At 44.3% G+C, this 66,565-nt stretch overlaps 1 protein-coding gene across 1 annotated transcript; it reads right to left on the reverse strand.

Moving 5' to 3' along the window:
- Positions 1-25,805: 25,805 nt before the first annotated feature.
- Positions 25,806-60,471, reverse strand: LOC148048101 (maestro heat-like repeat family member 5). The gene is made up of 24 exons (XM_087708239.1): positions 60,418-60,471; positions 58,252-58,359; positions 54,844-54,960; positions 54,217-54,339; positions 53,513-53,662; positions 52,536-52,655; positions 50,587-50,666; positions 45,390-45,525; positions 43,923-44,018; positions 43,666-43,770; positions 42,932-43,067; positions 41,981-42,093; positions 41,506-41,655; positions 40,830-40,984; positions 38,765-38,912; positions 38,236-38,408; positions 37,856-37,993; positions 37,270-37,384; positions 30,736-30,879; positions 29,994-30,170; positions 28,913-29,059; positions 26,612-26,714; positions 26,092-26,157; positions 25,806-25,972 (listed from the first exon to the last, which is right to left on the reverse strand). Exons 1-24 carry the CDS (start codon positions 60,469-60,471, stop codon positions 25,806-25,808), a joined length of 3,021 nt encoding a protein of 1,006 aa, XP_087564365.1.
- Between the last annotated feature and the right edge of the window lie 6,094 nt (positions 60,472-66,565).

Below are 66,565 nucleotides of genomic sequence, written 5' to 3' on the forward strand. Positions count from 1 at the left end.
CTATTCTACTCTACTCTATTCTTTATATTCTCTATACTCTATTCTCTATTCTACTCTATTCTCTATTCTACTCTACTCTATTATCTATACTCTATTCTTTATTCTACTCTGCTCTATTCTCTATACTCTATTGTATTCTATTCTCTATTCTACTCTACTCTCTACTCTACTCTACTCTACTCTACTCTGCTCTGCTCTGCTCCGCTCCGCTCCGCTCCGCTCCTCCACTCCACTCCACTCCACTCCACTCTAATAATATTGTGGCTGTTCCATCACTGTAGATTTTTCAGGAAGACCGGACAGCCATTTGTCTGGGATAGTACGGTATAAGGATTCATCTTCAAGCAGGGGTTGGACTAGATGACCATTTTACGACCTTTCTTCCTGCCATTAAGTGAATCACTGCAGTCGATAAGTGAGTCACCCGGCTGTTAAGCGAATTCTTCCCCATCCAACTCTGCTTGGGAGAAGGTTGCAAAAAGGGGGAAAATGTATGCAGCGACCATCATAAATATGAACCATTGGCCAAGCATCAGAATTTGGAAGGTGCCAAGGTCGCAGCTGTGAGAAACGGTTCTTCAGACCCATTTTTTAGTTCGGTGGTAACATTGAAATGGTCACTAAATGGACTGTTGTAAGTCAAGGACTACCTGTCGGGGTTCCCCCCCTGACCTCCCTTTTGTGTTCTTTTGTTTGCTCCCCACAAACTGACTTTCTTCTTCCCTCTTTAGGAGCTCTGCAGGATTACACAGGGGGCAACCTAACCGTCATGGGGCCAACGGCCACTGTGGGCATCTTTGCCACCTTCCCTGCATCTTTCGTGTCTCTGTGGAATGGCTTCCTCCAGGAGGTGGGTGTCTTGCAATCCACAGATAGAAGCGAGGGCTGGTTGCAGAGGTGCTCTCTGTTTGGCCCGGATCGGCTGAACCTGTAGTAGCTGTGGTGGGAGCCTCTGCCCACCCGCCTGGACTCCGTGAGCGAACCACCACTGGCCAGTTGGGTCTCGTCCAGGGGTGTCAAACTCAAGGCCCATACACCGAATCCAGCATGTGGGGGGGTTAGATCTAGCCCGAGGGGCCATGGTGGAAACAGCGAAGAACCGCCCCACGGTGCCTCTGCAAAGAGCTGCAGGGGGCTGTCACAGCCGAAAACAGAGTTCGGGAGCCAGTTTTCACAGCAGAGCGCTTGGCCTGTCACAGGCATCCGTGACGTGAGTGATGTCGAGCTGGCTACACTGATGCGGCCCTCAGTGATATCATGTTTGAAACCCCTGGTCTGGTGGTTAAGGCACTAGATAAGAAGCCAGGAGGTGGTGAGTTCAACTCCAGTTTTAGGTGTGAAAGCCAGCTAGATGATTTTGGGCCAATCACCAGGAGTCGGTGAGTTGTAGCTCTGCCTTAGGCATAGAAACTGGTTAGGTGACTTTGGGGCAATCACCAGGAGATAGGGAGTTCTAGTCGAAGATGACCACATTTTCAAATTGGTAAAGAGGGACAACTTTGACCGGGGGGGGGGGGGTGATTAAAAATTTTATAAGGAGCAACAAAAATACTATTTTTGCATACAAAGCAAAAATAGCATTGTAATATTTTTTTATTTCAACATAACTACAATTTACAAATATAAATTGTAACTGTTACCAAACATCAAAATTTTGATCACGTGACGATGAGGATGCTGCAATGGTTGCTAAGTTTGAAAATGGTCACTAAGTGTGAAAAATGGTTATCAGTCAATTTTTTCAATGTCATTGTAACTTTGGTCACTATACCACCTTTCTTGCCACAGTTCTTAAGTGAATAACTGCAGCTGGTATTTTGTATTTTGGATAGAATCTTTTTTTAATTAGTCTAAGACAATTTTAAAAAAGAATCCACACAGAATAAAACTATTTTAAAAAATCCTATGCACAAAAAATAAAATATTATTTTAACATACATTAAAAAAGAAAAGAAAAAAACCCAGCTCACTTACCAGCAGGCTTGCACTCCAAGTCAATCCAGAATGATGTAGATGTTAATACAAAGAACTGAGCAAATGAAAATGGTGAAATTAGTCAGGGAAATATTTTTCAAAGAAACTTTGCCACCATTTTTTCAACATGAGCCGACGTCCAACCTCCGTGCCCCTTCCCTCCAGAAAATCCAGGAAGGAACACTCGCAACTTCTCTAGCCAAGTATTTCCTGGAGGTCTATGGTACTGGGTCATTTTTTCTTATAAAATGAGGTAAAAGCGGCACGGGGGTCCGTTTTCTTGCTTTAACGTTTATGATTTCTTAAGCAAATCCACTGGGCTTTCAACATGAAGCCAGAAAATCGGGACTTTTTTAAAACACCCTGGGACACGGGACAAATTGTTATAAATTGTGACTGTCGCACCGAAATCGGGACGTCTGGTCACCTTAGTGTTATACCACCCTATTTTTTTCTTTTCACCCTCTCTCTTATCAATACTTTCTTTCTTCCTCCCCTCCTTAACCTTTCCTTCTTCCCTTGCCTCTCCCCTCCTCTTCTCTTCCTCCTCCTGCCCTCTCTTCTTCTCTTTCTATCCCTTCCCTCCTTCCTCTCCCTTCCTCTTTCTTCCTTCTCCCCCCTTTCTTCTCCTCTCCTCCTCTCTTCCTTTCCTTTTCTATTATTGTGGTTATCTCTTTTCATCTCTGAACTGGAGTATTTTTGGGATGGTTTTCCCACAAACCTTGTTATAATTTTATGCTTATCATTCCCTGTTACCTTTTCTTCATTATCATATCCTCTCTCTCTCTCTCTCTCTCTCTCTATATATATATATATATATATATATATATATATATATATATATATATGTGTGTGTGTGTGTGTGTGTGTGTGTGTGTGTGTGTGTGTGTGTATCTTGAACATATACTTATATATTAATACTTTCTTTTTTATTTCCGCCTGTTCCTCCCCCCTTTCCATTTTATAGTGTCTCATCTGAATTTTGTATCTCTTTCTTGTTTTTCTTTTCTCTAACGTATGGCCAAATATGGCTTTTTCATGCTCGTCCCTCAGTGTGCATATTTTCCAATGAGACTAACCGAGACAGAAAGATCATTTTATTACAATTTATCAGAATATTCAGACAAAAACAGATCATGCCAGACTAATCTTACTGCATTTTTTGATAATGTGACAAAATTAGTGGACCAGAGGAATGCCATCGATATAGTTTACTTGTACTTCATTAAAGCATTTGATAAGGTAGACCATAACCTACTACTAGATAAAGTAGAAGAATGTGGATTAGACAGCATCACTACCAGATGGATTCGTAACTGGCTGACCAACCACACTCAACATGTAGTCCTCAATGGAACTGCATCTACATGGAGGGAGGTATGCAGTGGAGTACCCCAAGGTTCTGATTTGGGCCCAGTACTCTTCAACATCTTCATCAATTATTTGGATGAGGGGATAAATGGGGAACTCATCAAATTTGCAGATGACACCAAGCTGGCAGGAATAGCCAACACTCCAGAAGACAGGCTTAAGATACAGAAGGATCTTGACAAACGTGGACACTATCTAATAAAATGAAATTGAATGGTGAAAAGAGTAAGGTTCTACATTTAGGCAACAAAAACCAAATACACAGGTACAGTATAGGTGGTATCTTGCTCAATAGTAGTAACTGTGAAAGGGAACTTGGAGTCCTAGTGGACAACCATTTAAATAGGAGCCAGCCATGTGTAGCAGCTGCCAAAAAAGCCTAACAGTTCTAGGCTGCATCAACAGAGGGATAGAATCAAGATCACATGAAGTGTTAATACCACTTTATAATGCCTTGGTAAGGCTACACTTGGAATACTGCATTCAGTTTTAGTTACCACGATGTATAAAAGATGTGGAGACTCTGGAAAGAGTGCAAAGAAGAGCAACAAAGATGATTAGGGGACTGTAGACTAAAACATATTAAGAATGGTTGCAGGAACTGGGTATGCCTAGTTTAATAGAAAGAAGGACTAGGGGAGACATGATAGCAGTGTTCGAATATCTCAGGGGTTGCCACAAAGAAGAGGGAGTCAAACTATTCTCCAAGACACTAGAACAAGAAGCAATGGGTGGAAACTAATCAAGGAGAGAAGCAACTTAGAACTGAGGAGACATTTCCTGACAGTTAGAACAATTAATCAGTGGAACAGCTTGCCTCCAGAAGTTATGAATGCCCCAACCCCAGAAGTCTTTAAGAAGATGTTGGATAGCCATTTGTCTGAAACAGTATAGGGTTTCCTGCCTAGGCAGGGGTTTGGACTAGAACTCTACTATTGTATTGTATTAAAAGGGATTCATCATTCAAAGAGGGAAGCCCAATCTTTAGCTTGCATCCCCTTTTATAATTAACATAACAAAGAAATCTGAAAGAGGAAAGTTGATTGGACAGGATAATAACATACATATTTATTAAAATGAGGTATGCAATAAATTGTAAGGAGAAAGCTTGCTTAGGGTTCACAAGAGATAAACCAGTCCCCAATTTGTACTAACAAACTTTTCTTATCAGGAACTAGTCCCCAGTTTGTTTATCAGTTTAGGAATGTCAAAAGCTAATAAATCTTGAACATCACTTTAAAAGAAAGAATATAAATCAGATTAAAATATAAACTATGTTAGTTAACAAATAACAAAAGCCATGTTATTTGCCCCTCAAACCAATCATAAAATCTCCATGTCTTGAAGTACACTGATTCCTCTTTATTCTCAAAGTTAACCTGTTCATCTCTGCACAATCTAAGGCAGCTGTTAAGCAAATTATGCCCCATTTTATGACCTGGTGAAGTGAATCACTCCTGTTGATAAGTTAGCCACACGGTTGTTAAGTGAATCCGGCTTCCCCATGGAGTTTGCTTGTAAGAAGGTTGCAAAAGGGGACCACGTGAAATTGCAACAGTCATAAATGCGATTTAGTTGCTAAGAGTCTGAATCTTGATCACATGATTATGGGGATGCTGCAATGTTCAAAAGTGTAGAAAACTGTTGTAAGTCACTTTTTTCAGTGCTGTTGTAACTTTGAACAGTCACTAAATGAACTGTTGTAAGTCGGGAACTACCTATACACATGGACTCCTAACCAAGGAGAGAAGTAACCTAGAAATAAGGAGAACTTTTACAACAGTGAGAACAATTAATCAATAGAATGCCTTCCCTCCAGAAGTTGTGAGAGCTTCATCATGGGAGGCTTTCAAGAAGAGACTGGACAAACATTTGTCTGAAATGGTGTAGGGTCTCCTGCTTGAGCAGGAGGGGTTGGACTAGAAGACATCCAAGGTCCCTCCTAACTCTATTATTCCATTACTCTGCTAATTAACCAGTGGAACGGCTTGCCTCCAGAAATTATGGGTGTTACTGGAAATTTTTAAGAACAGATTGGACATCCATTTGTCTCAAAATATAGGGTCTCCTAGCTGAGCAAGAGGCTGGACTAGAAGATCTCCAAGGTCCCTTCCAACAATCAATTGTTCTGACTCAGAACAATTAATCAGTGGGATAGCTTGCCTCCAGAAGTTATAGGCAATGTTCCCTCTAAGCTGCGTGGCTGCGCAGCCACGCACAGGACAACAAAACACCGCACGGCAGTTTCCAACTGCCGCCCATGGTTTTTGTGAGACACCTTCCACGATGAGAGAAGGAGAGCCAGCCTGAAGACAGCAATCAGTTCTAGGTCCACAAGGCAGAAAGTAGCTGAGAGAAGGGGTGTGGGGGTTGGGAAGAGGCATAGGATGGGCTCTCAGCAGCGGCTGCTCGGTTTTGTGGTTAATTGTCTTCATTGTTAGGAAACTGCTCCTTTGTTCTCCTTGATTAGTCACAGAATAACATAATAAGAGAGTTGGAAGGGACCTCGGAGATGTTCTACTAAGATCTTCCACTAAGAAGTTTCTACTTAGTTCTAGGTTGGTTCTCTCTTTGATAAGTTTCCATCTGTCGCTTCTCATCCTGACCTGGTCCCTTGGAGAATAGGTTGACCCCCTCTTCTTTGTGGCCACCCCTGAGATATTGGAACGCTGCTATTAGTGCAACTCTTGTTCCCTGCTGATTTGACTATGGTGAGTAAGCCATGCTTAGTTGGAAATGGTCCTGTGCTTGACCACACTTGCTCTTTTTCTGATCATCCTTTGTCCTGTGCTTCCTTTTCCTGGATGATGGGTGGAGCTCCTTCAGATTCACAAACTCTTTTTCCAACCTTCAGATAAACCTGTAAAAATATTATGGATTAAAATTGAAGAATACCAAGCAGAAGGACCTTGCAAAAGCTTCTGTCAAGAAGCTTCTGGCAATCTCATTTGAAGATGAGACAGACGGAGGTGTGAGTGGGAGTGGGCTGCCTGTGGGGGCTGAGACCTCCAACTTTGTGGGGTCCTTGGTGTTCTCTGAGCTTGGTTACAAGAAATGTAGACCTTTCGCAACCCAACTAGGTCATTTCATCAGTTCTGGAAGGGAACAAGTTTTGAAGATGGGAGGTGAAGGGAGGAGAAGGGAATAGGAGAGGAGGAGAGGAAGGAGTGGGAGGAGGAGAAGGGAGGAGAGGAGGAGAAGAAGAATAGCAATAGCAGTAGACTTATATACCGCTTCATAGGCCTTTCAGGCCTCTCTAAGCGGTTTACAGAGAGTCAGCATATTGCCCCCAACAATCCGGGTCCTCATTTTACCCACCTCGGAAGGATGGAAGGCTGAGTCAACCCTGAGCCGGTGAGATTTGAACCGCTGACCTGCTGATCTAGCAGTAGCCTGCAGTGCTGCTTTTTAACCACTGCGCCACCTTGGCTCTTACCAAGAAGAGGAAAGAGGGAAGGAGAAGGGGAATTGTGGGGTTTTTGGAGGATGAGGAAGAAGACTGTGGCGTCCTTGGTGCTCTCTGGTTGCTTTCTTGCAGACATTTTATTACCCAGTTAGGTAATTTCATCAGTGGTAAAAGGGCCTGGGGTTTGCAAAGAGGAGGAGGAGGAGAAAGAGGAAGATTAAAAAGAATAAAATGCAAATGTTCTAATTCACAAGCATCGCTTTGCCTAGGGAATCTCGGAGAGCATCCACCTCGCTGCATTCCATCATCTTCCAGAAATTCTCTTGGTCCTCAGGGAGGTCGGCAACATCGCACAGCCCAAGAGACCATCCCTCTTGGAAGGATCCCATGAGGTAAGACCAGGGATGGGGTTACAAGGTCCAAAACTCAGTAGAGAAGAAGGCTGGGGGATTCTGGGAAGGAATATCCTAGATGTTTAGAAGGATGGATGCTCCAGGCCATCTGCTCTCTTCAGAGTCATCATAGATCTCAAAGACCTGAGACCAGTGCTGAGATTGTAGGTGGGGCTGGAATTCTCCACCTCCATCACCTGGAGGATCATTTTATAAGTCTAGAGAAGATCATGAGTTGCCCAACAAACATCTCATGTAGACACAAGGGTGTTTTTTCAAAGGGTTTGGATTTTGTTTGTCCTTGAAGATATTTCGCTTCTCATGCAGGAAGCTTCTTCTGTTTTGACCGAAGTCAGACCTCAACAAGCCTCTTGGATGATAAGCGAAACCCCTTCAAGGAAAAAAACAAGTCCAGTTCCTTTGGAAAAAGCCCCTTTGGGACAACCATGACCTGGATGACTAAGAATCTCCATCTGTTTCCATCCATGGCTTCTTGTCTTGTCTTTTGGTGCTTGGGAAAAGAGTTTGACCCCCCCTCATCTTTGTCTTGGCAGAACCCACAATATCTGTCTCACAGAAGGATTAGGACAACATTAATCCTCTGCTATGGACAAGCAGCCCAGGGAGCCTCCCCTGAAGACCTGGGTGTTTTCATCCAACCCATCGTGTCCGAAATTCTCGTCCAGTACTCCACCATGAACAAGGTAGGCTGGTTTCCACCCTCGTGTCAGTGCTGGCAGAACTGTTGCTTTCTTTTTGCTAGTTCCTTGATCTGTTGTTTACTGCTGCCTTGTTTGTCTGGGGTTAATCCCTGCTTATCTGGATTTCAATTGCTGGTGAAAAAATATAAGAAACATCTGTAAAAACCCACCAAGCTCAGGGAGCACCAAGGGCTCCACAGTTCAACCCTGAGCTACAAATATCCCCTTTTGGTGAACAAGGACAACCTGACTGCAGTTCTTAGAGGTTGCTGGGGAGAATCTGGGTTCAACAGGCGACCTCCAGCCCCCACTTATGCCTCCCATTCAGATCTGCTTCCTGTTCCAATTGCCCTGGAGATGATGAAATGCTAGTGGTTTCTTTATTTATGGTCATGCTGTATGTATTACACTCAAGGCAGCGCATTATCCTCTTTCTTCCTTTTTGCACAACCACAACAACCTTGTGACATGTGTTGGATTGAGAGAGAAGAACTGGGACAGATGTGGACTCACCCAGCTGGCTCTCATGCTGAAGGCGGGACTAGAACTCACAGTCTCCTGGTGATTGTTCAGACAGTTGGCTTTCATGGCTATAGAACTCTCCATCTCTTGGTGATTGGCCCACAGTCTCTCAGCTGCCTGTCATGCCTAAGGCAGGACTAGAACTCTCCATCTCTTGATGATTGGTCCAAAGTCTCTCAGCTGGCTCTCATGCCTAAGGCGGGACTAGAACTCTCCATCTCTTGGTGATTGGCCCAAAGTCTCTCAGCTGCCTCTCATGCCTAAGGCGGGACTAGAACTCTCCATCTCTTGGTGATTGGCCCAAAGTCTCTCAGCTGCCTCTCATGCCTAAGGCGGGACTAGAACCCAGAATGTCCAGGAGGCATTTTGATTGGGAGCTCCCCAGAGTCGGATGGCTGTTGAGTGAATTCTGCCCCATTGTATGACTTCTCTTTCCACCGTTGTTAGCTGAATCACTGCCGTTAAATTAGTCGCACAGTTGTTTCATGAAACTGGCTTCCCCATTGTTTTTATTATTTGTATTTATTTTTATATCCAGAGACAGACAGACAGACAGACAGACAGACAGACAGACAGACAAATAGATGATGATGATGATGATGATGATGATGATGATGATGATGATGATGAAGAGAGAGAGAGAGAGAGAGAGAGAGAGAGAGAGAGAGAGAGAGAGAGAGAGAGAGAGAGAGAGAGAGAGAGAGAGAGAGAGAGAGAGATTTAATATATAAAGTAGAATGACAAATAGAAATGGGAAATTAGGGGAAGAAAGAAAAAAAAGCATTGAGACTTTCTAGAAGAAACTACACAGCCAATGTCTTGAAATGCAGAGGGCGGAATTGTATAACTTTAAGAGTGGTGGATTCAACTCCTAGAATTCGCCGGCCTTCAGGGATTTGAGGAGTTAAAGTTCACAGGTCGTAATGAGGCCCTAGTTACCCATCCCTGACTTAAACCATGGTCAGGAGACACTGCAAACTGTCATAAATGCAGGCTGGTTGCCAAGTGATCAAAATATTATCCTCTGATCCCTGAGGAAGAAGAGCCTCTCAGAACTTCAAATCTGGGTCATAAGTAGTCCTTGGGTGTTAGAATTAGAAGAACAAAGTTGGAAGGGACCTTGGAGGTCCTCTAGTCCAGCCAGGAAATCAAATACCACTTCAGACAAATCACTATTTGGAAATGGAAATTTCCCCTTAGTTCTAAGAGGGATCCTGAAGAGATCCGTCATAACTTTAAATGGTGGCTAAGCGAGCAGTTGTAAATTGAGGACTTCCTGTGTCAACCAGGAAAGGCATAGGGATGGGAATAGTGCCAGCTGGATGGTGGCCACATCTCAGGAGCTTCCTTACATGTCTTTCCTTCTTTCAGGAAGTCATTGAAGATGAGCCCGCGAGACCCCTGTCCGTCATAATTCTCCATCAAGCCATTATCACCATCACCTGCATGAGGTATGTACCTGCACCACGCTCATTTTCCCACCAGCTGGGGAGGAACTTGGAGTTGGACCAAGTGATGGGATTTCCATGCCAAGTCCTTGTGCTTTTAGAACGTGTGTGTGTGTGTGTGTGTGTGTGTGTATGTATGTGTGTGTCAAATTCCATTTCACTGAGGGACACGTCAGGGCTGTGGTGGGTGGGTAGATAGATGGATGGAGAGCTAGAGTGGGAGGGAAGGAGGGAGGGAGGGAGGGAGGGATAGATAGATAGATAGATAGATAGATAGATAGATAGATAGATAGATAGATAGATAGATAGATAGATAGATAGATAGATAGATAGATAGATAGATAGATAGATGATAGATAGATCCAGGAGAGCAGGAGTTCAAACTCCATTTCATTGAGGGATACATCAGGGCTGTGGTGGGATGGATGGCTAAATGGATGGAGAGGTGGATGGAGTGAGAGAGAGAAAGAAAGAGTGAGAGTGAGAGAGTGAGAGTGAGAGTGAGAGTGTGTGAGAGAGAGACAGAGAGAGAGAGAGAGAGAGAGAGAGAGAGAGAGACAGAGAGAGACAGAGAGAGACAGAGAGAGAGACAGAGAGAGAGAGAGAGAGAGAGAGAGAGAGAGAGAGAGAGAGAGAGAGAGAGAGAGAGAGAGAGAGAGAGAGAGAGAGAGAGAGAGAGAGAGAGAGAGAGAGAGAGAGAGAGAGATCCGGAAGACATTTCTTTACACTGAGAACAATCAATAAGTGGAAGGGTTTGCCTCCAAAGGTTGTGGGCTCTCCATTACTCAAGGTTTTCATGAAAAGAGAGGACAACCATATGACTGGGATGGTTTAAGGACCATCAAGCAAGAGTTGGAGTAGAAGACCTCCAAGGTGTCTTTTAGCCCTCTGAGCCTAGGCTCTCCTCACACCTCCCTCCTCTTTTCTTTTTCTTTTTTTAATTATTTTTTTTAATTTTTAATTTAAAACAAGTACAACATCTTTCTTTACATGCTATAGAAAGTGTGTCAGTCGGTCACAAATAAACTTTCGTGCATCTCCTCCACAGTCAACAAACATAACTCATGTTAACTCGAGCATTTTAACTCAAATATTCATACATATCACCATCATCATATATCCATTTTCATTTGACTGTAATTATTATTTAAAAATATTAATAAAAATAATAATCTTAAACAATACATGCCCACACCAGTGAGAAAATAAAAAATAAAAAAAGACAAAAAGAACAAAAGACAAGGCAGGGAAGAAAAACCAAAACAAAAACCAAAAACAAAAACAAAAAAAGAACACAGGTATATATTATATATAAAAAAAAGTATATCAGCTGGTTACAACATGTTTTGGTGCATCTCTTCCATTAATTCATATTAATTCAAATATCTTAACTCAAATGTTTAGCATATTAACATCATTATACCTCCACTTTTAGTTGACTACAGTTATTTAAACATCCTTCATCCTTAACTATGCCAAAGAATTAATCCATAACACCTGCTGACATTTCATTTACTTGTTTGTAAAATCCTCTATTAACATCAAATCCTCATATCCTATTTTAGCTGAACATCCATAATATTTAATACCAAAAAGTCCATCTTCCATGCAGTATAGTTTATTATCATTCTCCCTTCTTTATGTAGTTATATCATATATCATAACATTTTCCCCATATTAATTAACATTTAACTGTATATATTTTATTTTATTTTTAATAGTGATAATTATTGTGATTAATAACCTTTGTATATAATCCAAAAATATTTCCAACCTTCCTTTCTCATATCCAATTATTATTTATCATATCAACTCCACATTATATACATTACTATCAATATCAATTATTATTCAGCTATATCTATTACAAATAAGAGTAATTAGATTTAGCTAATTTTCAATTGTATTCTTCAATCTATCAGCCTATGTCTCTCCAATAGCAAAACTTGCTTGGTCCTGTTACCATTCTTAAAACAAGTTCCCCAAACATTTTTATAAGCAAGTCCAAACAGAAATATCTTCGCACCTTTTTGCTTAGGGTGCCTCTGGTGTAATAACATTGTCCTTGGCTTGTTCCACTCAATTTGTTTTTGATTTTCAAGGTGGTATCGAAAATTCTGCAAATAAAGTTTCATAAAGTATAGATTCTTTAATGCTTCTCATTCCTCCTGCAATCTGTCTTTTGAGATAAATTTTCTGTATAGCTTCCCTTCTTTCAAGCGTTGTACCTCTTTCTCTTTCTGCCTCCGAAGTAGACCAGACGCCCGACATGTCAGCAAGTTGAGAGACTTCCTTTCTGACATTCTTCATTTGAGTTTCAGGAGCACTCAAACATTCAACGCTCTCACTCTTTCTTTCATATTTTAATGTTAAAAACATCAGATAGTCCAGTTTTTTTTCAGATTTTTCATATGTATCAAACAACTTTTGAAAAGCGGAAAAAATCATTTGAAAGGAATCACTTGAAGCAAGTACAGACACCATGATGTGACACAGAAGATATTTGCAAGTAAGGACATGCTGGGAGCTATGCAATCTTATCTGATCTTAGACCAACACAGCCAAGCAGTAATAGTGTCAAGTTATAAGAAGCCAAATTATAGTAAATTGGCTTACAGCCCACTTAAAGAGAGCCTGAGGGAGTGTTGAAGTAAAGTAAACTTTCCTTTATCCACGTAAACAGCATTCAAAACATTTAAGAAATAGGGTAACCACCAGCCATAAATCCTTCAAAAAAAAACCCAACTCACCGCTAGATTCTTCTATTCTTTGGTTTCAATTAGCTTAGATTTTAATGCGGACCATCTCTCTTTGAGTAATAAAATCAGCTTACCAGTTGAAAACACTTCTACCATTCTTAGGGGCTACCTGCAGTTTCGGTTAGCATACAGCTAATCCAGAAAGGGATGGCAAAAGGGGTTGAAATCTGAGCCCCCCTGAGACCTGCGAACGTCTCTGAGGTCACTGGATCTCCCCAAACCTTCACTGTCTCTCTGGGACAGCTAGGATTGTAAACAACCCGTCCAATTCTTCTGGAATAGGGGAATTTCAGGAATGGCCTGAAACTCCATCTTCTCACTGCTAAGCCCCGCCTTCTTCCCCCTCCCTCCTCTTTTCTTGTCTTTCATCAGCCATATGAAACCCTCCTTGAACTCCAAGGTGAGGTCTAAAGTGGTCAACCAAAGCATCCAGAAGGTGTTTTCATTGCCAGCTATCAAGGTGTCCACAATGAAAACAGATAGCCAACCCCCATCATCTCACTCTCAGGTGAGCAGTCCAGATGGAGCAAAACAATAGGGTATCCACCTGGAAACAAGGATGCAGTGAACAGGATTCCTGATCTCCTCAACAGCCCTGGATCCATCCCTCGAGCCAAAGGTCCCCTTGGCTTGTCCCTTCCTCTTTGGTCTTGAAAGTCTGCTTCCCCTTCTTGTTCTACATTTCTGGATCCCAGGAGTCCCTATTTTGAATTGAATTGAATTGAATTGATTTTATTTGTAGGCCGCCCTTTTCCCTGAGGGGACTCAGGGCGGCTCACAGAAAACCAGGGAGGGGGGAATACAACACTAAGACAATAACACATAATAAAATAATACGCAACATGCATACAACATTCGGGCGGGGTAGTGGTCCTTATCCCCAGGCCTGACGGGCGAGCCAGTTCTTCAAGGCTGTGCGGAAGGCCTGGACGGTGGAGAGGGTACGAATCTCTACGGGGAGCTCGTTCCAAAGGGTCGGGGCCGCTGCTGAGAAGGCCCTCCTCCTTGTAGTTGCCAGCCGACACTGGCTGGCCGATGGAATGCGGAGGAGGCCTAACCTATGAGATCTTATAGGTCGTAGGGAGGTAATTGGCAGAAGGCGGTCTCTCAAGTATCCAGATCCACTGCCATGTAGGGCTTTATGGGTGATCAATAGCACCTTGAAGCGCATCCGGAGATCGACAGGTAGCCAGCGCAGCTCGCGGAGGATAGGTGTAATGCGGGTGAATCGGGGTGCACCCGCAATCACTCGCGCGGCTGCGTTCTGCACTAGCTGAAGTCGCCGGATGCTCTTCAAGGGCAGCCCCATGTAGAGCACATTGCAGTATTCCAGCCTAGAAATCACGAGGGCCCGAGTGACTGTTGTGAGGGCCTCCCGGTTCAGGTAGGGTCGCAACTGGCGCACCAGGCGTACCTGGGCGAATGCCCCCCTGGTCACAGCCGCTATATGATGGTCGAATGACAGCTGTGGATCCAGGAGGACTCCCAAGTTGCGTACCCTCTCTGAGGGGTGTAGAATTTGACCCCCCAGCCTGAGTGTTGGATTAATGGCCGAATTTTTGGGAGGAAAACACAACAGCCACTCGGTCTTTTCTGGGTTGAGCACAAGCTTGTTAATCCTCATCCAGTCCATGACGGCTTCAAGCCCCCGGTCCATTACGTCAACCGCTTCATTGATTTGGCACGGGGCGGACAGATACAATTGAGTATCGTCCGCGTATTGATGGTATCTAATCCCGTGCCTACGGATGATCTCTCCCAGCGGTTTCATGTAAATGTTAAATAGTAGGGGGGATAAGACCGAACCCTGCGGCACCCCATATTTCAGGGGCCTTGGGGACGATCTCTGCCCTCCCACTAACACCGACTGCGACCTGTCCGAGAGGTAGGAGGAGAACCACCGTAGCACGGTGCCTCCCACTCCCACCTCCCGCAGTCTTCGCAGAAGGATACCATGGTCGATGGTATCGAAAGCCGCTGAGAGGTCAAGGAGGACCAGGATGGAGGGATGTCCTTCATCTCTGGCTCTCCAAAGATCATCCATCAATGCGACCAAGGCGGTTTCAGTGCTGTAACCGGGTCTGAAGCCTGACTGGAAGGGGTCTAGGTAGTCTGCTTCCTCCAAGGACCGTTGGAGCTGGAAGGCCACCACCTTCTCAACAACCTTCCCCAGAAAGGGGAGGTTGGAGACCGGGCGGTAGTTGTTAAGGACAGCTGGATCTAGGGATGGCTTCTTCAGGAGGGGTCTCACCACCGCCGCCTTCAGTGCGGCGGGGAAGTTCCCCTCCCGAAGAGAGGCGGTTACAACCGCCTGGATCCAGCCTCGTGTCACCTCACTGCAGTTAGAAACCAGCCATGAGGGACACGGATCCAGAGCACAGGTGGAGGAACTCACAGCTCTCATGGCCTTGTCCACATCCCCGGGGGTAACCTCCTGAAACTCAACCCAGAGTTGTTGAACTTGGTCCCCCTGAGTCTCGGCTGGAACTGCAGGTGTGGAGTCCAAGTCCGTCCGAAACCGAGCAATTTTGTCCGCTAAGAATTGGGCATATTCTTCAGCTCTGCCCTGCAAGGGTTCCCCCGCCTCCCTTTTGTTCAATAGGGAGCGGGTTATCCTAAACAGGGCGGCTGGGCGGGACTCAGCGGATGCGACCAGGGAGGCTATATGTGATCTTTTAGCTGCCCTAAGTGCCCTAGTATATTCCCTGGTGCAGGTGGTTACCATTGCTCGGTTCGAAGCGGACTTATCGGACCTCCAACGGTGCTCTAGGCATCTCCTCCGGCGCTTCATCTCCCGGAGCTCCTCGGTGAACCAAGGTGGTCTCCGGGATCCGCCGCCTCGGAGGGGCCGCAGTGGCGCAATCCGGTCGAGAGCCTCTGACGCTTCCGAGTGCCACGCAGCAGCCAGAGTCTCTGCCGGACTGTGGGTGAAAGTATCAGGAATAACCCCAAGCTCTGTCTGGAACCTTACTGGCTCCATAAGACGCCTGGGGCGGAACCACCTGGTCGGTTCCTCCTCCCTACAGTGGGGGTTTGGCCTCCGGAAGTCGAGCCTCAGTAGGCAATGGTCTGACCACGACAGGGGTATGATGTCACTCCCCCTCAGACCAAGATCACACATCCACTGCTCCGAGAGAAATACAAGGTCAAGCATGTGTCCCGCTGAATGGGTTGGGCCTCGGATTACTTGAGTCAAGCCCATGGCTGTCATGGAAGCCATGAACTCCTGCGCCCCATCAGAGTTTTCACCGAGCGACGGCAAATTAAAGTCCCCCAGGACCATCAACCTAGGGAACTCAATTGCCAGCTCGGCTACTGACTCGAGGAGCGAGGGGAGGGCTGCTGCAACGCTGTTGGGAGGCAGGTACGTTAGCAGCAAACCCACTTGACCCTTGAGGTCCAACTTTAACAGTAAAGACTCACACCCGACAATCTCCGGAGCAGGGACCCTACGAGGAACTAACGACTCCCGGATAACAACGGCCACACCTCCACCCCTTCCCTGGGTTATCGGCTGATGCAGCACCTGAAATCCTTCTGGGCACAGTTCTACAAGGGGGACTCCTCCCTCTGGGCCCAGCCAGGTCTCAGTAATACATGCCAGGTCTGCCCTCTCGTCTAAAATTAAGTCCCGGACGAGAGGTGCTTTATGTACAACAGACCTGGCATTTAGCGACAACAGCCTGAGACCAGGGTCCTGATTACTTACGCCATCTGGTCTTGGAGTGGGGCTCCTAGGGCCGGAAGGAGGGATCTCTGTGATGTAGCGAACCCTCCTTCCCCGGTAATGGCCTGCCCTAGAGTCCCCGCCGTATCTGCCCCTCCCTGTCACGACCGCAATACCCCGACCCTCTCCCGTGTCTTTAGTCCCCTCAGCCACCCCCATAGCCCCCGCAATTCCCGGCAGGTCCTCCGAATCAAGCACACTCATTTATACACTCAAGCAGTCCCCACGTAATGATTAAAACACATAAAAATACAAGAGTCATAGGGTAATAAAAGTGGGATCATCCAATTCACACATACAATCACATGCATTCACCATACCATTTAAAAGTTTGCGCAGCGTGCGTAGATCTTGTAAAAGAGTATATATAGAAGGGGAAGTAGCCTTCTTCCCTTCTTATGTAATTGGGAAGGTCCCAAAAAGTCCAGGCGATTAGAAGAAATCGTCAAAGATGTTAAAGTCCGATTTATCAATAATGTCAGTAAAGGCAGAATCTGGGTAGTTGAGATGGTTTCCCTGGGACGATGAAAGGTAGTATTAACCAGATGGATACAGTTAGTTCGTACGTGAAGAGGCCCAACAGATGTAATTATAGATGTAATTATAGGAGGAGTGGGTAGGTGGTAATTAAGAAGGCGGTAGAGGTGGTAAAAATGATGAAACCAGCCAAAAGATGGAGGAAGTGTCGGTAATGGCCACTGGGGGGAGTCAGAAGTCCACATATGCTGCCTTTCCGGAGCAATGGTGTCCAATGCAAGATGATCCGGTGGACAATTTTGCCTAACGTGGCCCTCCTGAGGCAGCAACAGCAGCAGGTGGTACCCAATACAATAAAGAGTTTGTCGTTGAAATCCTGGGATCACAGTCCAGGTGGATAGATGATAAATAAAACGTTGCAGAGCCCAGTGAAAGCAGTGGCAGAACACAAAGGAGATGACGTGCCAAGGGGAAAGAAAGCAATCAGCAGGGCCGCAATACAAAGCAGTAAAGTTGCGGTGGGGATAAAGAGCTAGTCCTCCAGTCCAAACAGGCACTTCCATACAGCTCTCTACCCTCTGTTCAGGGCACAAATCAAGCCTCCCAGGGTAGCGGGGCAGCCTCTTGAGACAGCGGGGCCAAAGCCACCGCCGCTCGTGCAACGCCGCCACCGCCGCCGCCCAGCTGTTCGAGAGGGAGCAGTCAGTAGGGCCGTAGTACCAAGCACCAGGGTTACGATGAGGGTAGAGAGTCAGTCCTCCAAACCAAGCAGGCACTTCAAAGCACGAATCAAGCCTCCCAGGGTAGCGGGGCAGCCTCCTGAAGCAGCGGGGCCGAAGCCGCCGCCGCTCGCGCAACGCCGCCACCGCCGCCGCCCAGCTGTTCGAGAGAAAAATCACCGAGGGAGGTAACGCCGTCCCGGGACCACCCGAAGGCAGCCCCCTCCTCAAAAAATTACCTCCCCGGGAAGCCTGGATGTTGATCGTTTGCGAGGACCCCTCCGTTGTCATGTTCGGGGTCCTCGTCGCCTGGAATTTTTCGCTGTTATTTTTCAATAGCCGGAGCGTTGGAGCTCGGCGGCCATTCCCATTCTCACGCATGCGCCTCTCCTATTTTGAATCCCTAAACATCTCCAGGGGTTTTTCCTCCCCATCTTTTCCCTCTTCCTCCACTTCTCTTTTATCTTTTGGTTGAAGGATTTTCTCAAGACCAATTTCCATCTCCTCCCTTTGCCCCCCAACAAAAGAAGGGTCATGGTGGGGCATGGCAACCATGTTCTGCAGGCACTAGCTATGATTCCTAGGCAGTCTCAGATAATTCTCAGAATTCAGATGCTTAGCAACCTGTTCAGATTTATTTTTTTAACAATTTTTATTTATTTTTGAACAGACAAACAAAAAGCCATCTTCAACTACAAATTGTAGAAAGTGTGTCAGTTGGTAACAGTATTTCCATGCATCTCTTCCATAGTTATCACCTGCTTTTCATATCAAATCGCATATTTTAAATTCACATATATTCATGTATATCACAATTATTATATCTCAACCTTAATTTGACTATATATATGACTAGAGGAGAGCAGTGGAAATCTATGGGATGGAAGAGGCACCGTTGCTAGCAAAGCCCCACCCTAGCTCTGGGGGATGGGGGGGGCGCGGAGATGAATAGGTGTGGCAGACATGTATGCATTTAAGTCAAAATAAAGCAAATTCAAGCAGCAACATCGAGGTCATCTCCAGAGGGACCTACAGTGTCCGGAGGGAGTGACTTCTACAAACTGCAAAATTGCTTAGTTGGGGAATGTGAGGGAGGGGAAAACAGGATCAGAGCTAAGGCGCAAAAAGTGAGGTCAGATTTTGTTCCACTTGGATGGGGCAGATATGAAGCTCCTAATAAACAACTGGATTTCTTTCGAAGGTTTGGTTGAGGCCCAGGATTTATTTAGGGCAGTGGTTCTCAACCTGTGGGTCGGGACCCTTTGACCCTTTCACAGGGGTCGCTTAAGACCATCGGAAAACCCATATTTTCAATGGTCTTAGGAACTGAGACACCAATTTTATGGTTGGGGGTCACCACAACATGAGGAACTGTGTTAAAGGGTCATGGCATTGGGAAGGTAGAGAACCACTGAATTCGGACATCAATCGGAACCCTGACATAGGGAACATTGTCAGTAATACAAGGGAGTACAAGGTTTTCAGAGTGGAGGAGAAGAAGGGGAGGAAGGGGAGGAGGAAAGAGTGAGGGGGAGGAAAGAAGAGGGAGGGGGATGATGATGAGGACTATGGGGTCCTTGATGCTCTCTGAGCTTGGTTGTTTTCTTGCAGACATTTCATGGCCCAACTATAGAACATCATCAGTGCTAGAATGGAGTGAAGTTTGCTCTCTGTTTATACACAATAGCTTGCCCTGAAAAAGCAGGGAGCAAACATCACACTCACCAGCACTGATGATGTAGTTGGGTCATGAAATGTGTGCAACTAAAGAACCAAGTCCAGGGAGAACCAAGGGCCCCATCTTTTTCTTCCTAGCATATTCCCACAGGTGCAGGGTCCAGTTTTTGGATCATTGAGGGCCACTTTGCTCCGTCACCTGCATCGCCTGGGAGAAGGCCTGCAACTTCCATATCTTTGTTGATGACCTCTTGCCATCCCTGTTTTGGATGCCCACAAGGTCACCAGTCATTGACTTCCAGTTGGTGGGCAGCCTTGGCCATGGTGGAAGGTGCTGCTCTCAGGATATGTCCTTATCAGCGGAGTCATACTTCTCTCATCTTCTCTGTAATTGGTGCCACACCAAAATGTGGTTAAATAGTGTCATGTGTGATGTGGTCAGGAAGGGAAGTGCCCTATATACAATGGAGCCTTCAATACTTCCATGGTATGGAGAGAGCTTTTGCTCCCTCCTGTTGCTGCCCAGCATTCAGGGGCATACAATGCAACAGGAGGATGGTTCTCTTGTAGGTCTTAGATTCAAGACGGGTTGGCATCCATCTGTCACATAACATATCAGTGAGGTCTCGCCAATGCATCCAGGCTGCACTCATCCTTGCTCGCGCCTTGTCATTTATGTCCCCTTTTGTTGTGGGGCACCAGTGGAACTGGCAGCAGAGTTGGACAGTGAGGAGGTTGTGGAAAAACATGGGCCAGTCCTGGGGACTGAGGGAAGTTCACTGAAGCATTGGAGGTAGAGAAGGAGCTAGACAGCAGTGAGGCAGAGGAACAGCTGGAACCTTTTCCCAGTGTGTGCATGCACAGAGATGCCAGAAGACAAGAACTACTAAAAAAACAGGGTGAACTTGGGAGTAAAGCCACATCTTGGAGGTGATTGGCAAATATTTTCATGTGTAATTTTCTATAAAATTCATCTTGGTTGTCATTAGGAGCATAAATTGCTACTAAAAGTATTTTCTTATTATTGCCCATAATTTCCACCATCAAAATTCTTCCATCATCATCTGTGTAGATTTGTTCTGCTGGGATTGTATCTTTGATATACAAAACCACTCCTCTTTTCTTACATCTTGGCAACACAGTAAATATTTTCCCTAATTTTGGCTGCACCAGTATTTGTTCATGTTGCTTTTTAATACGTACTTCTTGTAGGCAGATTTTGTCCAATTTTAATTTCTGTAATTTATGAAATGTTTTCCTTCTTTTAATAGCCAAATTAAGTCCATTTATATTAATTGTAATCATTTTTTTCTTTTCCATATTTATACTTTATAAGAAGGATTTACTGCTCTAGTAGATGTTGGTTCTTGTTGTTCTCTAAGCTCAATGCTGCCTACCGCACCTTCTTCTTTCTGTACTCCTCTTGGAGTACAATTAGTGGTTTTTCTTTTCCTGTCTCCTCATCTTTCCCTCTCAAATGTTCTGCATAGAATAGTTCTGCTCTCACAGTTGAATCTATTCTGTATCTTTGTCCTTGCCATACAAACATGAGACCTTCTGATATCAGCCATCTATAATTAACAACTTTTTAAAGTAAAATTTTAGTCACAAATTGGTATTCTCTTCTCTTTTCTTTCACTCTTCTTGGTACTTGTTTCAAAACCACAATCTCCTTATTTTTAATTCCAGTCTTTTGTCTCTTGCCTTCTCTAATATTTGTGTCTTAATTGCTTTTTTAGTAAATCTTATATGAACTTCTCTTGGGAGATGTTTCTCGCTGCATATCTTATATAGACTCAAAACATCTTGTCTATACCATCCATCATCTTCTCTTTGGTTATCTCCAAGATGTCTGACAGAATTTCTATCATTATTTCTGCCAGATTTTCTCCCTTTTCTTCTAAATCTGAAATAAAATCTGAAATCCGAGATAAAATTCTGATCCATTGATCTCCCATCCCAGTATTCCACTGTTATCTTATTCAACCACACTGAATCTGGTATCAATATCTCTAATTTTCTTATCTCTTTGCTCATCTTTTTCTTCAGTTTTTTGAAGTCTGTCCTCATATTTCATCATCATTTGGTGAATATTCTCAATTTTTCCACCTCCTTTCCCTGCTTTTTGTTTGATGTTTTCTGTTCTTTGTTCTATATTTTCTATTCTCTTTTCAATGTTATATGTTCTCTTTTCTATATTCTCTGGTCTTACTTGTATTTTTTGTATTCCTTGCATAATCATCTGCAGTATCACTTCCTCGTCTTTTTCCTGTTGCAACATTGTGTATATTGATCTTTGTCCTCCAGATGATGAAGAGGAGGAAGTTGGTATTGCAGAGCCAGCGGCCATTATCTTTTTACTCATTTCAAAACAGTTGATATACTATATGGTAGTTGAGAAATACAAAGTCTTCAGGTTCTTCTATACCTTAATCCACTTATATAGAGGACAGTTATAATCCCAAGTGGTCCTAATAAGAAGAGAGAGAAAAAAGGAAATGGAAAAAAGAAAAAAACGGGGGGGGGGAGGAAAAAAGGAAAAAATCTTCAGGCTCTTGTTTGTCCTAATCCAATTGGTTCCAGTTGTTTAAAAGAAAAAAAGAAAAAAACATATCATTCACAAAATAAATAAATAAAAGGAACAATAATAAAAGTCTTCATGTTCTTCTTTATCTTAATTAAGTTCAGTGAAATAAAATAACAAAATCCAGCAGGAAAAGGGGAAAATATGTCTATATATGCATCCCCCAAAATAGACAAGAAAAACAGAAAAAAAGCACACACCTTCTTTAAGAAAAAAAGGGGGAAGCCAAACTTCTTCTGCAGAAGGCCTCAGACCAGCTGGCAGTGGTTAAATGAGAAGGAGAGTAGGGGAGTAAAAAGACAGAGAAAAAAAGGGAGAGAGAAATATTGCCACTGTAAAATCCAAGGCTCTTATATTAAGTTCCAAACAAAATTAGCAATTGTCTTTTCAAGTTCACTACACTCTTCTTTCTTTGAATTCCAAATTTTCTTTCATGCCCAAACTCCATACACTGATAGTATCCTAGAAGAGTACCTGTATAAACAATCTCCCATGCTCATCCCACTATCATTTCATAAACAGGCTTAAGGTTCTTGAAATATAACATCAGGTCTTAACTTTTTTTTTTCACTTTTCTCTAAACACTCATACAAGAAAAACAAAACAATGTTTCCAGGCCTCTGGATGGCAGTGTTATTTATTCTCTTCCACTTCCCTTATTTTCCTTATACTCAAAAAAGAAAAATAGATTCAAAAAGTAAATACATTTAGAGCCTTGGAAAGAGAAAAAAAGTAGGGAGGAAAAAGTCTTAGACAGCAAAAATTATTATGCAAATATTTAAGAAAGAAAAAAAGAAAACCCAGTTTAAAAAGTAAAAGACCTTTGTAAAAATCCAGCCAAATTCCAACAATAAAAAGGAAGAAAAAAACCACTCAACTTGACTCTGACTTAATCTTGCCGCTTAGCCTCTTCAGTCTTCAATTTTAAATTAACTTTTAGTCTTTTAGAGTGTTCTCTTGAATAATAATGATGAAAAGTCCTCTCACCAGATCAACACACTTTCTCTTTTTTCTGTACTGGAGCTGTCCCCGAGTTCAGCACCTTTGATGGCTGCCTCACAGCTGCTGGAAAAAAGACTTCTCCTGGATCAACCAGGGACTTTGAAATGTCCCTGGGATCAGTAGGATATGCCTTTCCCTGTCACCGTCTCTACGGGATGGTTTAGGTCAGAGATATCTCTGGAGCTGCAAAATCACCCATCGTACCGTCGCGACATTATCCCCCTCTCCCATTCTATTTCCATTTCCATTTTTATTCTTATTCTATTCTATTATTTCTATTTCTATCTCTATTATTTCTATTTCTATCTCTATTATTTCTATTTCTATCTCTATTATTTCTATTTCTATCTCTATTATTCCTATTTCTATTTTTATTCTATTTCTGTTTCTGTTCTGTTCTATTCTATATTATTCTGTTCTATTGTATTCTATTTTCTTCTATTCTATTCTATTTTTCTATTCTATTTCTATGCTATGCTATGCTAATTCTATTCTATTCTATTCCTTTTCTGTTTCTATTCTTATTCTATTTCTATTTCCGTTCATTCTGTTCCATTCCATTCTATTCTTTGTTTCTTGTCCTGCCTTCAGATGCTTTGAAGAATAGCTTGACTTCCTCTTCTTTGTGGCAACCCCTGAGATATTGGACCACTATTATCATGTCTCCCCTTCTTTTCATTAGACTAGAAATACCCAGTTCTTGCAACCGTTCTTCATATGTTTTAGCCTCCAGTCCCCTAATTCTCTTGGTTGCTCTTCCCTGCACTCTTTCTAGCGTCTCCACATCTTTTCTACATTGTGGCAACCAAAACTAGAACTGTGGTGGGTTTTTTGGCTGCTGCATCACATGCTACCTCATATTTAAGTGGCTGTCCAATAATGTCCCTAGATACTTTGAATGTCCTAATTGAACATAATTAACAGAATAACAGAATATCTGCTGTTACCACCATCTACATCTTAATTTGAAATTGAGCATCTCAAAAGCCACATTCCGTGTTAAGGTTGTGGTTAAATATAAAAACCAACATTTCCCAAACTCATTGGTAGCCTCACATTGCAATGAAGAACATGCATTCAATTTTGCAGCTACTAAGATTGTTGGCCGAGTATGTACAAAAACAGCCAGGGAAATGTTTGAAGCCCAGAAAACAGGCTCCTCGTCAGTCAATAGCCAATCAGGTACCTATGAGTTACTAATCTCTCTTCCAGGTCCTGTTTCCATGATGTTCCTTTGTGGTCTTTCACAACATAGGAATTATCTTCACGCTTACTCCCTTTTCCCAAAGACCAGATTAAAGGGAGATGCCCAGAGGGTCTTTGGTTGCCCCCTCCCCTCTTTGGAAGAGCTTTATAGCTCCTGCTGCCTTAAGAAAGTTCCAAACATCCTTAAAAATCCATCTCCTCCTGGGCATCCATTTTTTGGAACTATTACCATCTGGCAGACGATACAGGGCAATAAAAATAAGGACAAGTAGACTGAAAAAGAGCTTCCATCCCAGAGCAGTAACTATCTTGAATTCCACTGTAGAGGGCAACACAAATGCAATATGAGGAGTTTCCAATTTCATTGTATAGAATGTACAGTTGAATACAATTGTATAGGTTTTTTTTTTCATATATACAGGGCGGGGCATAACCTTTTCCTAGGGGGTCACAGCAAGATCGACAGCAGTTTACAACTTCCGCGACACCTCATTTTAAAGCCCATAAAAAACTGAATTGAATGAGCTATTAAATGTTAAATTTGCTTTAAGAATGGCTGGAAAATTCGATTCGGAAGAACAAAGGATCATTGACAGAATAAAATGCATTGCCTTTCGAGAGGCTCACGATGCTGGAGCGACGTTTATCAATCGAAAATGGATTGCAAACAAATTGAAACGTCATCCGGATTGGGTTACTGATAATTGGAACAAAACAGCCCAAGAATGTTTCACAAAATTTGGAGAAGGGCGTCCTCTGCAACTGTCCCAAGAAAGCAAAGCCATCATTGCAACTGGCAGTCGCAAACAATGAAAAGGAAACCGAAAAGTGGCCCAAGAAATCCTTCAAATTCGTGGAAAACGAGTTGATCAAAGGACAATCGGCCGATATCAAGAACGAGAAGGTTTGAAGCCATTCCACGTCATTTGCAAACCATTGAAAACTCAAACACATGTTCAAGATCGGCTTTGGTTGTGCGATTGGTTGTCTGAATGGACCGAGGAAGATTTTCTTCATTTGGCGCCATCTGACGAATTCTTCGTTTATGCCATTCAAAAACCGAATTTCCAGAACGATCGAATTTGGGCTAAAGACGTCGACGACATCGCCAAACATGAACGATATCGACAAATCGTTCGCAATCCGACTTGCATCGGGATTTTCGTCATTTTCACAGCCAAGAAACTGCATTGGGTTTTGAAGGATAAAGGGGAATCCTGGGATGGCAGTTATTTCCGTGAGAAAATTTTATTGTAGAATATCATTCCATTTCTCAGTGATCCAGACAATGTCTTGGTGGTTGGTGAGGCTGTCTTTCTTCATGACAAAGCTCCTTGCATGCGTGCAAATGCGACTCAGCAATTGTTAAAGGAAAACAATGTCAAATTTTGGGGCAATGACGTTTGGCCGGGAAATTCGCCAGATCTCAATCCGGCAGAGAACATTGGGGCCATAATTAAGGATGAAGTGGAAGCTCTGATGATTCAGGAGCAAGGTCAAAATCGATATTCGGTTGAAACTTTGAGAATGAATTTGGAAACTGTGTTGAAAAATCTGGAAAATCAAACGGAACTGTTTGAAGATTTGTTGTGTTCTTATCCACCTCGTTTGAATGCTGTTCGAAGGGCTAATGGTGGTCATACTGACTATTAAATCGTGTCAATAAACTCAGTTTTTGATGGGCTTTCGAATGGTGTATGAATTATTTGTGTTGTTATTACAAGTGTTGCTGTGACCCCCTAGGAAAAGGTTATGCCCCGCCCTGTAATATACACTGAAGAAGGCACAACTTTGTGGTATGGGGTGCCAAGACAATAAAGTAAAGGATTAAACTATTTAACTATGATAGTTTGGACGCGTGGAGGTTCTGGATGGCTTTGGAGAGAAAATGGCTAAGAATGAGATCAGGCTTGATCCGATGGCCGCACTGCCGGCAGAGTACTTTCATGGACTCAGCTGCAACCTGAGCTACGGAGGCTTCACAATCCTCTTGCAGATCCCGGAGACCTGGAAGGAATCCAGAAAAGAAATGATTTCCAGGATCCACCTTGAGAACCAACTCTGATCAGCGACAGAGCTTCTGGAGAGAAAGTCTCTGCTTCAAGCGAGGGAACTTTGAAACTCACCCAGGAAAACTTCTTCGATTTGTTTGGAAGTCACCACATTCCGTTTCATGTATTCTGCACAGCAGCCTAGATACATGCAAAGAAAGGGTTGGTGGAGTTGGCATATATGGCTAAATCAACTGATTCAAGAAAGAAAATGCAGAATTCTTTTGTTTATATTTGGAAGAGTCACTTTGGGATTTTATGGGATGGTCCCAGGAATTGGGTCTGTCTAGAGATCGGATGAAAGAATTTCATATGACTCATATTTATGATGGTTCCAGAGTCTTGGGGGGGGTCACCTGATCACTTTTTGCAACCTTCGGGTGAGCAAACTCCGGAAGGAAGCCCGATTCACTTAACAACCACGTGACTCACTTAACCACAGTGATACCCTTAAGAAACGGGGCCGTGTGTGTGTGTGTGTGTGTGTGTGTGTGTGTGTGTGTGTGTGTGTGTGAGAGAGAGAGAGAGAGAGAGATAATGGTCAGCATGCCCTAGTTTTTCCTCCCCTCCTTCCAGAGTTTGCATTTGGGGTTACCAATTAAGAGGGCAGCTGCCCTTCGGGATGAAGAATTCTGGCTCTTCAGGAATTTCAGCATCTGCTTCAACATTTCCGGCAGTTTTTCCTTGCATCGATTGATCTGAGGAACACATGGCCACAAACAAGGCAATGAACTCTGTAGCTTCCTCTTTATTTCTTTCTAAGGTTTCTAGTCCTCATGTCCTCAACAACAATGTCTTCCACAACATATTAAATTTTATTATACTGCATTGTATCGTATTGTATTTTAAACTATAAGATGGTTATACTATACTATATTTTATTATACTAAACAATATTATTATACTATATTGGATTTTGTTAGGCATATAATCTAACAGTTGGGTTGTTAATATATAAATCATGTAACAATGCTGAACCTGTTTCTTTAAATAATAGTGTAAATGTGATTGGTTGCTGTTTCCTCAAGCGGCCATAAGATGGAGCCAGAATCACTGTTAGATGCTGATCTGATCTGAGGGTTTGGAAGCTGGCTGTTAGAAGTGTCGTATAGTGATCAGCGTGAGCTATTGTAAGTTTTGCAACTGCGGAGCTTACCTAACAGACTTGACTGGACTGGACTAGACTGGACTACTATACAATGCAATACAATATAATATTACATTATATAGTATAGTATATTGTAAGTATTAGTATAATACAGTTTTATATTGTATTGTATTATACACACACACACACACACACACACACACACACAAACACATTTATGTTATTAAAGACAATTTTATCCAAGTTAAAACCATAAAGGAAAATAAAGAAAAATAGTATAGTGAAAAAAGAATAAAAAAAGAAAAGGGAAATAAAGATGATAAGGAAATGGCTTCTGATCTCATAAATGCATTTATGTTTTGCCCTCTTTACATTGTAATTTCCCTTTTCCACAAACTACCATTTTTGATCCTCAAACTCACAAATCAGTAAGGTTTATAGTCCTCATGGTGGCATGGAACCTCTGGTATTCCCAAGGGAGCAACAACCCAAGAAGAATCTCTCTAGCCAGTTTAGTCTAGTGGTTGAGGCATCAGGCAAACAAACCAGGAGCCTGTGAGTTCTAGTCCCACCTTTCTCATGAAAGCCTCCTGAGTGACTGGGGGAGTTCTAGTCCTGCCCTTAGGCATGAAAGCTGGCTGGGTGACTTTGGTCCAGTCCAGGGGTGGGTTTCTCGCCCCGTTCCAACCGGTTCGGTTGGAACAAGGCTGGCGTACTAGCATCTGTGCGATGCTCCAGCTACTCCTGGAGGATCGCGCAGGCGCTGTATGTGTCCTGCGCATGCGTGGAAGGGCAGAATTCAGCAAAACCGGGTAAGGCGCGGGTGCGGGCGCGCACGGGCGCGGGGGGGCCTTCACCGTTCCCGGAAGTTACTTACTTCCGGGTTCGGTGACCAACCGGATCGCGGGGACCGCCGTGAACCGGTTGAAACCCACCCCTGGTCCAGTCCCTCTGCCTCAGGGCAGCCCACCTCACAGGGTTGTTGGGAAGGAAATTAGAGGAGGAGGAGGGGGAGGAGAAGCATTAGGGACGTCCACCATCTTGAATGATTTATCAAAAGAAGAAAGGCAGGAGAAAAAGAAAATATATTATACTCTAATCCAGAAGAAAAGGAACCAGCTAGGCTCCTACTTACCACCTTCGAGCAGATGCTGGAATACATGCTCCGGAGACTTTTGTAAATCTTGTAGTCAAACAAAGTCTCTGGAATCTCCTCCCACTTCATAAAGGAGACGCAGGAGATCAGGGTGTTCCTGGAGATCTGGGCCAAGGGAGGAAAGGAGGCGTCAGAGGAGCCGGTTCTGAGGTTGTCCATCTTTTGCAGAGAAACCCCAGCCTTCTCCTTGCTCAGGGGTGGGAAAGGGGATGAGCCACCCCAGGAGGAAGCTATGGCAGGGCAAGGGGGACCCTGAAGGCCAGAGTTCCCCACAATTCAACCCTGATTCTATTATATTGGTATCAGGCAAACCATCAAGAAGAAAACAACCCCCTAATCCAAGAATGACCCAACAGAAAACCTATACCCATATCAAAATGATCCAGCATTAAGCAGATATCAAACCCTCCCCTCCAACCTACTGATGCTGTCCCTAGTTGGGTCCAGAACGGCCTGCAAGAAAACAACCAGGTTCAGAGGACCTCACAACTTCAGGATTGCAGAATTTCTTTGCCTTTTCCAGAGGGTCCACATGATGCAACCACATTGCTCTGAGTGAAGATGGGGGTACAGCGTGGTCTCATGAAGAAGGGAGCATGAAGAGACTTAGTTGACCCCGCCCTTCAACTCACCTCTCGAGTCCACCTATTAGCCAACTGGATTATGAGAGGAATCAGGTTGCGCAGGATGGATTTGGTCACATTCCCCTCTGTCTCCTTGACCCCTTTTAAGAGCAGGCCAAAAAGGGTGATGGAGGTGTTGCGCAACTCGTTGTCCTCCTACAAGGAAGAGAAATGTGTCAGTCCCTCCAATTAGCATTTAGGAAGTGGGAGGTGTTGTGAGAACCTAGAAGAACAAACTGCAACACACACAACAGTCAGCTGAACAAAATTTGAGAGCAGAAATTTCAGGTGAGAAAACGTCTCACATTTGATTCTCCTTTGTTTCCTTAAAGAGAAAGGCAGGGAGGGATCCACTAAACCTACAATAAAAGCCTTCATAACTCTCATCCTCTTCATCTGATCTGCCTCAGTTTCCCACTCACGAGACAAAGCAAGGGGAGTCTGGCAACTGTTTCTCTAGACAAGGCCATGCCAATGGTTGGCCATGGGTGTAAAAGGCTTTCAGACCAACCTCTATAGTGTGATCGAGGGGTTGTTTTCCCATATTTGCAGCCTTCAGATGTGAGGACCCCAACTCCAGTATGCTGGCTGGAGAATTCTGGGAGTTGAAGTCCTCACCTCTTCAAGTTGCCAAGAGGGAGAAATACTGATAGAGACCAGAGTTTCCCAATCTGAGCAGCTTTCAGATGTGGGGACTTCAACCTTCTCAGGCCAGCAGAGTTGAAATCCACACACCTTAAAGGGTCTGAGATCAAGCAACACCAATCTGGATTTTTAATAAATATGGAGGATGATTGATGGTGGTTTGGGGATGGTGGTTTGGTGGAGTGGCAACCTTCATTCTCTTCCACCTCATCTGGCACTTCTCCAGCTCTCTGGAAGGGCTCAATGATCATCTGCAAGCTCACACACTCTTTTAGATGAGAACAACACAGTTGTTGCTGAACTATTTCTAAGACTTTTTGATAAAATTAGAATTCTTCAGATGGTACCCAGGCGATCTTTGTGGGAGAAAAAGAGAGAAGGGAGGGAGGGTGGGAGAAGAAGATAGAGGGGGGTGGATTAGTTTGTTGTGATTTGGTTGACGTACATCAGCAAAATACTTCCCCAGGACCGGAATAAGATTGACAGCTTTCCATCCATAGGTTTGAGCATTCAGATGCTGGAAAAGGAACCGAAGAGTCCGGAGTGATTCCTTTGCTACAGACTTGTCTGGGTGACAAGCACAGTTGACCACAGGGACTAGCACCGGCTCTAACATCGTATTCTGGAAGAAGGAGGGAAAGGAGGGAACGATTAAACATGGTCACTGGAGTTTTCTGAGTCTAGGAATGACAAACACAGGGAAGCCCACAGAACATAGAATAACAGGGTTGAAAAGGAACTTGGAGGTCATCTAGTCCAACCCCCTGCTCAAGCAGGAGACCCTAAACTATTCTGGACAAATGGTTGTCCAGTCTCTTCTTGAAAGCCTCCAGTATTGGAGCACCCACAACTTCTGGAGGCAAGTCGTTCCACTGGTTAATTGTCCTTATTGTCAGGGAATTTCTCCTTAGTTCTAGGTTGCTTCTCTTCTTCATTGGTTTCCATCCATTGCTTCTTGTTCTGCTTTGGACGTCCCCCAAGAGGATCTGTCTCCAAATTGATCCTTCAGATCTTCAAAGGATGCCTCCATCTTTGTAGAAGAGAGGCCACTGTAGCTGAGGGCATCCTCTTTCTGGTGGTTGTCTTCTCCTCCTTCTACCCTTCCTAACTTTGTAGAATTCCTAGAGAGTAAGGTCGCACCTGCTGCTCCCTTGAAAGTCCCTCACTTCCTTCCCCCCATCTCTTACCTCAAAGGGGTGCTGGAGAAAATACCCCAGACCACGAATAGCAAATATTTGGATGAGGGGATATGGCTCAGCCATCCATTTTTGGAGGACACTGAGGATGTCCTTCATGATGAAGAAGTGTCCAAGCTCCGGGTGATAGAGAAGCTGAGAAAGAAGAATGGAGTGATGGATTATTAACCAAGCAAAGGAAGGGAACTTTCCTCAGAGCCTCTATGAAGAGATGCCACATTCAGAAAGAGAGGAAAAGAAAAGACAGTCCTCATATAGTGACGGCGGAAAGTCACCATGGCACTGATAAAAGGGACAACTCCATTTTTCAGCCTCATGACCATTGATCACAGTCACCTGATCAAAAATTGGGTACTTGACGGTCCGTATTTATGACAGTCACAGTGTTTCTTTTTTTTCTTTTTTTTTCTTTTTTTTCTTTTTAAACAAACAAAATAAACATATAACATAAAAACCATCCTCCAGTTACATACAGTATGTCAATTGGTCACAAAACTCCTGTGCCTCCTTACCATAGTCTTCACTTACAATTTATATAGAATCTCATATTATCAATCTAATATATATGTATACAATTATTATAATTATTTAACATTTATTTGACTATAATTATTATTACTTCCTTTTATGTGAGATATTCTAAATTTAGAATAGATTTATATTATGACATTTCATTACATCATCCTAAAACCATCCAGTAATATTACATCTTTACATTGTATTCTATATAAAATTATTTATCTTTGGTTACAAAACTTTCATGCATCCTTTCCATAGTCCTCATTTACAATTTATATAGAATTTCATTATTAATCATTTATTTGACTATAACTATTATTCATTTTATGTGTAATATTCTAACTAAATTTAAATTAGTTTTTATTACAGCACTTCATTACATCATCCTGTATCCTTCCAATAGTTGTGAAATCTTATATCTCTTGCCATTTGTAGTATTTGTGTTCTAATTGCTTTCTGGTAGATCTTATATGGACTTCTCTTGGCAACTTGTTTTTCATTGCATATCTTGTAAAGACTTGAAACCCCTTGTCTGTTCCTTGCATCAACTTCACTTTGGTTATTACCGATGCTTCTGCCAAAATTTCTAACATTAGAGCTGCCCAATTTTTTTCCTTTTTTTCTTCTATATTCTGGAATTCTGATCTATCAATCTCCCATAACAATATTCCACTCTTGTCTTTTCCAACCTCAATCTCCTGTCAATATCACCAATTTTCTTATCTCTTTGTTCATCTTTTTCTTCAATTCTTCTGTTCTTTGTTCAATATTCTGCATTTTCTTTTCTTTTTCGTGTTGCAACATTCCTCCAGATAGTATACACTGCCACTATATAGAATCCAAGGCTTTTTTATTAAGTTCCAAACAAGTTCACTGCAATTCTTCTCTCTTTCAAGGCTTTCTTTTTACTCCAGTCCAGCTACTGATAGTACCCTGGAGGAGCACCTGTATAAACAATCCATGCTCATCTGGCTATCATTTTCAATAAACAAGCTCAGAGACCTTGAAATGTGAATCAAATGTGCAAAGAAAACAAAAGAAAAACAATGTTTCCAAGCCTCCAAGCCTCTAAGTGGCAGTGTAACTTCTTTTCTTCTACTTTTACTCCCCTCTTTATATTCCAAACTTCAGGAGAAAAAGAAAAGTTTTTAAAAATAATATGCACTAGAGAATTGAAAAAGGAAAAAGAAAGAAAGTAGAAGAAGAAAAAAAATCCGCTCCAGTTTAAAAAGTAAGAAGCATTTGAAAAAATTCCATCAATAAAAAGATTAAAGAACAGAGGGGGGGGGGCTAGCTGCCAGGACTAATGGCTGCTTGAATGGAAAGCTCCATGAAGAGCAGCTGGATCTGGCATCCGGAGGGGTTTCTGGAAAGACTTTTGTAAACCGAAGATTTCCTGTAGGGAAGACTGAAAAGAAGGTTGGTTTGGCACGACCATAGCAGTGGTGGGTTTCAAAAATTGTTCGAACCTACTCTGTGGGTGTGGCCTCCTTTGTGGGAGTGGCTTGCTGCCCATGTGACCAGATGGGAGTGGCTTGCTGCCCATGCGATCAGATATGAAGATGCCGACGACACTTTTCAGAACCACCTTAAATTACCTCATATACAGAACTGGCATGCATAAGAATGTGAGGTAAACCTGTTTTTTAAAAGGCATCTTTGGTTTGCGTTAAAACAACTTCAACACATGCAATGTTCTGATTGCACCACAAACGCAGTAGTCATCCTTACCTTTCACAGAGGCACTGGGTTTTATAAATAGGAGCATGATAGTGTAGAATCATATCCAAGGACCATTGGTGGTTTCAAAATAATTTGGAACCTCTTCTGTAGGTGTGGCCTGCTTTCCGGGTCCACTGGTGGAACCTCTTCTAACCGGTTTGGTAGATTTGACCAACCCGTTCTACCGAATAGGTGCGAACTGATAGGAACCCATCTCTGGACCAAAAGATGGCAGTTCATGGTCTGCGCTTGAAATTTCATTCATAACTCCGAGCGTGGAAGAGGGCAATCTATAAAGGCCGTCCCAGAGTACTGACAGCAGTTCAAAGTAAGGGAGAAGCTGCAGGAGTCGCGGGTGGCTTAACAGATTCCTGAACTTGGAGGAAGGTATTTTTATTCCAAAACACCTCAAGAGATTAAGATTAAGGAGCGGGGTGGTTGATTTTTTCTATCCTGCCCCCCCCCTTTATAGCTGCGAGTGAGTGAAGGCTTTTTTCTTTTCTTCTCTGAACTGTCTGAGGAGCTGAATCTAAACTTAATTAGTTAACACAACAAAGGCCAGCTGTAAATAACTCTGATTACATGGATGCCTTCAGGGGGAAATGAGTTAACTATTGAAGGTTTGAAGAAGGTTTGAAGAAGAAAAAAAGCTGACTCATAGCAGTGCATTTTGTCAAGTCTGTTTCTTGTTAGTCTGTATCTGGTTAGCTTGTGGAAGAGTGACATCTACTGGCGAAATATGGAATGCCCCCCACCCCATAGTACACCTTAAGAGAAAACAGAACTTTTGGTGACTATACCCCTTGGATAACAAGAAACCTGACTATTGGAGAACATTGATGTTAATCTTTGGACATTACTAAAAGAAATAATTGGAGAGAGAGAAAGAAGATTTACTGGACCAAAGGACTCAGAATATTTATATAATTACTTAATCCAGGAGGGTCATATGTAAGGTTGAACTTAAAGAATAGGAATTAATGTTATAATACTACTATCAAAGGAATATATTGTTATTGTCATTGGTATTGTTAATGCTATAAGATTATTATTTTTTGATATTATTGGCATTAGTATTGATTAACTAAGGAGATGGTTTGATTCAGTGACATGCGGTGAAGTTTATGGCTGGTGAGGCAAAAAGAAAGAAAGCGGATTTTGGCTGCCCTGCCGCTATGTCCGACATAGAGGTAAATTAATAAGTCTCACTCATTCTTTCTATCCTATGATATTTGTTTTCTTATAATATATGAATCTGTTGATATATAGACTATATCACACCTTAATACTCCTTAAAATTGATTATTGAGTAGAGGAAGAGGGAAAAGGAGAGGGAAAGTGAGGAGAGGGAGAGGAAGGAAGGAAGGAGGGAGGGAGGGACGGACTGGAGAAAGTTACGAGGGAGAGAAGAAAGTGGGAGTTCTGGAAAATAACTAAATTAGGGATCCAATTCTTCCAAAAAATGACAAGCACTACAAATCTAACAAAAATTGGCACGGGGAGGAAGCCAGCACCCCAGCTGTCTCTAGCGGCTGCCAGCCCTTGAAACCAAAGATCATTGGAGGATATGCTCCAGAGAGAAAGATCCATTTCAACTAAGGAGCTTCAGATGATATTACAGACTATGCAAGTTGGCAATGGCTAAAAATCACGAAGAACTAAAAAGGATATTAGAGAAATAAGAAATGATACTGGAGAACTAAAGGAGAGAATGCAGAAGATGGATGATAAATTTGAGAAGTTCCAGGAACAGATCAATAAACATGAACAAAATGTAATAGAAGGAAAGTTGGAGAACGATGGGGGGGCGGGGAAATGGAGGAGCTGAGTTCTAGGCTGATCCAGGCAAACAAAGAACTTGAGTTAATGGTCCTCACATTAGAATCAGAGAAAGCAGCCCAATTTCTACGATTTCAGAATGGAAAGGAAGAAAAAGTCGAGGATTTATCAGACATGATGGCAGACCTTATGGCAAAGGCTTTGGGAATAGGAAAGGATGAGATGGCAATTGAGATCGATAAGACATATAGAATTCAGACAAACTCGCAAAAAAGAACAATCTCCTGATGGAAGTCCATATAAAGTTTGTTAAAACTTCAATACGCAATGAGATGCTGAATAGAAGAGACGATCTGATAATACACAATCAATGACAACTAACAGTCTTAAAACAGTTACCAAGGAGAATCAGAGAACTAAGAAGGCCCTATCAATTTTTAACATCTGTGCTGAATAAATACAAAATTAACTTCAGATGGCTGATGCCGGAGGGCATACTGGTAACTTGGAGAGATTGAAGATTCAGAATTACAGATACAATCAAGGTTTGCACAGTTTAGGAAGAAGGAAGGTATTGCCAAATATTACACAATATTAGATAAACTTTTGATACAGACAGAAAACAGGCTATCTACAAAGTGTAGATAGATTTTTGTTGGAATATAAGATAGAGGAGGAACATGTCAAAGAAACTATAGTCGTCTGAGCGAAAATTTTTGGTTATAATGTAGAATTGGCTAAGTGGGAAAAACTTTGGATACAATCAGAAACTAACAATGGCTACAGCTTATAAAGAAAATCTTTATAAGGTGTTCCACAGATGGCATCTCCCCCTCAGCATGGCTCTCCAAAATGTTTAAAAATCTGGTCCCAAATTGTTGGAAATGTAAAAAAAAACCACCAGGCACTTTTTATCAAATGTTGTGGATGTGCAATGAGGCAAAAAAATATTGGAAAATGATTCAATCATGGTTAGAACAAATGGTGGGAGACCAAATCTTGTGTAAACCAGAAATTTTTCTCCTAGGTATAATACGGGAGGGGTTTAAGAAAGATACACTTTATCTAATTTATATGTACTAACTGTGGCATGCATAATTTATGCACAATATTGGAAAAAAGAAAATACACCATCAGAGCTAGATATAATCAAAAAAGTGTTGGCCTGTGTGGGAGCAGATAGGCTCTCTCTTGAACTTAAAAATAAAGGGGAATCAAAATATTTTGAAGTCTGGAACAGATTTTATAATTGATATAAGACAAGGTGACAAGACTGGAACAAACTGTATATTTTGTGATTGGACAGAAGGATACACAATGTATTAAGTAGGCTAATTGTTAATGGTTGAGACTAGCTGTATATAATGTGAATGTATGGTCGCTTCGACTTTGCAGTACTGCATTGTTTTAAATGTAAAAATAATAAAAATATATTTAAAAAGATTAAAGAACACACTAAGTTTGACTCAGGCTTAATCTCGCAGCTTAACCTCTTCTGTCTTCAATTTTAACTTTACTTTTGATCTTTTTGGGTGTTCTCTTCTCTAATAATAAAATTTATCTCACTAATTCGAAACACTCTCTCTCCCGCTTTCCTTCTGATCTGGAGCTGTCCCAACTTTCAGCAGCTTCAATGGCTGCTTCTCTGTGGTCAGAAAAAAGGCCTTCTCCTGGATCTGCCAGGAACTTTGCAATGTCCCTGGGATCACCAGGATGTGCCTTTCTCTATCACTGTCTCTATGGGATGGTTTAGGTACAAAAGAACCGTCCAGCGGCAGACATATCGACGGCGGGATTGCACATCGTATCATCGTGATGTCAGCTTCACATGCTAACGGTCGCAGTGTTTCGAGGTTACGTGATCCATTTTGTGACCGCCTGATAAGCCAAGTCAATGGGGAAACCAGATTCACTTAACCATGTGACTAACTTAACAACTGCAGCAATTCACTTAACAACTGTGGCAAAGGAAGTGGTAAAATGGGACAAAACTTGCTTAGGGACTGAGCAACAGAAATTTATGGCTCAGTTGTGGTCATAAGTCGAGGACAACCTGTAGAAGGAAATCACTGAAATATCTGGTTTATCCTAAGTGTATGACCATGGCATTGGCTTAAGGGCTTCTGCGATCACTTAGTGACCACTGGAGGTTCTATGATGGTCTTATGTCAGGGACTACAGAATGGCAATACAAAACTGTCTATAATGCAAAGAGGAAACAGAATTTGGGGTCATTGAATCTTCCTCCCTCCCTCCCTCCCTCCCTCCCTCCCTCCCTCCCTCTAATTCCACCGATTAACAGAGTAAGAGGAGACCTTGGAAGTCTTCTGGTCCAACCCCTTGACCAAGTAGGAGACCATTACTATGTCAGACAAACAGCTGTCCAGTCTCTTCTTCAAGGCCTCCAGTGATGGAGCCCCCACAACTTCAACTTCCTAATCATAAAGTCCCCCTGAACCCTGCACAACTTTCCTGGACCTCCACAATGTTGTGGTGCATCCTCACCTCCGAGAAGAACACCATGCCAATTGTCTTCTCCCTTAAGTCGGGACGGTGCAGGTAGGTGTTGGCATGTCTGAACATCATCTTCAGGTCCACTTTAGAATAGGCGAAGAGTTTCCTAAAGATAAAATAGGGAGAAATCAGATAAGATCTGCTGGTGAGTGAGGAGAAAATCACCAAGCTAGAGAAATGATTCTCTGAATTATGGATAAATGAATTACTCAATGAATTAGTCCATTTCTGCCTCCCTCTCTTTTGCTCTCTCCCTTCCCTTCCTCTCCTGTATCTCCCCTTCCCTCTCTCTCTCTCTCTTTCCTCCCTCTCAACCCCCCTTTCTTTCTCTTTCTCTCTGTGCCTCTTCTTCTTCCTCTCCTTCTGCACTCCCTTCCTCTCTCTTTCACTCTCTTTCTCCCTTCCTCTCTCCTTTTCCTCTATCCAACCTCTCTTTCTCTCTCCCTCCCCCTTCCTTCCCTCTTCCCCATCTCCCTCACTTTCTCTCTCTCTGCCTCTTCTTCCTCTTCTCCCTCAGCCCTCCCTCTCTCACCCACTGCCACTCAAAGCCAAGTTCTTTGGACTCTGAAGTTCTTACCGGACAAGGTGGAAAATGGCCTCATACAGACTATCTGGGCTCAAGAACATCTCCCAGCATCCCAGCATCTCCAAATCTTTGTATTCCTCTTTGTATCCGGCAGACAGGATGAGGTTTTTAATCACCTGCACTGCCGTGCTAAATCAAAGGAAGGGAGAAGAGTTGGTGCCAATGCTTCAGCTGATGCCTCCTTCAAAGGCCATGCTTCTTCCCCTGATCCCAACCGGCCTCCCGCTGCCCTTCAGGAGAGCTCCAGCTTTCACTTGGCGGCTTGTGCAACAACCACAAAAAAAAAAAAAACAGCAAATCACCCTCCCTTTATTTCTTCCCCTTTCAGTGATATCCAGTTGGATCCAGATTGGTCCCAGGAGATTCCTTACCTCAAGAGGTTGACCTGTTCTGAAAGGTCCATGACTCTGCTGGATCCATTGTTGCTGGCTCCCAGGAGAAAGTACAGCTGCGTGACCAGGGCGAGGAGCAGGTTGGAGAATTTGTTGGTGAGGAGCTCAGCAGCGTTCGGGAGGGACAGGAGGAAAGAGAGGGCATTGGTGGCCTAGAAATGGGATGAAGGGAGAGTCACCTTGGGCTCCCCAGTTTACTTAGATTCATCATCTTCTTCCTCTTCCCCAGAATCCCTTTCAGGGTGGAGTCTGGCCAACTAAACGGAGCTGAGGGCTTACTGGCCAGATGCCCTTCCTGTTGCCAATGAGGAGTTTTGTTCGACAGATACATTCTCATTGAGCCCAGGAAGAGAAACATCTGCCTCCACCTAAAAAGGAGGAGGGGCTTATGCCAAATGATGCTCCAATTTTAGCCCCAGCAGTTTTCCCACTGCCTCCCTCTCCCCTTCCCTTAGGTGTTCCCCACCTCTAGATCCAAGGGAAAGAGAGCCACCAGTGGAGGGCTTACAGCAATGGGCATGAGGGACTTGCTGCTCCTCCTTGAAATGGCATCAGTGCTGGGGTCTTGGTCTTCCAGCCGTTTCAAGAGGGGCTTCATGATCTTGTGGTTGACACAAGGGTCTTCAGCCAGCGCCTCCCAAATCTCCCTGGCATTTCTGCGGAGGGGGAGAAACCAATTGGGAGGGAATCAGATCCTTTCCCCATTTCGGAAGAGACAGCCAGCCAGAGAGATGACCCCCCCCCCAAAAAAAAACAGAAGGAAGGATTGGAAAACCAAAGGCCAAATGAATGGCTCTCATGCCAGAAAAATATATATACACAAGTAGTTCTCGACTTACAACCGTTTCTCCAGGAGCCATTCAAAGAAACAACGTCATTGAAAAAAGTGACTTATTCCCAGTTTTCACACTTTCCAGCATCCTTAGGATCATCTGACCAAAATTCAGACTCCTGGACAACTGGTTCAGATTTATGACCATCCCAAAGTCAAGTGATCACATTTTGTGACCTTCTAACAAGCACATTCAATAGGGAAGTCAAATTCACTTAACGACCATGTTTCCCTCTTAACAACTGCAGTGATTCACTTAATAAATGTGACAAGAAAAGTCATAAAATATCTTTCAAAGTTCATTCCCATCTCTACTCTCATCTGATGTGACCTCCCACTAGAAGACTTCATCTGTGACACACCCATGGCCCATCAAAACATCCATCAAGACCCTTACCTGACACAACCTTTACTCACCTACACATCACAAGACCCATTACAAGATCCCCACCTGACACAACCCTCAATCTGAGGTGACCTCCCCATCACAAGACCCTCACTTGATATGACCCTCACCTGGTCCATCACAAGATCCTCACCTGACGCAATCCTAAATCTGAGGTGATCTTCCCATCACAAGCCCCTCACTTGATATGATCCACACCTGACATGACCTCTCCATCACAAGACCCTCCCTTGATATGACCCTCACCTGGTCCATCAGAAGACCCATCACAAGATCCTCACGTGACATGACCCTCAATCTGAGGTGATCTCCCCATCACAAGACCCTCACTTGATATGACTCTCACCTGGTCCATCAGAAGACCCATCACAAGATCCTCATTTTATATGGTCCTCATCTGACATGACCTCCACACCACAAGACCCATCACAAGATCCTCACTTGACATAACCCTCAATCTGTGGTGACTTCCCCATCACAAGACCCTCACTTGATATGACTCTCACCTGGTCCATCAGAAGACCCATTACAAGATCCTCACCTGACATGACCCTCAATATGAAGTGATCTCCCCATCACAAGACCTTCACTTGATATGATTCTCACCTGGTCCATCAGAAGACCCATCAGAAGACCCTCACCTGATATGACCCTCACCTGAGACAACCCACACCTGATGTGACCTTTCCATCACAAGAGCTACTAACCACACCAAGCCCTTACAAGCAGAAGATCACCAGCACTAGCGTTCCTTAAACTCCATTGAAGATGTTACCTTGCCTGGTAACAAAACAACACAGAAGCTTAGAGAACCAACCTCCACCCTCTTCCTCCACCTGTGCTCATTTCATTTCATTTCATTTATTAAATTTCTATGCCACCCAATCCCAGAGGATTCCAGGTGGCTTACAGAAATGAAAAAAATTAAAAAGAATTTTTAAAAACAATTGGACACAACAAGTTTAAAAAGGGAAACACAACAAACACCCAATCAGAAGGGGGCTGGACCTCAATCATGGGTTCAACAGCCCCAAGCCTGCCGGAAAAGCCAAGTTTTAATGGCTCATTCCACAGGGCTGGAGCAGCAACAGAAAAGGCCCTACTCCTAGGCGCCACCAGCCGGCATTGTCCCGCTGATGGCACTCGGAGAAGACCCATCCTGTACGATCTTATTGGTCTGAGGGAAGTATGTGGCAGAAGACGGTCTCGCAGATACCCGGGTCCTAGACCATATAGGGCTTTAAAGGCTACAAGGATTCAATCCATTGCAAAGGATTGAGAGACTCTGAGGAATCCAAGACAACAGGATGCCCATCTCCTTGAAGTTCTTCTTACCCATCACAGCCAACAGAGGATTCCAGCAATATGTCCACAACTTGGTTGACCCTCTTGGAGGCCAAGTGACATACGGCCTTGATGGTGAGGGCTTTTGTTGCTGGGTGGGTAATATTCGGGAGACGCTGGTAGATCTCCTTCAAGAACATGGGTAGCTATGGCAAAAGAGAGATTGGAGGATGACATTCAGTGTTGGTCTCCATTGGAGATGCAGTAGGGATGATAACTCCCACCCATTGGGGGAAATAAATTGGCCCTCACAATATCAATGTTTGCCCTACATATTTTAAAAACTCCTGATTTGTCCAGCTACCTGTGATATTTTATTTATTGGTTTATTTTAGGAGATTTATATTGCCACCTATTTGCATATGACGATTCAAGGCAGCTGACAAAGCCATAAAAACATCTGGAGCCTTCACCACTGCCACACTGGTTCACCAAATGTTATTTTTCATGAAAAAAATGGCTCCTTTGTTTTGCCCTTACCTTCTTCTGGGAGGTTTGGACAACTTTCTCAACAGCCCTAAGATCGCTCAGTGGCCTCCTATCCAGCCTTAGCCTTCTTAAAACCAGAAGTGTCGTCACTGAGCCAAAATGGTCTCAGTTATTCTCATCTTTGTTTTCTACAAAATCTCCTACATCCCTTTTGCTCCAAACCCTGCAATGTCCTTACTTTCTCCATATCCTTGCCAAACTCCACTAGCATGGTGTTGAGGAGCAGCCCCGCAGAGTGTGAGATGTATTTATCCCTGTGTGTCAAAGCGTCCACGGTTGCCAAGATCAGCTGCGTTAGCTGCAATGGATTGAGATTCTCCCCAAAGGCCTATCGGAGAGAAGGAAAGGAGACCATGCAGAGATGCCTTAGAGCTTTGACGCCCTTCTCTTGAGACGTTGACCCAGATTGGGGGACAGCACACCATGTAGAGATGCAGCCTTATTCCATGCCCTCCATCAGGTGGGATTCGGATGGGAGTCAAAGAAGCCAACATGGCAGCTGCCCTTTCTTCCTCCTAGGCATTGGGGGGAGGGGTACCAAAGCCCAACCTTGGGAGGATGCCGTCCCCACTGTGAGATTGACTCCTTTGAGACTCTGCAGGTCAGGAGGAGGAGCAAAAGGAAGCCAGGCCAAAGGCTGATCCAAAACATACCTTCGCCATTTTGCAGATGTTGTTGTGGAAAGAGTCCAAAACAAAGAAATCCTCGCTCGACCAATCTACAATGTTGTCCAGTTTGTTCTTCTTTTTTTTGTCCATTTCTTTTGCTTGGGAGGGAGGGGAAGAAACCACAAGGTCAGATTTTGGCCTTCGGAACCTGGGAACTTCCTTCGTCTGACGGCCAGTTTAGTCATTGCAAGAAAAGAGAAGATCTGGAGCTCAGGGTCGACCTGAGGGGTCCCTGGTGCTCTCTGACCTGGGGGGTTTCCTTGCAGGTGTTTCATTGCCCAACTAGGGAACATCATCAGAGGGGGATGACCATCAATTCTTATGGAAGCACAGAAAAAAGATCCCTTCCTTCAAGTACTGATCACGTTACCTAGTTGGGTCATGAAATGTCAAGAAGAAAACCACCAAGCTCAGAGAGCACCAAGGACCCCGATGTCCTTCTCCTCCTCTTCCTCCTCCTCTAACTCTTTTCCCTCTCTCTTCGCTACTTTCTCATTGCCCCCTCTTCCCTTCCCCCTTGATTTCCTTCCCCACTCCCTCCTCCTCCTCCCTCTCCTCATCTTCCTCTCCCTCTCTTCCCTCCCTTCTCATCTCCTCCTCCACTTGCTGCTTCTCTTCCTCCTCCTTCTCCTCCCTGTCTTCCTTTCTCACTCCTGCCCCCTCCTTGCTCCCTGCCCCTCTCTTCATCGTTCCTTCTCTCTCCCCCCTCCTCTTCCTCCTCCCTAGCTGACTCACAATGTGAGAATCGCCTTCTTAAAAGGACCCCTGGCCCTGAAAAATGCCAATATCAACTGCCAATTCCAGGCATCTCTGCTAAGCCCAACGACCCAATGTTTCTTGGCTAAGCCACAGACTGTGCCACCCAATGCTCTCCTGGGCAGGGAGCATCCCTGGTCTTCTTGCAGCAAATCAATCCTTGGAGTCCAAAGTTCTCACCCATTTTGCTCATGAGGAGGTGGTGCAGGTGGTAGGCAGCCTCTGCAGATGTCTGGCCAACTTCTGGACTGGTGTCGCCAATGTGCAGGGCCAGCAAAGCCACCAGCTGCCCCAGCAAGGAAAAGTCAGCTGTGGTCTAAAGAAAGGAAGGGGAAAGGAGGGAAAAGAGGAGAGAGAAGGGGAGGGGGCTCATGAAGCTATCAGCTGGCTGAAATCAGGGAATAAGAACCACAGAACTACAGAATCTTAGATACACAGAATGATAGAATCATAGAATTATCAAATATTTGAATATTAGAATCATTGAATCACATAACCTGAGAATTACAGGATCTCAGAATCTTTGAATCACAGAACCTGAGAATTACAGGATCTCAGAATCTTTGAATCACAGAACCTGAGAATTTCAGAATCTCAGAATCTTTGAATCACAGAACCTGAGAATTACCGAATCTCAGAATCTTTGAATCACAGAACCTGAGAATTACCGAATCTCAGAATCTTTGAATCACAGAACCTGAGAATTATAGAATCTCAGTATCACAGCATGACAGAACCTCAGTGGCTGGAAGGAACAGTGGAGGTCATCTCCTCCAATCCTCTGCTCAAGCAGGACTCCTTGTATCCTCCTGGTCACATCCCAAAGGTGCTTTTCCCAAAAGGCAGCTGGACTTTCTTGGGGGGGTTTCCTTTCTTTGAAAACATTTTGCTTCTCATCCCAAAGAGAGACTTACGTCGAAATTGACATTTTCAGAAACGAAATTGAAGAGGTGCTTGATGGTCTTGAGGGCCCTCCATCTCTCATGGCTCTTGGGAGAATCGATCCAGGGATTTGTTTGCTGCCAGGGGAAACAAAGGAGAAGGAGGAAAGGAGGAATGGGTCATTCCCAGTTGGAAGAGCCACAGACTCCACAGGGGGACAGAAGGGCCAAATCCAGCCTGAACATCTGGCTGACTGAGCAACCCACCCCAAGAAAGGATTTCTCTTTACCGTCAGGATCTCCTGCAGGGCATCCAAATTGGGAGCTTCAGACAACAATCCAGTCAGCATGTTGTTGCAGGCAGTGGCTATCTGATGATAGAAATCCTAAAAAAAAGGAGAAAATGTCAGAAGGAAGAAGGGCCGTCAAGGAAGGAACGGCTCCTGAAAGAGGCAGAAATCCAGGGGTGGGGAACTGATGGCCCTTTTACGACTGGGGCACTGCAGCTCCCAACCTTCCTGAGCCACCCATGGAATTCTGGGAGTTGAAGTCCAGAGGTCTGCAGTAAATGGAGTGGCTGACCTTGCAGGGCCGTTTTTTTCTTCCTTAACAATTCTGGGAGATTCAAATACAGGCAGTCCTCATCTTACGACCACAATTGAGACCAAAATTTCCAATGCTAAGCGAGACATTAGTGAATTTTGCCCCCATTTTACGAACTTTCTTGCCACAGTGGTTAAGTGTATCACTTTGGTTGTTAAGTTGGTCACACAGTTGTTAAGTGAATCCAGCTTCCCTATTTACTAGTCAGAAGGTCACAGTAGGGGGGTCATGTGACCCTATAATACTCCGACCATCATAAATCTGATTCGGTTGCTAAGCATGTGAATTCTGAGGGTTATCTGAGACTACCTAGGAATCAGTGGTGGGTTTCAAAATTTTTTAGAACCTACTCTATGGGTGTGGCCTCCTTTGTGGGAGTGGCTTGCCGGCCATGTGACCTGGTGGGAGTAGCTTGCTGGCCATGTGTTCTCTCTCTCTCTCTCTCTCTCTCTCTCTCTCTCTCTTCTTCTTCTTCTTCTTCCTTTTGTCTCTCTGTACCCTTTTCCTTTTTTTCTTTCATCTCTCTCACTTTTTCTTTCTTTTTTTCTTTATTTATTTCTTCCTTTCTTTCTCTCTGTGTGTGTGTGCGTGTGTGTTTGTGTGTGTGTATGTGTGTGTGTCAGTGTTGGGTTTCAAAATTTTTTGGAACCTCTTCTGTAGGTGTGGCCTGCTTTCCGGGTCCACTGGTGGAACCTCTTCTAAACGGTTTGGTGGATTTGACGAACCAGTTCTACCGAACTGGTGCAAACTGGTAGGAACTCACCTCTGCTAGGAATCATAGCTAGTGCCTGCAGACCATGGTTGCTCTGCCCCACCATGGCCCTTCTTTTGTTGGGGGCAAAGGGAGGAGATGGGAATTGGTCTTGAGAAGATCCTTCAACCAGAAGATAAAAGAGAAGTGGAGGAAGAGAGAAAAGATGGGGAGGAAAACCCCCTGGAAATGTTTAGGGCTTCAAAATAGGGACTCCTGGGATCCAGAAACGTAGAACGAGAAGGGGAAGCAGACTTTCAAGACCAAAGAGGAAGGGACAAGCCAAGGGGACCTTTGGCTCGAGGGATGGATCCAGGGCTGTTGAGGAGATCAGGAATCCTGTTCACTGCATCCTTGTTTCCAGGTGGATCCCCTATTGCTTTGCTCCATCTGGACTGCTCACCTGAGAGTGAGATGATGGGGGTTGGCTATCTGTCTTCATTGTGGACACTTTGATAGTTGGCAATGAAAACACCTTCTGGATGCTTTGGTTGACCACTTTAGACCTCACCTCAGAGTTCAAAGAGGGCTTCATACGGCTGATGAAAGACAAGAAAAGAGGAGGGAGGTGTGAGGAGATCCTAGACTCAGGAGGCTAAAAGGGACCTTGGATGTCTTCTACTCCAACTCTTGCTTGATGGTCTTTAAACCATCTCAGTCAGATGGTTGTCCTCTCTTTTCTCGAAAACCTCGAGTGATGGAGAGCACACAACATCTGGAGACAAACCCTTCCACTAATTGATTGTTCTCAGTGTAAATAATTTTCTCCTGGATCTATCTATCTATCTATCTATCTATCTATCTATCTATCTATCTATCTATCTATCTATCTATCTACCCCTCCCTCCCTCCCTCCCTCTCCATCCATCCATCCATCCACCCACCCATCCATCCATCCTTCCACCCACCCACCCACCACAGCCCTGATGTGTCCTCCTATGGAAAGTTATCACCCCGCCCTCTCCCAGAAAAATGAAATATCCTAGGAAATATTGAAAAAGCAGAATATTTCCCTGGATGTGAAAAGGAAGAGAGTATAGTTCCCTGCAGCTTCCTGCCCCCACCCCCTTTGTCAAAGGGGCCATTAAGATGACCAAGCTAGTCCCTTTACATAATAAAGAATCCTCCCCTTCAGCTCCAGGTGATGGGATTAAGCCATGATGATACTGGCCCTTACCCAATTCACCCAATGGCATCTGAGAACTCAACCAAACCTGGATTGAAAACGCAGCCTAGAGAGTTGCTCCTGCATGGCCCCATGGGAGTCTGACAACCAATCGGAATACATTTGTTACACAGGAACAGGAAACAGAGGTGGGACTGAACAGGTTATAAAAAGCCTAGCAAGCCCCTCCCTCAGCCCTTCTCTTCTTCTTCACCAACATTGAAGAATGTGATCACCTTTTCTGTTCAGGACTCAAGCCATATGCTCCTGTCCACCATTAAAACCAAGCAGCCAAGCAGCCACCATGTCTCCAGTGTCTTTTTCCCCACTTAAAGCCGAACCCAGAAGGACATTTCTTCCAACAATTGGCACCCTAGATGGGACTCTAAGCTAGCCTAACCAATGGATATAGCCTAGGTAAGCCTCCCATGCTGGCACAGACCCCAATGAGTCTGTGGGTGGACTTTATCTTGGCCTTAGCCATTTGGATCTAGGTTTTAAAGGGGTTTTGACTTTGAGCTCAAAGGCTGCCTGGAAAGAGGGCGACTACTTTTAAATTTTAATTCTCTAAAATTTAATTTTAAAGCATGGCAAACCATGGAAATATGTGTATGCCTGCATGTGTGTGAGTGATTATGAAATTTTTCTCCAAATCACAGCTGGATCTTGATTCCTGTGTGTTTTATCAAGAGAGCCTGGAAAGTATTAGGGTCAGGCCAGAGCATAGGACCTTCTGTTAGGGAAAGGAGAGTGTGTGTGAAAATGGATGGAAAAGTGAATGAAATTTTGTTGTTGTTGTTGCTCTTGTCCTCTGAAAGCAAAAAAGGAAAGAAAAGAGTGTGTAAAGAGAGGAGGTGCTGGTATTCACTACAGAGGGGCAGAGGCCCACCCCAGATTTGGATCGTTTTGGATCTGGAAAATTGTTAATCCCATGGGGGAGGGTCAATTCCCCTCAGGCAATTCTCCCACTTGAAGAGTAACAAAAAGGATCTTCAAAACCCAAGCCTGACTGACTCAAAAATGATGCTGCCCCATTGCCCAGTAAAGCAAGATATGTTGGACTGGTCATCTCATGAGTAGGAGTCCCCGGGCTCATTGTGTGTAATTTTAAAAATACGAAATAGCCTGGATTGCATACTAGCTAAACTCAATTTGGCCTCACTAAAATAAGAGCTAAGGCAGGTTCAAGTCCCTCCCTTGGCAGCTGTAACTTAAAGGAAAAGCATGGCTGTGAAGAATTTTGGGACCTCTGCTTGCTTGTTCAGGATAACCCGCTCCCTCCTGAAGGGGAGGGATACGGGTAAACTCCTGCAAGGTAGAGCTGAGGAATTTGTCCAATTTCTCACGGATAAAGTTGCTCAGCTTCGGACTGGCCTGGACTCCAATTGAGCAGAGCCAGCCGAGGTACCGGGGGTGGGTCTTGAGCGACATCTTTGGATTGATTTTCAACTTGTTACTCCTGAGGAAGTGGACAAGGCCATGGGAGTTGTGAGTGCCTCCACATGTACGCTGGACCCGTTCCCCTCCTGGCTGGTTGCAAACAGCAAGGAGGTGACACGGGGCTGGATCCAGACAATAGTTACCGCCTCCCTTTGGGAGGGGTTCTTCCCCCCCCCATTAAAGGAGGCGGTGGTGAGATCCCTCCTGAAGAAGCCATCTTTGGATCCAGCCATTTTAAATAACTATCGTCCAATCTCCAACCTCCCCTTTGTTGGGAAGGTTGTTGAGAAAGTGATGGGCTTTCAGCTCCGGTGGTCCTTGGATGAAACCGATTATCTAGACTCCTTTCAGTCTGGATTCAGGCCTGGCTACAGGATGGAAACTGCTTTGGTCGCACTGACCGATTATCTCTGGAAAGCCAGGGACGGAGGTCATGCCTCCGTCCTAGTGCTCCTTGACCTCTCAGTGGCCTTCGATACCATCGACCATGGTATCCTTCTGCGACGGTTGCGAGAGGTGGGGGTAGGAGGCACCATTCTTCGGTGGTTCTCCTCCTACCTCTCGGACAGGTCACAGTCAGTGTTGGTTGGAGGGCAGAGGTCGACCCCTAGGCCCCTTAAATATGGGGTGCCGCAGGGTTCGGTCCTGTCCCCCCTCCTGTTTAACATCTACATGAAGCCGCTGGGTGAGATCATTCGGCGGCATGGGATAAAATATCACCAGTACGTGGATGATACATGGTAGTATCTGTCTGCCCCGTGCCAACTCAGTGAAGCAGTTTACATGAAGTGTCAGTGCCTACAGGCTGTTAGGGTCTGGATGGGGATAAACAAGCTTGCACTCAATCCTGACAAGACCGAGTGGCTTGTGTTTTTTCCTCCCAACAATTGGTCATGTATTCCATCTCTCAGGCTGGGGGGTGAAATTTTATGCCCCTCAGACAGGGTTCGCAATTTGGGAGTCCTCCTGGATCCACAGCTGACTTTAGAACATCATTTGTCGGCTGTGACCAGGGGGGCATTTGCCCAGGTTCGCCTGGTGCACCAATTGCGTCCCTACCTGAACTGAGAGGCTCTTGCAACAGTCACTCATGCCCTTGTGACCTCAAGGCTGGACTACTGCAATGCGCTCTACATGGGGCAACCCCTGAAGAGCATTCGGAGACTTCAGCTTGTTCAGAATGCAGCCGCGCGAGCGATAGTGGGTACGCCCCGGTACACCCACGTTATACCTATCCTCCTGAGCTGTACTGGCTGCCTATTGGTCTCTGGATACGCTCCATTGTGCTAGTTGCAACTTATAAAGCCCTTCATGGTATTGGACCTGGGTACTTGATAGACCGCCTGTTGCCAATTACTTCCCAAAGACCTATTAGATCCCACAGACTAGGCCTCCTCCGAATTCCATCCGCCGGCCAATGTCGATTGGTGACCACTCGGAGGAAGCCCTTCCCTGTGGCTGCTCCGGCCCTCTGGAACGAACTCCCCGTGGAGATCCGGACCCTCACCACCCTTCAGGCTTTCCGCAAAGCCGTTAAAACCTGGCTGTTCCGGCAGGCCTGGGGCTGATGAGTTCCCATCCCTGCTCGAATTGTGTGGCTGTTGATTGTTTTTAAATTGTCTTTGTATTTTGTTGCTTGTCCTTTGTTTTTGTTTTGTACTATTCCCCCCCCCCCCCGGTTTGTTAGCTGCCCTGAGTCCCTCCGGGAATAAGGCGGAATACAAGTGAAATAAACCTTTGAAACCTTTGAAACTTGTCTGGAAGCTCACAAAAAGTGATATCTGATATTAATTGGCAAGGAAAATTGGATACTGTAAATTTCTTTCCAGAAATTGTGCCCTGGCTGCTAGACTTTCATGGTTAAAAGCTCTCTGGGAGGCACTGAAGAGATCCTTCTGCTGTCACTCAACGACTTTCCATCAGGAAAAAAAAATTAAGTCTCCCTAACCAGACCAATTTTAATCTTTTGCCAAGAAGGTGTGTGTCCCACTCATATGTTTTAAAAAAAAGTAGGCATTGTGGAAAGTTATCACTCAGCCCTCTCCCAGAAAAATGAAATATCCTAGGAAATATTGAAAAGGCAGAATATTTCCCTGGATGTGAAAAGGAATAGAGAATAGCTCCCTACAGCTTCCTGCCCCCACCCCCTTTGTCAATTGGCCATTAAGATGGCCAAGCCAGTCCCTTTGCATAATGAAGAGTTCTTCCCTTCAGCTCCAGGGGGATGGCATTAAGGCATGATAATATTGACACAATTCACCGTATGGCATCTGAGAACTCAACCAAACCTGTATTCAAAATGCAGCCTAGAGAGTTGCCCCTGCATGGGCCCATGGGAGTCTGACAACCAATCAGAATGCAAGCTCAAGATCAAAGGCCAGAGAGGGCATAAAACCAGAGACTCAGCTTCTCTTCTCCACCAACTTTGAAGCATGTAATCACCTTTTCTGTTCAGGGTTCAAGTCATGTGGTCCTGCTCAACATTAAAACCATCTTTCCAAGCAGCCTCCATCTCTCCAGTGTCTTTTTCCTCACTTGAAGCCGAAACCAGAAGGACATTTCTTTTAAAGGGTTGACTCAGCCTTCCATCCTTCCGAGGTGGGTAAAATGAGGACCCAGATTGTTGGGGGCAATATGCTGACTCTCTGTAAACCGCTTAGAGAGACCTGAAAGGCCTATGAAGCGGTATATAAGTCTACTGCTATTAACACATCAATGAAATGGAATTTGAACTCCTGCTCTCCTGGATCTATCTATCTATCTATCTATCTATCTATCTATCTATCACTCCCTCCCCCCTCCCTCCCACTCTCTCTCCATCCATCGAATCATCCATCCACCCACCCATCACAGCCATGATGTGTTCCTCAATGAAATGGCGTTTGACACCCCGCCCCCCTGCTCTAGAGCATGGGCACTTTCCACGGAAATCCCATCACTTGGTGCAACTCCAAGTTCCTCCCCAACTGGTGGGGAGGGTGATGCAGGTACGTACCTCATGCAGGTGATGGTGAGGATGGCTTGATGGAGAATTATGACAGACAAGGGTCTCACAGGCTCATCTTCAATGACTTCCTGAAAGGAGAAGGAAAGACATGTAAGGAAGCTCCTGAGATGTGGCCACCATCCAGCTGGCACTATTCCCATCTCTACGCCTTTCCTGGTTGACATGGGAAGTCCTTAACTTGCAACTGGTCACTTAGCCACCATTTAAAGTTATGACGGATCTCTCCAGGATCCCTCTTAGAACTAAGGGGAAATTTCCATTTCCAAATAGCCATTTGTCTGAAGTGGTATAGGGTTTCCTGGCTGGACTAGAGGACCTCCAAGGTCCCTTCCAACTTTGTTCTTCTTATTCTAACACCCAAGGACTACTTATGACCCAGATTTGAAGTTCTGAGAGGCTCTTCTTCCTCAGGGATCAGAGGATAATATTTTGGTCGCTTGGCAATCAGCCTGCATTGAAGGAGTTTGCAGTGTCTCCTGACCATGGTTTAAGTCAGGGATGGGTAACTAGGGCCTCACTACGACCTGTGAACTTCAGCTCCCAGAATCCCTGAAGGCCGGAGAATTCTGGGAGTTGAATCCATCATTCTTAACATTATACAATTCCGTCCTCTGCCATTCTGGACATTGGCTGTGTAGTTTCTTCAAGAAAGTTTCAATGCCTTTTTTTTCTTCTTTCTTTCCTTAATTTCCCATTTCTATTTTTCATTCTAGTTTATATATTAAATATTTGTCTGTCTGTCTGTCTGTCTGTCTCTCTCTCTCTCTCTCTCACTATCCATCCATACATCCATACATTCATACATCCATACATCCATACATCCATACATCCATACATCCATACATCCATACATCCATACATCCATATCTATCTATCTATCTATCTATCTATCTATCTATCTATCTATCTATCTATCTATCTATCTATCTATCTATCTATCTATCTATCTATCTATCTATCTATCTATCTATCTATCTATCTATCTATCTGTTGTGGCCCAGCAGGAGCCGTTGGAGCTGCCACCAGACTCTGACAGCGAGGGGCCAGATGAGTTGGCTCTGGAGGATATGGAGGACCCTGGACAGTGTTCCAACTCCAAGCAGGGTGCAGAGAAGCTGGTTGGCCACCAGGAGGCACCTGAGCCTTGGAGCAGTGGGGAGGAAACAAGGGAGAGTGAGCCTGAGGTCAGCAGTGAGTTGTTCCTGGATGCTCGGCACCGAAGAGCTACTAGACGTCAGGAACAGTTGCGCAGTTACAGGAGGTAATTGCACACAGCTGGTGGTCATTAGGCTCCTCTACAGACTATAAAAAGGACTGCTTGTGCACATGACCCTCTTGCAGAAGTTAACGCATTGACTAAAAGTTGGAGAACTTTTGTAACTAGATTGGCAGGCTGGATTGCTGCTGAGGCTTGTCTGAGTTGCTGCCAAGGTCCTTATCTGTTGTTGTGCTTGGCTTTCAGCCACCGAGGTTTTGGTGTCTTGCTAATAAAGTACATTCCAGTTAAGTTTGTCTCGGCATTCGTTACTGGATGGAGGAGGGGTCAGAACACTATCTATCTATCTATCTATCTATCTATCTATCTATCTATCTATCTATCTATCTATCATCATCATCATCATCATCATCATCATCATCATCATCTATTTGTCTGTCTGTCTGTCTGTCTGTCTTTGGATATAAAAATAAATACTAATAATAAAAACAAAGGAGATGCCAAATTCACTTAACAACCGTGTGACTAATTTAATGGCAGTGATTCAGCTAACAACGGAGGAAAGAGAAGTCATACAATGGGACAGAATTCACTTAATAGCTCTCCCACTTAGCAACAGAATCGTTTGGGGCCCAATTGATTGGAACTAAATTCAGTTCAAATTCTTTCAAACTTTCAAACTTAAATGTGCCCAGGAGCACCTGCCCCCCTCCCCACTTACGCTGATCTTGGTGGCCAATTCCTGTTTGTGGGGTAGATGGAGGTCTTGCCTTCTGCTGAAGGCAGCCGCTTTGGTGACCATGATGATGGACCTCATGAAGGCTTTCTTCAGGCCTTCGTCCTAGGAAACCCAAGTGGGAACAGGGTGAGGTGAGAAGACACCAGGAGGAAGAGAGTGCATCTATTTATTTTAATCTTTACATAGCCGACCGTCTTTTCTTGAATTCCGGGGGGCTCCCAATCAAAATACCCCCTGGACATTCTGGGTTCTAGTCCCGCCTTAGGCATGAGAGGCAGTCGAGAGACTTTCAGCCAATCACCAAGAGATGGAGAGTTCTAGTCCCGCCTTAGGCAGGAGAGGCAGCTGAGAGACTTTGGGCCAATCATCAAGAGATGGAGAGTTCTAGTCCCACTTGAGCCATGAAAGTCAGCTGTCTGAGCCAATCACCAGCAGTCTGTGAGTTCTAGTCCCACCTTCAGCATGAGAGCCAGCTGGGTGAGTCCACATCTGGTCCAGTTCTTCTCTCTCAATCCAACACACATCACAGGATTGTTGTGGTTGTGTGAAAAGGAAGAAAGAGGAGTGCCTTGAGTGTAATGAATGTGATATGACCATAGATAAAGAACCCACTAGCATTTCATCATCTCCAGGGCAATTGGAACAGGAAGCACATCTGAATGGGAGGCATGTTGAACCCAGATTCTCCCCAGCAACCTCTAAGAACTGCAGTCAGGTTGTCCTTGTTCACCAAAAGGGGATATTTGTAGCTCAGGGTTGAACTGTGGAGCCCTTGGTGCTCCCTGAGCTTGGTTGGTTTTTACAGATGTTTCTTATATTTTTTTCACCATCAATTGAAATCCAAAGAAGCAGGGATTAACCCCAGACAAACAAGGCAGCAGTAAACAACAGATCAAGGAACTAACAAGAGGAAAGCAACAGTTCTGCTACCATTGACACGAGGGTGGAAACCAGCCTACCTTGTTCATGGTGGAGTACTGGATGAGAATATTGGACACAATGGGCTGGATGAAAACGCCCAGGTCTTCAGGGGAGGCTCCCTGGGCTGCTTGTCCATAGCAGAGGATTAATGTTGTCCTAATCCTTCTGTCAGACACAAACTTTGGGTCCTGCCAGGACAAAAATGAGGGGGTCAAACTCTTTTCCAAAGCACCAGAAGACAAGACAAGAAGTCATGGATGGAAGCAGATGGAGATTCTTAGTCATCCAGGTCATTCTTGTCCCAAAGGGGCTTTTTCCAAAGGCAACTGGACTTCTTTTTTTCCTTGAAGAGGTTTCGCTTCTCATCCAAGAGGTTTCTTCAGTTCTGACTTCGGTCAAAACAGAAGAAGCTTCCTGCATGAGAAGTGAAATGTCTTCAAGGACAAACAAAGTCCAAGCCCTTTGAAAAAGCACCTTTGAGTCTACTTGAGATGTTTGTTGGGCAATTAATGATCTTCTCTAGACTTATAAAATGGTCCTCCAGCAGATGGAGGTGGAGAATTTCCAGCCCCACCTACAATCTCAGCGCTGGTCTCAAGTCTTTGAAATCTATGACTAGTCTGAAGAGACCAGATGGCCTGGAGTATCCATCCTTCTAAACATCTAGGACTTTCCTTCCCAGAATCCCCAAGCCTTATTCTCTACTGAGTTTTGGACCTTGGAACCCCATCCCTGGTCTTACCTCATGGGAGTCTTCCAAGAGAGATGGTCTCTTGGGCTGTGCGATGTTACCGACCTCCCTGAGGACCAAGAGAACTTCTGGAAGATGATGGAGTGCAGCGAGGTGGATGGTCTCCGAGATTCCCTAGGCAAATCGATGCTTGTAAATTAGGACATTTGCATTTTCTTTTTTAAATAATCATCATCATCCTCCTCCTCCTCCTCCTCCTCCTCCTCCTCCTCCTCCTCCTCCTCCTCCTCCTCCTCCTCCTCCTCCTTGCAAGCCCCAGACCCTTCTACCACTGATGAAATTACCTAACTGGGTAATAAAATGTCTGCAAGAAAGCAACCAAGCCAGAGAGCACCAAGGACCCCATAGCCTTCTTCCTCCTCCTCCAAAAACCCCATAGTTCTCCTCCTCCTCCCCTCCTTCCTCTTCTTCCTCTCGTCCCCTCCTCCCTCCTCCTCCTCTCTATTCCCTTCTCCTCCCTTCACCTCCCTTCTTCAAAACTTGTTCCCTTCTAGAACTGATGAAATGACCTAGTTGGGTCACAAAAGGTCTACATTTCTTGCAACCAAGCTCAGAGAGCACCAAGGACCCCACAAAGTTGGAGGTCTCAGCCACCACAGACAGCCCACTCCCACTCACCTCTCTGTCTGTCTCATCTTCAAATGAGATTGCCAGAAGCTTCTTGAGGTGATCTTTCACAATGTCCTTCTCCTTGGTATTTCTCAATTTTAAGCCGTAATATTTGTAAAGGTTTATCTGAAGGTTGGAAAAAGAATTTGTGAGTCTGAGGGAGCTCCATCCATCATCCAGGAAAAGGTAGTATAGGACAATGGATGATTAGAAAAGGAGCAAGTGTGTTCAAGCACAGAGCCATTTCCAACTAAGCATGGCTTACTTGCCATGGTCAAATCTGCAGGGAACAAGAGTTGCACTAATAGCAGTGTTCCAATATCTCAGAGGTGGCCCCAAAGAAGTGGGAGTCAACCTATTCTCCAAGGGACCAGAAGTCAAGATGAGAAGCAATGGATGAAAACTTATCAAGAACCAACCTACAACTAAGTAGAAACTTTTTAGTGGAAGATCTTAGTAGAAGACCTCCGATGTCCCTTCCAACTCTCTTATTATATTATTCTGTGACTAATAAAGGCGTGAGCCAACCAGAACTAAGTAGAGACTTCCTAACAATTAACCAGTAGAACAGTTTGCCTCCAGAAGTTGTGAGTGCTGCATCACTTAACGGTTTTAAGATGAGATTGGACAACTATTTGCTAAAATGGAAAAGGGTTTTCTGCTTGAGCAAGGGGTTGGACTAGAAGATCTCCAAGGCCCCCTTCCAAGTCCATAATTCTAATATTCATTTGTCTGTCTAATATCGAAGAAATGTGGAAGCATCAAAAAAAGGATGCCAAAGGAGAGACAAAATGAAACGACAAATGTTAAAATGACATTTAACATTATAGGAAAGCATTTCAATTGTTGAATTAACCCACAGCCAGTTGGCCGTGACTAGTGGGCAGTGGAGAGTTGGCTACAGGAATTTGTCCTCATTTTTTAAACAATTTTTATTTGTTTCTGAACAAGGACAAACACAAAAATAAAAATAAAAAGCCATCTTCCATTACAAATTGTAGAAAGTGTGTGAGTTGGTTACAGTACTTCCATGCATCTCTTCCTTAGTCATCACCTGCTTTTCATATCAAATCACATATTTTAAATTCACCTATATTCATATATATTGCAATTATTATATCTCAACATTAATTTGACTATAATTGTTTTTACAATTTCATATATAATATTCAAAATCTAGAATAGGATTATATGATAACATTCCATTAAATCATCCTAAAATCATCCAATCAAAATGCATCTTTATAACATATTCTAGATAAAGCTTTTAAACCTCCTCATAATCTCCATATATTGTTTATATAAAATATCATATTATCAAACTAATATATCTATGTGTATTGCTATCATTATTAATCATTATTTAACTATAGCTATTGTCACTTCATTTTATGCATATTACTAATAAACTAAATTTACCTTAATTTTTATTATACATTTTCATTGCATCAACCTGTATCGCTCCAGCAATAGTACGGTCTTATATCTCTTGCCATTTGTGGCATTAATGTTCTAGTTACTTTCTTAATAAATCTTGTATAAACCTCCCTCGGCAACATGCTGTTCCTTTTGTATCTCACAAAAGCTTGAAACCCAACACCTGCTCTTTCCATCAGCTTATCTTTGGTTATCACTAGTGCTTCTATCAAGATTTCTCTCCTTATCTCCATCAATTTTTCTCTCTTTTTTTCTTCTGTGCTTTGAAGTCTGGGGTAGAGTTCCAATCCATCCATCTCCCCTTTCCATATTCCACGCTTGCCATTACCAACCACGCTCACTTTGTTGTCAGTATCCACAGTTTTCTTATCTCTTTGCTCATTTTTTCTTCATCTTTCTTTTTCCTGCTGGGCCATTCTTTCAATTTTTCAGATACTGCCACTATGGGGTTCAAGACTATTTTAACAAACTTCAAAGGTTCATTTATTATCTTTCAAGTCAAAAATGTTGTCTTCTCTCCCATAGCTAATGATAGAACTTCCAAAAGGCACCTGTATAAACAACTTGTGCTCTTCCAACTATCACTCTCAGTAAACAAGCTGAAAGACCTTGAATCTCAAGTGATCAAAGAGAAAGAAGAAAAAACAATGTATCCAGCCTCCAGTCTCTAAGTGGCAGCGTAACTTCTTTCCTCCTGTTGTTACAACCCTCTTTATAATCCTTCTTATTTTCTTCTTTATATTCCAAGCTTAAGAAAGAAAAAAAACCTGTAGCTGACATCGCGATGGCACGATGTGCAATCTTGGTGTTTGAAGATCGCAGTCAAATTCCTGCCACTGGACATTCCTTTTGGACCTAAACTGTCCCGCAGAGACGGTGATTGAAAAAGGCCCCTCCTGCTGATCTCAGGGACATCGCAAAGTCCAGTGACAGAAAAGCAGCTAAGAAAGCTGCTGAAGTTTGGACAGCTCCGGAAAGCAGAAAGAAAGCAGAAAGAGAAAATGTGTCGAATAGGTGAGGAAAATTTATTATTAGAGGAAGAGACTACCCAAGAAAAAAATTAAGTTAAGATTGAAGACAAAAGACTGTAGGCAGCGAGATTGATCTGCATTGAACTTAGTGCCTTATCCAGTTTCTAATTTCTTTTTTTTTCACGGATAGAACTTTTGCAGGGGCTCCCTATTTTTTAAACTGAATGGATTATTTTTTTCTTCTTTTGTTTTCACTTTTGCTTACACCTATGGATTAAAATTTTTCTTTTTTTATAATGCTTGATTTGATTGATTGGATTGTTTTTGATCTTCATTTAAGGGTTTGTTTTCTTTCTTAAGCTTGGAATATAAAGAATAAAATAAGGATTATAAAGAGGGTTGTAACAACAGGAGGAAAAGCAGTTGCGCTGCCACTTAAAGGCTGGAGGCTGGATAAATTCTTTTTTCTTCTTTCTCTTTGGAGGGAAGACAACATTTTGATTTGAAAGAAAATAAATGAACCTGTTTGAAGTTTATTAAAATAGCCTTGAAGCCTATAGTGGCAGTATCTGAAAAATTGAAAGAATGGCCTAGCAGGAAAAAGAAACTGTAATATTGCAAATGGTTATGTTTGAAATTCAAAATCTATTAATTGTGACAGAGAGAAATGAAAAGAGATTGGAGAATATGGAATACAAACAGAAAAATCTGATGGAGAAACTGAGGATGTTTAGCAAATGAAGAAAGTGAAGGACAGAATTCAAAAGATGGAAGGAAAAAATGAGCAAAGATATAAGAAAACTGTGGATACTGCAACAAAGGGAGCGTGGTTGGTAATGGCAAGAGCGGAATATGGAAAGGGGAGATGGATGTATTGGAACTTTACCCTAGACTTCAAAGCACAGAAGAAGAAAAGTGAGAAAAATTGATGGAAATAAGCAAGTTGTCCTTTTCTGACTTTTGCCTGAGACAACTGATGCCTAAAAGGGGGAAAGCTCAGCACATTTACCTTCTCTTTAGACCAGAAGTAGGAAGCGTTTTGTTGCCTTAAAAGCTTCTGGTTGATGGGCTGCCATCCACTCATTTTCCCCCTGGTGACTCTGTGGTCTGCAGGAATCTGCTTTGACAACAACGACAACAAGGACAACAAAAAAGAAGTTGTGAGGAAGTGAAGGAGCAGAGGAAGGAGGACGTTTTTCTGTGTTTCCAAGGGGAGGGTTGGTCTCCCTTCTGCCTCAGGGTGCATCGGATCATTGATTCAACTTTTCTAGCTGGGACAGACACGAAGCCCCCTAAGAAGGACCATCCAGATTGCATCAGCTGGAGCCAAGGAAGCTTTTGAGAGGAACGGAAGGAAAAGCTCTGCCACAAACGGTGAGATGAAGAGTCTGGATTTTCTTCCTCTGTCTGTTATGGCCAGGAAACAACCTGTCTCCAGAGGTTGGTAGTCCTTGTTTTAGCAACATCTACAACCTGCGAAATTGCTTAGTTGGGGAATGTGACTGATGACCCACCTTGGGGGAGGGGAAAACAGGGTCAGAGATAACACGCAAAAAGTGAGATCAGAGTTGGCTCCAATTGGATGGGGTGGATATAAAGCTCCTAATAAATAACTGGATTTCTTTTGAAGGTTGGGTTGAGGCTCATGATTAATTGGGGCATCCCTCACATAGGGAACATTGTCAGTAGTACAAGGGAGTACAAGGTTTTCAGAGTGGAGGAGAAGAAGGGTTTTCTTGCAGACGTTTCATGGCCCAACTAGGAAACATAATCAGAGCTAGAAGGGAGTGAAGTTTCCTCTCTGTTTATACACAATAGCTTGCCCTAAATAAGCAGGGAGCAAACATCACACTCATCAGCACTGATGTGTAGTTGGGTCATGAAATGTGTGCAAGTAAACAACCAAGTTCAGGGAGCACCAAGGGCCCCATCTTCTTCTTCCTAGCGTATTCCCATAGATGCAAGGTCTAGTTTTTGGATCATGGAGGGCCACTTAGCTCCGTCACCTACATCGCCTGGGAGAAGGCCTACTACTTCCATATCTTTGTTGATGACCTCTTGCCATCCCTGTTTTGGATGCCCATAAGGTCACCAGTCACTGACTTCCAGTTGGTAGGCAGTCTTGGCCACGGTGGAAGGTGCTGCTCTCGGGATGTGTCCTTATCAGCGGAGTCGGACTTCTCTCATCTTCTCTGTAATTGGTGCCACACCAAAATGTGGTCAAATGGTGTCATGTGTAATGTGGACAGGAAGGGAGGTGCCCGATATCCAAGTGGGCATTTGCATTTCCATGGCATGGAGAGAGACTTTGCTCCCTCCTGTTACTGCCCAGCATTCAGGGCCATACAGTGCAACAGGAGGATGGTTCTCTCGTAGATCTTAGATTCAAGATGGGTTGGCAACTGTGTGTCCTGTAACACATCAGTGAGTTCTCGCCAACGCATCCAGGCTGCACTCATCCTTGCTTGCACCTTGCCATTAATGTTCCCTTTTATTGTGGCCCTCCAGTGGAGCTGGCAGCAGAGTCGGACAGTGAGGAGGTTGTGGAAAAACATGGGCCAGTCCTGGGGACTGGGGGAAGCTCAGACGAGGGCTCAGGCATTTGGTTGGTTGGCTGTTTCAAGAGTGGAAAGTTCTGTTTGTGACTATAAGAGACTCCATGCCAAGTGTTGCCTTGCCCTGTGTTTGGAAACTGATTATCTGGCAGCTCTCCAAGCGAGATAAGGTTCGTGTAGATAAATATTCCTCCGAAAGACTGTTTGCCAAGCCTGGCTGACTCTCAATGAAAGGAATTCACAGTTGTGACCAAGACTATACTTCTTGCTTTTTAAGGAAGCCTGGGTCAGAAGACCTTTGCCTTGGAGGTGGGATCCCAGAAACGCAAAAATCTCCACCTTCTTTGGGTTTTCTCCATGGATTGGAAGCGTTCCAGGGCTGGTGACAGACTCTAAGGACCACATTGTCCTAATGTTCAGGAGAAGTCTGAAATGGTTGAGGCGATCATTCCTTGGTCCTTCCATGCTCCTCCCACCAAGGGCCCCATTGTCCAGCCACTTCTCCAGAACCATCTTTGTCTACTTTGGGGGTCAGTTATCTCCATTGTGGCAGCAGTGGCTTCCGCAACCTCTCCACAAAGGACCTCCGCTACCCCAGTGACACAAACCTAGCTGCTTACCTGGGGAGGATGAAGATGTTTCAAGATGGTATCCAAAATTTGCTTCTCCTCCATCGAGTCCAATATTTCTTTCACCGATCTGCATTTGAAGCACCGCTTCGTGTCCCACAAATAGCGGAAATGTTCATCCGAGAGTTCTGGGAAGAAGACACAGGATGAGATCGAGGGGCAATTGAACGGGAGGAGCCTTCTTGAAGGGAAGAGGTTCAGGTTTAGGTTTATTAGATTTATATGCCACCCTTCTCCCAAGGGCTCAGGGCGGTGTACAACATTAAAAGAAACACATAATACCAAAGTTAAAAAAAATTAACTAGAATATCCCAAACTCAATTAAAATTGACAATGACATTTTTTTAAAAAAAATCGAATTAAAATTAACAGTGATCTATAATTTATATTGTTTTGTTCAGGCCAGGCTGGCTTGCTGGAAAAGCCAACTTTTTAGGGCGCGTCGGAAGGACCGGAGGTCGGGGATTATACGAAGCCCTGGGGGCAGCTCATTCCAGAGGGAACGCGCTCCCACAGAGAAGACTTTCCCCCTCGGGGTCACTAGCCGACACTGTCTGGCTGACGGCACCCTGAGAAGGCCAACTCTGTGGGATCACACTGGACGGTGGGAGGCTACCGGTGGCAGTAAATAAAATCCCAAGCAGTAAATAAAATCCCAAGAGCTGAGAGGGTCTCCACCATTTCCTCCCTGCCTGATGAAGGACAGTGGCAGGATTTGGGTTTTGCTCATCTAGAGAAAAGAAGAGCGGTGTTTTTTTTTGTGTGTGTGTGTGTGTGTGTGTGTGTGTGTGTGTGTGTGTGTGAGAGAGAGAGAGAGAGAGAGAGAGAGACATGAGAGGAGTCTTCCAGTATTTGAGTGGCTGGCACAAAGAGGAGGGGGGTCCACATATTTTCCAAAGCACCTGAAGGCAGAAGAAGGAGCAATGGATGGAAACTAATCAAGGGAGAGAATAAATCTGGAATTAAGGAGAAACTTCCTAACAGTGAGGACAGCCAACCAGTGGAACAGCCTGCCACCAGAGGTTGTGGGTGCTTCATCACTGGAGGCTTTTGAGAAGAGACTGGACAGTCACTTGTCTGTTATGGTATAGGGACTCCCACTTGAGCAGGAGGTTGGACTAGAAGACCTTCAAGGTCTCTTCTGGTTCTGTTCTGATAGATGAATTGATTGATTGATTGATTGATTTATAGGGTGGGAGGCTACCGGTGGCAGTAGATGGTCTCTCAGGTATCCTGGGCCTAAGCCATGGAGCGCTTTAAAGGTCACAGTTAGTACCTTGAATCGCACCTGTAAGACAACCGGCAACCAGTGCAGGCTGCCTAAAAGGGGTGTAACATGGGAGCACCTAGGTGCTCCCATGATAATCTGCGGAGCCACATTCTGGACCAGTTGAAGCCTCCGGGTGCTCTTCAAGGGCAGCCCCATGTAGAGAATGTTATAGTAGTCCAAGCGAGAAAGGACGAGGGCATGAGTGACTGTGCACAAAGCATCCCGATCCAGGAAGGGGCGCAACTGATGTACCAGGCGAACCTGATAAAAGGCCCCCCTGGTCACAGCTGTCAGGTGTTCTTCTAAACTAAGCCGCATATCCAAGAGGATGCCCAGATTGCGGACCTTTTCTGAGGGGGCTAAAATTTCTACCCCTGTCATCAAAGATGGAATAAGGTGCACAAATCGGGATGACAGAAACCACAGCCACTCCGTCTTGGAGGGCTTGAGGGGAAAGGGGTGTGTATGGGAGGGCCAGGCTGAGCCTGAGAGAGGGATCAAACTGTGTCACAAGCCTCGAGTCCCTGAACTTCATGTCCTTAGACAATCCTCTCGAGAAGGAACAGAGAAATCAAGATATAAAACAGCATATAAAATTAGTCATGAAATATGAAGATTGATTTAGGGTGGCCATTTTTAAAAAAATGATAAGATTAAAACATTGTGAAATTTCAAAGCAGTAAATAAAATCCAAAGAGCTGAGAGGGTCGTCGCCATTTCTTCCCTGCCTGATGAAGGACAGTGGCAGGAGTTGGGTTTCGCTCATCTAGAGAAAAGAAGGGCGGTGTGTGTTTGTGCGTGCATGTGTGTGTTTGTGCGTGTGTGACATGAGAAGAGTCTTCCAGTATTTTAGGAGCTGGCACAAAGAGGAGGAGGTCCACATATTTTCCGAAGCACCTGAAGGCAGAAGAAGGAGCAATGGATGGAAACTAATCAAGGGAGAGAAGCAAGCTGGAATTAAGGAGAAACTTCCTAACAGTGAGGACAACCAACCAGTGGAACAGCTTGCCACCAGAAATCTGATATCGTATAGGGACTCCCGCTTGAGCAGGAGGTTGGACTAGAAGACCTTCAAGGTCCCTTCTGACTCTGTTCTGATAGACAGATTGATTGACAGGGTGGTATGGGCTGTTGTGATAGGAGAATTAATTGTAATTGCAATTGTAATTTAATAAATTTATATGCCGTCCAATCCCATAGGACTCCGGGCAGCTTACAAATACAAGAGTGAAATAAAAATAAAATAGGGAAAAAAGAAAACAGATTTAAAAGCAACACACCATACACTCAAACCTAGATGGGGCTGGACCTCATTCATGGGTTAACAACCCCAGCCAGGCCTGCCGGAACAGCCAGGTTTTACTGGCTTTTTGGAAGGCTGAGAGAGCGGGAAGGGTCCGGATCTCTGCGGGTAGATCATTCCACAGGGCTGGAGCAGCTACAGAGAAGGCCCTCCCCCAAGGGGTCGTCAGCCAGCATTGTCCGGTCGACAGCACCCGGAGGAGGCCAAGCCTGTGAGATCTTATTGGCCGTCTCACAGATATCCAGGTCCTAGGCCATGTAGGGCTTTAAAGGTGATAACCAGAACCTTGAAACACATTCAGAGACCAATAGGAAGCCAGTGCAGCTCATGGAGGATAGGTGTAACATGGGTGTATCTAGGTACACCCGATATCGCTCGCATGGCTACATTCTGGACCAACTCTAGTCTCCGAACACTCTTCAGGGGCAGCCCCATGTAGAGTGCATTGCAGAGAAGGCTGCTTCTGGAGGTAGCCCAGCCCTGTAGCATAGATACCTGGATATAAAGGTAGGATGGCATCTTGGGAGCATTTTCTCCCCTGGTCAATGCTGCTTCTCTCAGCCTTTTCCCACTCAGGCCCTCTTTGCAGGGAAGGAGGCTCCTTCTGGCCATGCTTGACCTCCATTTGAGGAGCCCTTGAAGGGGTCTTGACAGTTCCTTTCTGGGCCAAATCAGGCAGCCCCAGTACTGGAAGCTGAATTTTCTTCCTGCCTTCCTTTGGAGCTGGAGAAGATTTCATCAGCAGAGGCACGACCTGTGTGGCTCGCTGAGCAGCTGAAGAAGTGGATGGGTGGGAGCCCGAGAATTGGGCTTTATGGTTGTTCCACAGCTGTGGGTCATTATTAGTGATTTGTGGATGGGCCTCCTGGCTGTCCTTCTTCAGGAAGGGCAACTTGTTCAGCTTGTCAGACATCCTGCCGTGAAGAATGAACACTTGACCTGGAAGCAGATCCTATCAACAAAGGAGAAGGTTTGTAACTCCAGAGGGGTCATTGGTGGTTCTGTCTGTCTGTCTGTCTGTCTGTGTGTCTGTCTGTCTGTCCGTCCGTCCGTCCGTCCGTCCATCCATCCATCCATCCATCCATCCATCCATCCATCCATCCATCCATCCATCTATCTATCTATCTATCTATCTATCTATCTATCTATCTATCTATCTATCATCTATCTACTTACCTACATACATACCTACCTACCTATCATCCATCTACCTATCTACCTATCTACCTATCTACCTATCTACCTATCTACCTATCTACCTATCTACCTATCTACCTATCTACCTATCTACCTATCTACCTATCTACCTATCTACCTATCTACCTATCTACCTATCTACCTATCTACCTATCTACCTATCTACCTATCTACCTATCTACCTATCTACCTATCTACCTATCTACCTATCTACCTACCTACCTACCTACCTACCTACCTACCTACCTACCTACCTACCTATCTATCATCTCTCTCTCTCTCTCTCTCTCTCTCTCTCTCTCTCTCTCTCTCTCTCTCTCTCTCTCTCTCTCTCTCTCTCTCTCTCTCTCTCTCTCTCTCTCTCTCTCTCTCTCTCTCTCTCCACCTATCTACCTATCCCATGTTCTTCCTGGGTCAACTCAGAAAGCTCAGACTGCCCAAGGAGCTGTTGATTCTACAGAGGAATGATTGTCCTTTGTACCTCTACAACTGTCTGGTTTGGCACCGCAAACAAACTAAAAGTCCTCTAGAGAGAGAAGACAGAGAGCGAGCAACAGGCAGCAGAGAGAAAGCAGAGCTGCTTAACTCAAGGCTCCACCGCTCTCCTCTCCTCCCTTGGGCCTTTCCCAGTCTGCCCTCAGGGGCTATGACATCACAGCATCCTTTATGTCTCATGGGGGCAGCTGAGGCCATGACTCCAGGGGCCTCCCACTCCCCCAGGTGATGGGGGTGGGATATGCAGGGCACCCTTGATCACATTGGCCATATCATGGGGAGCAAAGCCAGGGGTCTCCTATAGAATGACCCAATGGGAGGGAGGGAAGGAGGGAGGGAGGCTCTCCATCTGCTGGATCTCCAAAGACCCCAACCAAGATTATGACTGATCCACCTTATTCTTACATGGTACATGATATATGATGCATGATACAGGATTCATGACATATGATATATGACATTATGTGATGTGATGTTACGTTATCTTATATGATATTTTGTAGTCCTTGGTTTATAACAGTTTGTTTCATGACAGTTCAAGTCTACAACGGCACTGAACAAAGTGACTTATGACTGTTTTTCACACTTATGACCGTTGCGGCATCTCCACGGTCATATGATCAAAATTCAGATGCTTGGCAACTGACTCACATTTATGACGGTCGCGCTGTCGCAGGAGGGACATGATCCCATTTTGTGACCTTCTCACCAGCAAAGTCGATGGGGAAGCTGGATTCATTTCACAACCACGTGACTAACTTACAGAACAGAATAAAGCTGGAAGGGACCTTAAAGGTCCTCTAGTCCAGCCCCTGCTCAAGCAGGAGAAGCTACACTATTTCCTGATAAGGGGCTCTCTAGTTTCTTCTTGAAAGCCTCCAGTGATGGAGCTCCCACGATTCCTGAAGGTAGCTATTCCAGGGGTTAATTTTCCTCACTGTCCGGAAGTTTCTCCTTAATTCCACTCTAGGGATTCACTTAACAAAGGTGGCAAGAAAGGTTGTAAAATGGGGCAACACTCACTTAACAACCATCTTGCTTAGCAACAAAAGTTTTGGACCCGACTGGGGTCGCAGGTCAAAGATTCCCTGCATTTTAGTTTCCTTGCAGACCTTCCAGAATCTCTTCTTTGTGAGGTGGACAACTTAGATGAAGAAAGAAATAAAATTTGTTGTGAAGTTTTTTGTGATTCAATGCAGCTTCTGGTTCCAGAGTGGAGTTTGCTTCAGTGGCTTTAGACACCAGCAGCTTTTCCATTTCGGAGTTTCTTAACCTCTTCCGCTTTGAATGACCTTCGTGGCTTCACATCTCCCTGGAATCAGTTTTGCACCTAACAATTCCTTCTTTCTTATGGGGTTACAGGGCATATCAAGGCATCTGCGGTTTCTCCAGACATTTGAGCTGCCCTTCACTTGCTGGACGTTTCCTGGATTGGACAAAAACAGTTTCATTACTGGAAAAGACTTTATGCACGAAATAAAATATAATATGTTAAACAACAATATGAGATGGTGTTACATGTGAGATGCCTGTCGGACACAGAGGCAGGAGTGTTGCTTCTTGCTGCTGCCGCGCTCTGCCGTCTCGCCCCCCGCCTCCTCCATCCCCGCCGCAGTACATTCCGAAAGACTCGGGCCACTGAAAGTCAGTGTCTGACTTTCTATGGAGAAAGGCGCATGGAAATCCACAATTGCAACCCGACAAACGTATTTAGGAGAGCAGGATCACTCCAGTTCGCGGGTGGGCAAAGTTGGGGCAGGGAAAGTGAATCAAGGTGAGGGGTAGCAGGGCTGCTCTCGAGGCAGAAGAAGAATCTTTCCCGGATTCAAGAACCGCGTGATAAATCCACCCACTTTGGGCATCTTAACGCTGGC

This window comes from Thamnophis sirtalis, unplaced genomic scaffold, assembly GCF_051295495.1.
Source record: "Thamnophis sirtalis isolate CommonGarterSnake01/CBP01778 unplaced genomic scaffold, rThaSir2_p1.2 scaffold_3, whole genome shotgun sequence".
NCBI lineage: Eukaryota > Metazoa > Chordata > Lepidosauria > Squamata > Natricidae > Thamnophis > Thamnophis sirtalis.

Coding starts and splice junctions, on each gene's coding strand:
- LOC148048101 (XM_087708239.1), bottom strand. CDS start 60,471: ATGGAGGAGAAGCAAATTTTGGATACCATCTTGAAACATCTTCATCCT. Junction 30,880..37,269: donor GCATGGTGTTCTTCTCGGAG/GTGAGGATGCAC, acceptor CTTCTTTCTCAG/CTTCTCTATCACCCGGAGCT. Junction 30,171..30,735: donor TTCTCCAGCACCCCTTTGAG/GTAAGAGATGGG, acceptor TCCTTCTTCCAG/AATACGATGTTAGAGCCGGT.